The 72,089-nt window shown below is 40.7% G+C and overlaps 1 pseudogene; it reads right to left on the bottom strand.

The window, feature by feature from the left end:
• Positions 1 to 28,234: 28,234 nt before the first annotated feature.
• Positions 28,235 to 28,844, bottom strand: LOC112411912 (28 kDa heat- and acid-stable phosphoprotein pseudogene; annotated as a pseudogene).
• Between the last annotated feature and the right edge of the window lie 43,245 nt (positions 28,845 to 72,089).

Below are 72,089 nucleotides of genomic sequence, written 5' to 3' on the forward strand. Positions count from 1 at the left end.
CAGATGAGTTGGAAATATGGGGGTATGACAGTAATGTGCGCCTTGAGAGACATAAAGGAATGTGTGTGTCATTCCCATACACTCTTTGATCATTAAAGCAATACATGGTGCTTGGTTTCTGCTGATGCACTCATCTGTTCCAAGATGATAATTGATTAATAAAACCTTCATTTATAAAAGATTGGCTTTTGAAGAGAGTCATCCTTTCCTAAAAGAGAAAGAAATTATCATTGTACCTGAAGTGGGACTTACTCAACTGAGTTCATCAAGTTCTTAGATAAAGCTGGAGCTAGGACCATGAAAGCCAAGATGTTCAATGGAAGGGAGCCTGCAGTCCTTGAAGAAGGGTGGTAATGAAAGAAATGAGGGTAAAAGAAAGTAACATTTCTGTGTCACTGCTTTTCCAAATGCTCTCTCTCTCAATCCTTGTAACCCAGTTCTGCCTCATTCCAAAGCCCATACCCTTTCTTTGGAACCATGCCATGCATTATTCATTCATTCATTCATTTAACAATAGTGTATAAGATAGTCCAGTACTCAAATAGCATTAAACATACACACACAGATACATTCACCTGCACATCTTTTTTTTTTTGACTGCATCGGGTCTTATTTGCGGCATGCGGGATCTTTTGTTGCAGTGTGCGGGCTTCTCTCTAGTTGTGGCGTGCAGGTTATCTCACTCTAGTTGTGGTGCACAGGCTCCAGAGTGCATGGGCTCTGTAGTTTGTGGCACGTGGCTCTCTAGTTGAGGCGCGTAGGCTCAGTAGTTGTGGTGCACGGGTTTAGCTGCCCTGCAGCTTATGGGATCTTAATTCCCCGACCCGGGATCAAACCCGCGTCCCCGGCATTGGAAGGCGGATTCTTTGCCACTGGACCACTAGGGAAGATCCCACTTGTACACATTTTGACTGTTATCCTTCTGCTTTGCGATAATAATCATTTGTTGAAATGGTACGCATAAGAATCACAGTGACATTGGGGTTACTGGCATGGTATACTTCCCTCTGGCATGAGCAGGTACCAGTTCTTAGTGGCACAGTTTGGACAGGAGTTGAGAAATATTGGTCAAAAGAGGACTTCCACTGCCCCCAGATGCACACTTCCAATAAACATAATTAGTTCTCTGCATACTAGTGGGGCTATGATTTGTTCCATGAGGTGCTAACCTTGCTTAGCCTAAGGGACATTTGATCCAGTGTTATCAATTGCTAATTTATTCTGCCATGTGACTCCAATGAGAAAACTGAATTTGGATAAGAATAATCTATTTCAGCAGCGGATGCTATCATCATGGCAGGGGAGAGAGGAGGAGTCAATTTCTTTCTTCTTTTTTTTTTGCCCACCTTCCCAGAACAGCTATAGCAAATAGCTTTCGTCTTACCTGCCGTATCAGTTTGCCATGGCTGCCATGACAAAGTGCCACAAACTGTGTGGCTTAAACAACAGCCATTTATTGTCTCAGAGTTCTGGAGGCTAGAAATCTGAGATCAAAGTGTTAGCAGGCTTGGTTCCTTCTGAGGGCTGTGGGAGAAAGTATGTTCCGTCCTTCTCTCTTAGCTTCTGGTGTTTTGCCAGAAATCTTCTATGTTCCTTGACTTGTTGATTTCTGGCTTCATCTTCATCATCACATGGCATCTCTCTGTGTTCATGACTGTCTCCAAACTCTCCCTTTTTATAAGGAAACCAGTCATATTGGATTAGAGCCCCCCATAATGACCTACTTTTACCTGATTACCATTATCTCCAAATGAGCTTGCATTCTGAGACACTGGGGTTTAGGACTTGGGGGGACACAATTCAACCCATAACACGTGCCAAGACTGGCTGATTTGTTGGAGTGTCTGCCTGGAGTACTGTGTGTAGACGGCCTCACTGACTATGCCTGGAATTAGCAGACCAGAGGATGGTGCTTGATTAGTGACGTCTACCATGAGTCAGACAGTTGTTTTGACGTATGTGATATTATTGTCTACCTCAGCCTTAGTCAAGGGGTTAGTGAAAGTATTAACATGGTAAGTTAATCAAATCAACAAATTTATTTTCATCTATATTTGTAGGTGTCTATTATTCTTTTTTTTTCATTGAAATATAGTTGATTTACAATGTTGTGTTAGTTTCAGGTGTACAGCAAAGTGATTCAGTAATATATATATATATATATATTCTTTTTCAGATTCTTTTCCATTATAGGTTATTACAACATGTTCAATATAGTTCCCTGTGCTATACAGTAGATCCTTGTTATTTATGTATTTGTATATAGCAGTGTGTAACAGTTAATCCCAAAATCCTAGTTTATCCCCTCCCCACAATTTCTCCTTTGGTAACTGTAAGTTTGTTTTCTATGACCATTATTCTTAATATGCCACAAATATGAGCTTGTATCCTTGATTCCAGGACTATATGACAGAGATATACATCCAGGCTTATGAAAAAGAGAGGAAGACTGTCTCTTGGTGTCAAGATACAAGATGGGCTTTGGAAACAGGCACCCCTGTGAACCCTGCCTCCGTTATTTGCTAGTTCTATGACTTTTGGAAAATTATTTTACCTCTCAGAGCCTTACTTACGGAGTCTAACATGAGACAGCTGATTCAATGACACAACTCACTTGAAGCTCTCAGCATGCTAGCTACTTACGTGATAATCTATGCTTAGGGATGTTTAAACTGCTCATTTCACCCCACAGAATGCCCTTAGTTCTAACCCTGTAGGTGTTACGTACTTCTCTGATTGTGTACATCACAATGTATTACAGTTATTTGTTTCCTTGTCTGTCTCTCTGTCCCTTTCATCAGTAAACACATACAAATAACCCAATACATAACCCACAATAAGAGCTCAAAAATTACAGGTGCTAAATAAATGAGCTTGGGGGATATTTGCAATAACAATGTCGCTACCCCCTTAGAACAAGCAAACAAATGATAACAACAATAGACAACAGAGCTCTGAAAAGAGACACAGCTCACAGAATAAGTTGAAGTATTGTGTTTTGTTTTGTTTTTTTAACAGACTATTGCAATGGCCATAGTGTAGAAGCCCAAGAGGGAGAAGGAAGTAAAAGAAAAGTCAGCAGGATAAATGATGCACGAAGGAAGGAACCAGCACTGAATAAATGAGAGTTGGCTTGATAGAGAGCAGATCTGACAAAGAACAATGACTCGGCCTGAAGGAATGATCCAAGAGGTTGTTCCAAGTGAGACAAAGGCAACTAAAAGGGAGGAGGGCAGGTTGGGGAAAAGGAAGTACCTTCCACAACTGAACACACCGATTAGTATATTCCCCACACATTTTCTTGCAATCGGGTAGACACAACCTAGGTCACTTCTTACAAAACGTACCCAGAAAACTTTCAAATATGTTCAGTCTGGGACTGTTTCTTTCCTTGTCCAAAACCATAAGGATAAGCGCTTTGACAGCAAAGGGGAGAGAGCAAGGGAGAGGCAGCACAGCCTCAGGAACCAAGAGAATTTTGGATTGGCAGAGTCCCAACTTTTCAATCACTCAAGCCCTTTTTCTTAACTATAACCCTTGGAAAATGCACTGATTTATGATGGATGCCCTCTACTGAATGCGGAGAAAAATGTGGCGCTCGGACATCTGATGCAGGAGTTCACCCCAAGCATCTCTTCACCCTTCCCTGATTTCCCTTGCGTTTTTCTACAGGTCAGGGTGAGTGACATTCTGTATGTTTAGGGCAGAGGTTTCTGCTGAAGGTCAGGTTTTGAATTTCACAGCGTTCAGCCTGACCGCTTCGCTGTGTAAACTCTGACTAAATACAGTGTACGTCGTTACTGTTGAAAATATATTGCTCATGGATATATAATGCAGAAAATTCCTGTGTAAACTTCTCTATAGCTTGAAGTGTTGACACCGTAGCCCAGTTTATCAAAAACACAGCTGCCTTCCTTGGGGTTTCGGAAGGCTCATAACAATTTTTTTCTTTATGAACTTGTGAGAACACCCTGAGGAAAACAGCTGCGTATTGCAGGGATGAAGAAATCTCAGACTATTTTCAGGCCTTTTCATTTTAAGATCATTTCATTATTTTATTTTTCCCTAAATAAGTTATCCAGGAAAATAAGAGAGCAATTACTCTAGGAACTACAGGCAGTATAGCAGGCAAATTAAGGGTTTTAATTGAGAATATCAAATGTTGCACTATACAATTAATAGAAATGTGACACCAGTATTTACATCTGTGAAATATTTACCATATACACTTTGTTTTATTTAAATATGAAGCCAAAAGCAAATGAAAAATAACACATTTTGTTGATTTTCTTTACAGCTGTCCCCCCTTATCCCCAGGGGGTACGTTCCAAGAACCTCAGTGATTGCCCGAAACCACAGATAGTACCAAACCCCATTTATGTGTTTTCCTGTTCTAATGGGAGGGTAGCATATACAGCATGGATACACTGGACAAAAGGATGACTCACAGTGCAGGGCAAGAAGCAGCAGGATGGCACGAAGTTTCATCACACAATTCAGAACCGCACGCACTTTAGAACTTATGAATTGCTTATTTCTGAAATTTTCCATTTAGTATTTGCGGACCATAGTTGACCACAGGTAACTGAAACTGAAGAAAGTGAAAATGAATAAGGGGGAACTATTGCAATTTCTTCAAACATGGTCTGTATTCCAAGTCACTCATGCTACTCATCATAAGTGTTAGTGTTTTACTTATGAGGCTGTTTGTAAACCATACAAATTTTATACACAAATATAAACATACCACCGTAAGCATTTCAAACCATAGAATAAGAAGGAAGCCTCCTTTTACAGAGGAAATTTTATCTCAAATTGAGTTGTCTATTGAACGTGACTTATTCAGACCAGCCCCCAAAATTTAGTTGATCTAACTACCCATGTCTAATAGGAGTGCTCTGAAAAAGACATATGTATTTTATGTTGCATGTCTTTTTTTAATTAAAAATTTAAGTGCTAGTACTTATACCTTGAATCTTAATAAGCTAATTCATTCCCTCACATTTTTTTTTTTTTTGAGGTATGCGGGCCTCTCACTGTTGTGGCCTCTCCGGTTGCGGAACACAGGCTCCGGACGTGCAGGCTCAGCGGCCATGGCTCACGGGCCCCGCTGCTCCACAGCATGTGGGATCTTCCCGGACCGGGGCACAAACCCGTGTCCCCTGCATTGGCAGGCAGACTCTCAACCACTGTGCCACCAGGGAAGCCCTCCCTCACATTTTTATTCAATAAATATTGGGGTATAAATGAGAGGAATCCAACTCCAATATTCAATTTCCAAATTTTTAAAAATGATTTTTTTCATGTAATTAAATATTTATGCAGATATGGCTTGAAAACTTTTGAATCCAGTATCAAAAATTGTTATTAAATCACTCCCTAATTCTCCCTCTCAGCCTTTCTCTGTCTCTCTTCCTCCTTCTTTCAGTTCTTCCATTTTTGTCTTAGACTCCTTTCTCCCCTGCAAACAAATTCTTCCAAGTGACCATGGGCAAAAAAGCCATAGGTAACCATAGGTAAAGGTATACTTTTTCTTGTAATCATACATGAAGAGAACTTACCTCTTTCATAACTTCTATATGTCAAGTCTCAAGCATCTGACAAGTCTCTAAACAGTTTTGCCTGGGGTAGATGACAACTCTACACAGATTGCTATGTCCAGGGAGCTGGGTAATCTTGCCTGGCCAGGTTTCTGTGTGCATCTTAGGGCTGGGGGAAGAGTGGGAAGAAAGCATCATGGTCCCCTGAACTATATAAATGGAGGAAATAAGGATCCAGAAAAAGAAGAAAGGGATATGGAAGCGAAAAAGAAAAGTTGTTTACTATTGTTGATCATTATGATGATAAAGAAGTGGAGGAGAAGGAATAGAATTAAAAGAAGAAGAAATAAACAAGAAAGAAGGAGGAGAGGAAGGAGGAGGTGGTGGGGAAGGAGGATGAGGATGACAAGGGAGAGGAGGGGGTACACAATAAGGAGGAAGAGGAATTGTTGATATATTACCAATTTATCTCATCAACATTCAGAAGCACACCTCAAAAATAGACCCTTACCAATAGAAAAAATGGATATTGAAAAATCTGTTGTGAGCGACTAAGATTCAGCATCCGTTTGCCTGATGGGCGCATTTTTAGCTCTCCTGGCAGGGAATAAGTGCTTTATTTCAGAGGGACCAAAAGTTTTTATTCTGATCTATTTACATTGACACAAACACAACTCTTTTAAAACACCAGCATTTTCGCTGGAAAATATTCCCTTGTTTGCAATGTAGAAGCCTCAAATTTCCCTGACAGTCCAGCGGTTAAAACTCTGCACTCCCAAAGCAGGGGGCTGGAGTTCGATACCTGGTCAGGGAACTAAGATCCCTCATGCCGCACAGAGCGCCCAAAAAAAAAAAATCTGTAGAGGCCTCCATTTCACCATCATCACTTTCCTCTCCTCCTCCATCACCATCACCATCACCATCATTGTCACCATCATCATTACCTCTAACATATACTGTATGCTTACCAGGTGCAAGGCACTGCGCTTAGCACTACACTCGCATTATCCCACTTAATCTTGACAATAATCCTATGTTGTAAGTAGTATTATTCCCCATTTACAGAAAAGGAAACTGAAGTTTAGAGAGACTAGGTAAACAATTTTCTAGATTAACGTGTCACATGTACAATTAACAAAATCAGTTTCCCCAAGAAAAACAAAATAACAAACAAACCAAAAGACCAAAGAAACAAAAAAGAAACCCTCCCAGAGGCATCGCCAACATCTTTTAGATCCAATACATGAAAAAGAAGTCACTTATGTCTTTAACCACATCTGTTTCTGATATTGTAGTAACTTCATTCAGCTTCCTGAACTCCCTTATCCAAATTGTTTTTCATTACGTCCTATTGTCTACTTTCTCTTCCATCATGTACGAAAAGCTCTCCTCTAAAATTAGAGAAAGAAAAACTCTTACTCTCTATCACCCTAAACACTAGTCAAATGTTCAGAGAATCTTACGACTGCTGCGAAAACACGGTCCAAGAACAAACATATATAAAAATTTAATAAAAATATGTAGAATCTGAATCCAAGAGAATCTATTATTGCAGATCAGGAATCTGAGACTCAGAGAAATAAAGCAACTTGCCAAAGATTGTATATGTGCTTAGCTGAACTGCCTGACCTAGAGTTTAGGTCTCCTGGCTCCCTATTTTAGGCTCTTGATTTCCATTTTGAAGTATCCACATTTACAAAACAGTGTATAAAGCTTTTCTGTATATTTAAAAGAATGATAATAAAATGAACATCCATGTACTCACCACCTCAGTTACCAAACAGTCCCCTGTGTGTCCCTCCTTGATCACATTTTCCAAAGTACTCCCCAGAGGTAACCGTTATCCTGAATTTTAGGTGATTTGCTAGTAGTACAGTCTTACCATCTATGTGACTCTCCAAACAAAATATTGTTAAGCTCCAACTGCTTCTGGAGAATGTGTATGTATAGCTACATATAGGACATTGTACATTTCATTTTCTCCCTAGTCAGTGATTGTCTTTAGGAAGTCGAATTCCATATACTTGTCCAATCTCAGCAACAGCTTCCTGGGAAGACACATACCAATATCTTTGGTAAGATCTCACCTCTGGGTTTCCTTGCATTCCTTTTCAGTCTTATTCTCCATTTCTTAGCTTCAGCTGCTTATGTCCTAGCCAAAGTGAAACCTCCACACTTTTGTTTGCTCAGCTTAGAGCATCATTTCCTTCACTGCCATCTTTGCTGTTCATTTGAAGCCCAATACTAATGTCCCTGGCCTTTATGATTGAAGAAGGAGTAGCAAATGAGAAGACCATGGAAGAGGTGTCATTTGTATGGGAAGTGTCCCTTCACCTGAATTTCCTAACACTTGTTAGGAAAAACACCCTTTTATGGCATGTATAACTTTTTCTTGTAACATTACTAACTTAGCTCTTATCTTCTGTACTAGACTAAATACATAAAAGGGTCCAAATTATGGGCACGGTATGAAAATCCTATTGCTAAAGCATAAACTTCTGGGAACAGATGGGGTGGCTAGCTCTACTGGGCTGGATTAAGGCTTCAATGGCTGGCTCAGCATGTGAACCTCTCCTAGGCCTTGTGACGTACCCAAGTCAAAGTCTTCAGGTCTCATGAACATGAAATCTGTCTGACCTCTCAAGTGATCTTTCACATAACCTCTGTGGCCATTAGATGTTTAACTGAGAACTTGGATACACAGAACAAGGACTATATATCCCAGCTTCCCTTGCAGAATGTGTGTCATGTGACTTGTTTGGACCAATAGCATGTGAGCACAAATGAAGTGTAGGACTTCTGGGCCATGACCTTAAAATCAATGTGTGTACCCTCCTCTTGTCCTTTCCTCCTTATAATGGCCGAAATCTAAATAAGTGCTGACCAAGGACGAGGAATATCATGAAGGAACTTGGACAACAGAATTTTCACATCAGCCTGGATTTTAAGGAAAACAATAAAGTAATTTTTTATCCTACTTAAGTCACTGTTAATTTGGTCTTTCTTACAGTATCCAATCTTATATCCCAGCTAATACAGCCCTCAGAGGCTGAGCTACAGATTACTTTTCCTGAAACAAAAGCCTGTGATTATATGCATGTGGGTACAGGCTACTCTTGGGGCCTCCATTTACCGCACTGTCTGTAATGTGACAGTGGAGCTGACTGGAGCTTTGAGGCAAATGGTCCCTTTATCCTCAACCAGTTCCAGAAGGAGTAAATTTTCTTATCATAGATATTTAGTATTACATTACAAAAAGCCATTTAAAAAATAAACAGTGACCTTTGTGCTATAATTCCTTTGGTTTGAAGCTATTAAGAATTCATTTATGATTAGAACATATCACTAACTGGGGGACAGCCACTAATGAATAGAAAGCTGAATTCACAAACTGTGAAGATTGTATTTGGGTGGATAACCACGGCTGTGATATTGAAGTTTTATTTTGTAATTACATCTAACTTTTTCAAAATTAAAGTAATTTCAAACTCTCACTCTTTTCCGTTTTTCTCAAGTTGTTTTTCTCAACTTGCAGACCTAGTTTTGTGGCCAGCACAGCCATGATTTCAATCCATTCAGTCTTCCCTGTTGCATCTGGGAAGGAGCTTGGGATGCCCATCCTGAAATGTATAGAGAGAAAGAGGAAAAACCAGATGCTTCTGTCAGCCTGTAGCAACTCAAGATGGAAAGAAAACACTTTCTCTCCTCCTCATGGCAAAGTTAAATGAGGGGAAGTGACACCGTTAAGACAGTCAAGCAGCCTTTGGTCATAAACTAAGAAAGCTTCAGATCATGCCCCATTCCCATATCACCACGTGGCCACACTAAGTCTGGATGTGATGGGTTATGTCTTCAGAAGGTTGGATAGCATAAAAGAGGAAGGAAGGGTTCTCCCAGATCCCCACAAGCCAGCTTTGTCCCTCACATTCACTAAATATAGCATTTCCATTAAATTAGGCTGGCCATCACCCTCATCCTTGACCTATATATTATTCCCAAGTTAACAAAGCCTTGAGCAAGTGACCCTATGCTAAGAGTGTAGTGATAATAAAAGCTCATATTTGTTGAACAGTTCCAATGTGCCAGGCAGTTCCCATACATCATTCCCGCTAACCCTCAAATGACCCTCTGAGAAGGACAGTATATTCCTAGTTAACAACGAAGGACCTGAATCTGAGAGAAGTTAAGGAACTTTAAGTGACTTTCCCAAAGCCATGCATCTAAAAGTGGCAAGGCCTAGAGTTGACCAAGACAATCTGCACTGTCTAGTGTAGGACGTTTATTCATTTTTATTTAACCAGTGTTTACAGAGGACTTCTACGCGTTGAACACTCTGCTATGCACTTTTACATCTTCACTCACTGAATTATATTAGTAACCCTATCTATGGTTTGCCTCATTTACAGATGAGAAAAGTGAGGCAGGGAGACGTTAAGGCATTTTCCCAAGACAGGAAGTTAAGAGTGGTCAGGTTTTGAGCCCAGGTTAAGACTTGGAAGAGAAAGGACATACATGACATTTGAGGAGTCTGTAGGCACGGCCCCCAATGCAATGATGACCTGCTGTTAGCCACTGCTTGCAGGAAATGGAAATACACTTGTACCAGAATGATGTGAATTCCCCAAATGAGGAGGACACGGAGGATATGGGAGGTATGAGAACACAGTTTCTGGCATTTGGGGACCTTTGATAGACCGTGGTTGTTTTTAAGAGAATAAAATGATATCACCTCAGCACTTACTGTTTGCCAAGCACTTCGCTTGGTGTTTTTCTCACTTGTGAGGTAGAAATTAGAGGCTTAGAGAGGACCTAGAACCTCACCCAAGGTCTTTCAACTCCTCATGAGGGTGTGAGCTGAAAGCCACACTTTTGGAGTTGGCAGGCCTGCGTACACCATTGTGCCACACTGTCTCATTACAATGAGAGAAGTTGTCTGGGGAATGGCTGGTACCTAGAGCAATGCTACCTCCAGTTACAATGACCTTATATGAGTTCATTTTTTCTTGGGAGTAACTAACATCCCCCACGCCCGCCACAAGTTATCCAAGCGATTGTCACGGATCCTGGGCATCGTACTAGCCTGCTGAGTCCGTCATCCTGTGTGTGGCGGGTCCGACCCTGCTTAGACGGACGATGCATTTAACCTTCTGATTTTAGCTCACCATCTTTCCTGAGATGTACTTTTATCTTTAAGAGACAGCATAAAATGAATTTTTCAAGTTTGTTACTACCAACTTGGGACTCAAAATAGAGGTAGTTTGGCAGAATCAAAGAACCATAGACTAAAACTTGTCAGGCTGTTCCCAAAACTGAGAAGGAAAAAGAAAAGACCAAGACTAGCCAAGCCAACAATAAAGAAGGCAAAAAATGCATTATAAGAAATTACCAGATTGTAAACAACGGGATAAACAAAGAGACCAACGACAGAAAAGAGAGACCAAGCACAGGCCCAGGCCCACACATATATGGGGACTTGATAAATGACAGAGGTAATTCTCTACATAGTGATGGGGGTGACTGTTCTAAACTTAGTCAAATTGGTTAAGTATATGAAAAAAAACTGAGTACCTGTTTTGCATCATCACACACAAAAATAAAATCCAAATTGACCAAGGTCCTAAATGTAAAAAGTAAAGCTTTAAAACTTTTAGTAGAAAACATAAGAGATTATCTTTATGATGCAGAAATATGAAAAAAGTATCTAGAGTAAGACACCAAGAGTTCAAATCCTGGAGAAGGAAATTATATATCTGACTACATGTAGTTAAAAACTGCTACTAACAAATCGAAAAGACAAAGAAAAGACAACCCTTATAGTTACTGCAGCCCACATAAATAACAAATGATTAGTAACCAGAACATATAAAGAACTCTCACCAATCAAAATGAAAACGAAATCAATAGCCAAATGGAAACATAGGGCAATATTTATGGGCTGGCAAGTCACAGAAGAGAAAACATGAATGGCCACTAGATACAGTAAAACAGGCTCAACCTGACCATGACCAAGAAAATTAAAGTTAAAACAAAAATGAAATACCATTTCATACTCATTAGAACGGCAACATTCAAAAGCCTGAAAATTCTAAGTACTGCAGGAATGTGTGAAAATAGGAAATTTCAAGCACCATCAATGGGAATATAAATTGAAATTGCCATTTTGAGGACAATTTACTTATATCTACTAATATGTGGATACATATAACCAAGAAGTCTGTACAGCCACTCCCTTCTGAGATATATATCCTAGAGAAACGTTTGCAATATGCTTAAGGAAAGCTCTTCTCCACAGCATAATATGTAATAATAGAGAAAAGTGAGGATAGTCAATGGATAAATAAACAATACTCCAGTCACACAATAGAAAAATACACAACAGTGGAGATAAACGAATCAAAGCTACACATACCAAATGGGATTAACCTTGAAGCAAAATATTGACTGGCATGTAAACTGCAGAACACTACATTCCTGTTTTTTAAAATTAAAGGTATTCAAAACAATACTATACACTGAAAATAAAAAGAACTGTTAAATAAAAAAAAATACTATATACTATTTTTAGGTACATGTATACATACAAAAATACCAAGACGTGGATGGAATTACATATGAGAACTGCAGGATAGTAGTTATACTTGCAGAAGGAAGAAAGAAGAATGGAATTTGGAAAGGATTAAATATGGCTTTAAATCTGTAGATCTTTATTTTATAAAAAAAAACAAATACAGAAAACTGTACATTTCTTAGATCTAGTGGCTGATATTGAATATATATATATACACACACATATATATCCACATATATATGCATACATATGAAATATTCTCTGGACAGGCTTTAGGGTTAGCAAGTCCTGGGTGGGTACATTGGCTCTACCTCTTCCTGGCTGTGTATTCTAAGCAACTTATTTCACCAGAATGAGTTCAGTTCCTTCTTCTTTAATAATATACATTTCAAAGGGTTGCTCTAAAGAAGAATAAATTTTAAAAATATATATATAGCATAAGATATATATAGCATATTAGCACTAGCATAATACTCGGCACACAGTAGATATCAATAGAACATTACCATTTTTATTACTTCGACAGATATCTACATCCTGTGTATTGCTAAGCTTGTAAAAATATATTGTCTGTAGTCAAACTTTAACGTTTTATCAATGGCTTTAGCATGATGAGCAAGAGAATTCAATGGTGCTCTTTTGACAATTTATAGATATAATTCCAAAGTGGCCTGAAGTGATTCTCATCTGGAAATTCCTTCAAAAGTATTCTAGAGAAGGCAGTGATGGCCAATAGAACTTCCTATAACGATTGGAAGTGTTTTCTGTGTTGCCCAATACAGTAGCCACTAGCCACACTTGGGCTATTAAGCGCTTGAATTGTGACTAATGATTTTGAGAAACTGAATTTTTAATCTTATTTCATTTTAATTAATTTGAATTTAAATAGCCACCTGTGGCTGGTAACTACCGTATCGGACAGCACAGGTCTGAATTCCTAAAATGCATTTTTCAGCAAGGACTTACTTGACATCTACTACACACAGAGCACCGTGTTGGACCATGTAGGAGGACCAGAAGACTGTTGGTGGTCTCAAATTTATAATCTGTGAAAGGAAAATAGACATACGTGAGATATTTAAATGACAGCAAGAGGCAGCAGTGACTGAACTAAAATGAGTGGAAACTAAGGGTATATGGCAAATATTTGTTGGATCTCCCTAGACAGCTAAAATGAAGGCGAGCTGCCTGGCGATGGCAGGCTGTCATGAGGATTTCAGAGATGAATTTTGTAGGAATGGACGCCGCTGACAAGCGGTATAGCTTAAGTAGAGCTGAGGCTGGAGTGACAGAACTGCTGGAGATGTCCCTGGTACAGAAGATGTGCCTGTGAATGCAGTTGGATCTAATATGAGTTTCCTTGATCTGTCCACATCTCTAGCCTCCTTTCTTTCCATTGCATGACCCGCATCTTACTCCCAGCAACTTTGAGCTACTTTTAGCTCACCTGCATGTTCCCACCTGCGTGAATTAACTGATGTCGCCCCTTCTCAGATCACCCTCTTCCATGGCATCTACTAACCCTTAAGATTCAGCTCAGGAATTGCTTTCTCTAAGAAGCCTCTCCTGACCTTCCACTCCAACCCAGGGCATATTAAATATCTCGTCTGTTTCCAAAAGAAGAGACATCTAATGCCTCTTCCTTCTGGCATGTATGTTTCTGGCATTGATCTCATTACATGCTTTTATAATTAAGTCCATCTTCCCAAATTGATCAAGAGCTTCTTGGAAGCAGGGACAACAACACATTCATTTTTTATCCCCAGTACTTATTATATTCTGTGTGAATAAATGAATGGCTTTGTCATATAAGTAATGAAGATTCCCCAAAGATTTTCGGCCATGGTTGTGCCATCATCTTTGTGATACTTTAGGAAGCATAATTTGTTAATAATATTCAGTCTGGATATTTCTGCTTAAAATGAAGCATCATTTTTTCAGAATCAGTGATGACAAAGCAACAGGGATGTTTTGAAAAATGTTAACATGCATTTCTACTTCTAATTTTTATATGACCTCTCTATCATGTCCTTCTCCCTGTTAATCCATGTGGTTTGCTCTCTAGCTTCTGTCAGTCTTGGTCAAATGCCACTTTTAAAGTGAAGCCCAGCACTCTACCTCCAGCCCTTGCTATCATCCTCTCTTGCTCTATTTGCCTTCATACCACATATCATCACCTTATATATTTATTTTACTTATTCATTTGGTTTATTATCTGTCACTTCCCACTACAATGACAGCTCCTTGGAAGCAGGGATTCTATCTATTTCCTTTAAAACGTCATCCTTAGCACTTAGGACAGTATCTGATACATAGCCAGGAAGCAGCGGGGGTGGGGGGGTCGTATTTGAATTGTCATAATCGAAAGAGAAAGGAATAACTAATTTTCTGTTTCTGGCATTTAAAATAAGATTTTGCAACAAGACAACAGGATCTGAAGTCAGGCTTTGTTGAGAAGTATTTCTCTAAAGGTTAAAGCACTTTTGCAAATCAAGAACCAAACCTGGAAGACACACTCAGACCTTGAACTGTCTTCCAGAGCATGACTAAGATGACCCTTCCACCCATGACAACCAGGCTACAGACTTGTTTGCTAGAATCAGAGGAGGATGTGCTACAGAGCAAAGACAAGCCCAACCAGCCTCTTGCAGTTCCCAGAACTGAGGCAGTCATGAAGCAGGAGGGTCCAACCTCCTCTCTCCAAATTTGAACTCAGAGATGAGAATGTATATTAGGTAAATAAATTTTTAAAAAACCAAGAGCAAAGAACTCTAGAAAAGATTCTATTACATATTTTCACTGCACCAGCCTGATGAGAAGTGGATGAGAAGAGGTGGTGACATCAAAGATAATTGATAACCCCAACATGGTAATTAATCAGAGGAATGGCCAGTGTGTAAGTTTCTTGGGTCTCTTTTGGTTCTGGTGAGGTATAGGCAGGACCTAGAATTTCCTGCTGGTTCATGAGGGATGATTACAAAGAAGTTGAGTTGAGAAACAACAGGCATCTCTGATGATGAAGGGAGAGGGGACCCCCATATCAGGACTGGGCCAGGAGTGAAAGGGCAATGTAGCTGAGACCAAAAAGGACTACAAAGAACCAGGCGAGGCCAAGTTGCAGAGGAGGGCTACTGAACCCAACAGGGCAAAAGCAAACACTTCACAGGTTATGCCAACCAGGGATGCTGGGAGGGACCAGACAGAGAATGACATCCTTCAGAGAGCAAAGGAGCCACGGAGCTCTGCCTGGACCTTAGAACCCCATCATTCTGCTCTCTCAAGATCACAGAAGCCATTTCTGATGGGTGTTGGGGAGCAAATTTTGAAAACTGGGAGACTTAGCATTTTTGCCTATAGACTGAGAAACCTAACGGGATGGTTTCAATCCCTGCATCAGACTGAAGGTTACTAAGTTGCTCTATCCCCACAACTTAGCAGGAGGGGGATCATGAAGATCACGTAGATGTGCTGAAGAAACGGCATCTTCTCTGCACATCTGAATCCACTGTGAGTACAAGTCCAACAAAATAATCAGTGCACACAGCCAGAGCCCCACGAAGGGTTAATGGATGCTAGTGGGCAAAATCCAGAGAATTTTCACAAAGTCGGTTTCTTCTTGGTCCCTGGCACACCCTCTGGGTACACCACCAACTTGCGTAGCAACTATTAACTGCTTCATGCTAACAATGCATGAAAGGATCTTGAGACAGCTTCTTTGAGGATTTTAGAATCACACAGTATAATTTACATTTATATTCCATTATCTAGTTCACCAGAGGCTTCTTCAAATATGACTTTACTTCATCCTTACAGAACAGCCTGTGATTGTTACCCAGCCCCATTTGACAGATAAAGAAGCTGAGCCACAGGCTCTAAAGTTTCAGGTCTGTGTGTCTGGATTCTAGATGGCCTGGAATCCCCAGACCACCCTGCACAGTGTAAGTTGCCAGCTGTTCTCATTACAGAAAGTGGGGGGTGTCTCCCGATTCCTCACAAAGAATCTCTCCAATCACTGATCTGGGAATCTCTCATTCCATCCTGCTAAGCCCAGTCAAATGGGCAGGTACCCGCGTGTTTCTCCCCGAGCAGGTGCAGGCAAATGAATGGCAGTGTTCACTGCTGCTTAATGAGTAGACCCATGCTGCCACAGTTCCATATTCGGGTTTGAATTTTCAATTCCATCTCATAAAATAGTGCCATAAATCATCCTGCACTCCATTTAGAGTTGCATTTTTCAAAACCATCTCTGAAGTAATTAAAGAGAAGCTACACGGGCCTCTAAATCAGTTCTCCAAGATATGTAGGAGCAATGAGAATTCTGCAGCTCACTTTTCTTTTCCTCTATCTCTCACATCAATTCATCCTGGCTATGACAAACTATCATCCCCAAACCTTCATTCACAAAATATTTATGAGCCATTTGTGAAGCTTAAGCCACTGAGAAACATAATGCTGCATGACAAAAATGAGTTATATGAAAGTGTACAAAGTCTTACTTTAATATAATCCATCCGGACTCGGGTCTGCAGATTAATAACCCAAGCCTGACTCCAATATGAGATCCAGACCAAATGAGACATTCTAAAATCTCATGGCTGCACCCAGAGACCTTGCAACCTAACCTAATGTGCCTGTTGCCTATACTTTCAGAATCAAATAAATATATAAACAACAAGTAAATCCAAAATAGATTTCCTCAGCTCCAGGGAGCACTTTTACAGCATATACAAAGCAAACCAACTTGAATGTTTCCCAAACATGCAGGTACTAAATACTCGTGCTTGGCAGGAATAATTATTTGCTGTATTCCCTGGATCTTCTAGTTTGCTGATTTCAATTTGTTTTCAATTCTTAGAGGGAGTAAAAATATTAAAAATGCACCAAAACAGTAGAAAAACTGTGACAGTAAATGAGAGATTTACCACCAGGCTTGTTATGAATATAGTTTAGGCAGCATAAAATTGAAAAATAGCAGGAGGATATCTTTCCTGATTCTCTCTTTCCCTCTCTGCAGCTGGTAGAAAAATGTGAACCTGAAACAGTAGAGCATTTCCATGGTTGGAAGCAGCTTTACTGTGAACTGCTGTTGAGCCAAAGTCAATGACATTCTTGAAAAAAGAAGATCTGTGACTTCTTCGTAGTCTCCGGTCAAGAATAAAGGCTCCAGAATGATGGCAAAGGCGAGTGTTGCACGAAAAAGCCTTCAAACAGCCCTGGGGACCCCAGGAGTCATGGGAGCCAGGTGAGGTGGTGACGTCCATGCAGGAAATGGAAATGTTTCCTTGAGACAGCAGTTCTCAAACTAGCTGCACGTTAGAATCACCTGTGGAGTTTTAAAAGCTACTAATGCCAGACACCAACCCAAGACTGATTGAATCAGAATCTCTGCAGGTGGAATGCAGGCCCTGCTGTTTGTAAAATGCGTTCCAAATGAGCCTAATGCTTGGGCTGGGCTGGGAACCACTGGGTGGTGATTGACTATCAGTCAGTTGCAGCTGATGACTGACTGGCTGCTCACGGACCCTCAGTAGGGGTGAGAAGTTGCAAACTTGAAGCCTGAGGCTTTATTTAGAATGTAAGCATGCTTAGTTTGGCATGTGTTATGCTTAAACTCAAAACAATATTTTTTTTAAAAAAATAGGATATAGCACATAAAAATATGTTTCTAATTTCCTCTGAAAAAGCCATACTAGAAACCCTGCATGGCACAATCAGCTGGACTCTCGTGACGTCTGTCCTTTTACACAAAGCAGCTCTCTACAGTTTGCTACAATCCTCACCACTCCCTTCTAAAAATACCATACCAGACCACCTCTCTAAAATCACCTGCAGGGCTTTTGCAGCCCTTTTTCTTTATGACCACCAGCACAGACCTGTAGAATTGCTAGGAATCGTAACCCTAAGATTCAAATCTTTGTAAATAAGTAAATGAAGGTCTAGAAAATGCAAACTGCTTCTTAGTTCTATTACTTCTTAAGCTCTGTCATACTTTCTCAAATTCCCATTTACCTAAGCCAAACCTGCAATGAAATTTGTTTTTGCAGATTGGCTATTAATATTTAATGATATTTCTCTTTGAATTTTAAAGTAGTAATTAAATTGAACTGTTCAGAAAGAGTGTATTAATTCCAATTTTTTTAAACATGGAAAAGAATGTCTTGCTCAAAACAAAGGCACAGGCACAGTAAGAAAGGGAATATTAATTCTGTAAGGTGAGCCAAGGTATCTTTTATCAAATATTTATTTCAATAATGAGAAACATATTGAGACAACAGCCACTATAGAAACATAAAATCTATACTAATAAGAAATGTTTCCATTCTCTAACTTTCTTAGCATCTTGACTGACACTTCTCAATTTCTGACTTAATTTATATGTGTTTATACTCCTCTAATATATTATAAATTCATCCAGGACAGAATCTGCTTTTTTTAATCTTCTGAATCTACAAGAGCACAGAGCTTTACATATAATTAGTATCCAATAAATATTGGTAAATACCTAGTAAATATACAAAGTAGACCCCAGAAGGTAAAAGAAAGCAATATCAGAGTAAAGAAACTATAGATAGCATTGGCAAACCGTGTGCGACTGACCATGTTCTCTGCATATAGTTCACTGGGAACTTAACAAAAGCAAGCTTAGAAGCCCAAGAACATCTACTGTGGTGAGCACAATTCTCTGACAGCATCTAGAGAGGTAAACTCAGATCCATTCTGCCCACTGCCATTTACCCATAGCTTCCATGATGAAAAACAACTCAGACCTATTGAATTTATACTCTATTCCGGGCACTGCAACTAGAAGTAGGGATCTCATTTGGTTGTTACAACAACCGTAAGTATTCCTGTCCCTACTTTGCAAATGATACGTTTTGGTCTAGAAGTTAAGTAACTTCCTCCAGTTGATGCAACCCATTAGTAGCATAGCTCAGAGTTTCTCAAGCTTCTCCTGCCACCTGGGAATCACAGTAAAATGCATATTTTAATTCAGTAGTTCTGAGGTGGGTCCCAGGATTCTGTATTTCTAGCAGAGCTCCTGTGATTTTGAAGCTGCTGGCCCATTTTCACCCTTCAAATGGAAGAGTGGAGCCAGAATTAAAATATTAGGGCCCTGAGAACCCCATCTGAAGTTGGGTTCTTTGAAGTTTTCCTAAAACTATGAATTGTGTCATGGTTGCTCAAATCTGCCATGTAATTCAAACTCTCTGTTCCATTCTGCCTTAGAGTTTCCAAGATCCTATCACATTAGGCAGCTTTACCACCTCCTTTCTTTTCCTTGACTCAGCATCCTTCGCTCATGCTCCCAGCTGAAAGGAATTTGGGATTCCGGGCCCTCAGTGGACCATTGTCCATTTGCACAGTTGGAAAAAATAAATTCTGGAGCACCTCCTCTGCTCCAGGCATTGTGCCGAGCTCTAGAATGCAGTCATAAGCAGAAAAACCTGCTCCCTAAATCAACTCGAAATTGCAATCCAGAGGTGCAAAATATTATAGGAAGAAAGAGTTTGCTCTATGAGTACATTAGATGAAGATTTAATCATGACCAGAGGTGGTTAGAGCCCGTTTTCTGAAAGGGACATCCCAACTGAGACCTAGGAATGAGAGGTCAGTGAAGAGGAAGCTAAAATTGAATGTGATAGTTAGTTTTTGTGTGTCAACTTGACTGGACTATGGGGTACCCAAATATTTGATCAAATATTATTCTGGATGTGACTTCAAGAGTGTCCTTGGATTAGATTAACAATCGCCTCAGTAGACTGAGTAAAGCTGATTGCCCTCCCTATGTGAATGGCCTCACTCAATCCATTGAAGGCTTGAATAGAACAAAACGCCTGCCCCTACTGCCAGCGAGACAGAATTCCTCCTCCCTGATTGTCTGAGCCGAGGCATCAGTCTTTTCATGCTTTTGGACTCTTCTTGGGCCTCAAGCCTACAGCTTTCAGCCTCAAACTAAATTATTGGCCCTCGTGGGTCTCCAGCTTGCCAACTGTGGATATTGGGGTTTCTCAACCCCAATTCCTTATAATAGATCACTTTACACATACACACACACACACACACATTCCGTTTCTCTGGAGAATCCTGAGTAATACGCTGAGTAAAGGACCAGGGGCTGAGGAGAGCTCAGCACATCAGATGGAAGAAGTTCAGGTATAGTCCAGTCTTGCTGGGGTCTAGAATGATGACTGGAGGAAAATCAAGCTGTGAGGCTGGAGATTGAAGAAGGACAGACCAGGTAGAATGAGACATAGCTTGCCTCAAGGCTCTGTGTCTTACCTCCTCTGTGTGTTCCTACTTCCCATGGAAAGGAAAGAAGGAAAAAAAAACTGATAAAAAATGATAGACTAAATGGCAGACATAGAAGACAATGGGAAAGTGTCTAAATTTTCATTAATTGTATTAATTATTTATCCTGGTCAGGAACTGAAGAAGCACAGATTTTGCCTTCATTCATCATTTAACAAATATTTACCAAGTACCTATCATGGGCCAAGCATCATTCTAGGTGGAGAGGAGACACCAGTGAACAAGGTGCCTACCTTCAAAGATGGTGGTGGGGAGAGAAAAGCAGACAATAAACAAGTAGGCGATACTATATGTTCTGTATGATTATTTCCGTGAAGAAAAATACAGCAGGAGATGAGGAGAAGGCATGCTGGGGTAGAATGTGATTACTATTTCATGGAGGGTGTCAGGAAAGGCCTTGGTGATAAGATGAGGGGTGAGCAGGGACCTCTAGGAGGGTGCATAGTAGGTGTGTTCTGGTAGCAGCAAGGAGTCTGGCATGGCTAGGGCAGAGCAAGGAGGGGAGGATGGAAGGAGGTAAGACCTGGAGGTGCCTGAGGTCCAACCACAAGGACCTTGTCAGCTGGTGTTAGGATGTTGACTTTTACCCTGAAAGAGACAGGAAGCTCCTGGAAGGTATTAAACAGAAGAAGGCCATCATCTAAATTATCTTGATGTCAACAGGATCACTCTGGCTGCTGTGTGGAGAATACAGTGTAGGGAAACAACTGTACAAACGAGAGACCCGTGACTCTGCAATAATCCCCTTGAGATGCCATGGTAGCTGGGACAGAGATGGTATTGGTAGAAGTGGTAAGAAGGGGTCAAATCCTGGATATGCGTATTGTATTTATTTTTACTGTTGTAAAATATACACATCATAGTATTTATCCTTTTAATTATTTAATTCATCAGTATACAATTGAGTGGCATTACATATATTAACAGCTGTGTACCCATCATCACTATCTATGCCCAAAACTTTTTCATTATCCTGAACAAAACTCTGGACCCATTAAACAATAATTCTCCCTTTCCCCCTCCTCCCAGGCCCTGGAAACCATCTTTCTACTTTTTTTGTCTTTTCTAAGAACTTCATGTAAGCAGAATCATACTCGTCCTCTGTCTCTGGTTTATTTTACTAAGTGTAACATTTTTCAGGTCCATACATGTTGTAGCATGCATCAAAACTGCATTCTTGGGCTTCCCGGGTGGCGCAGTGGTTGAGAGTCTGCCTGCCGATGCAGGGGACACGGGTTTGTGCCCCAGTCAGGGAAGATCCCACATGCCACGGAGCGGCTGGGCCCGTGAGCCATGGCCGCTGAGCCTGCATGTCCAGAGCCTGTGCTCCGCAACGGGAGAGGCCACAACAGTGAGAGGCCCGCGTACCGCAAAAAAAAACAAAAACAAAAAAAACTGCATTCTTAACAACCTTATGGTTACCAGAGGGTAAGGGAAGGAGGAATAAATGGGAGATTGGGATTGACATATACACACTGCAATATATAAAATAGATAACTAATAAGGACCTACTGTACAGCACAGGGAACTCTACTCAATACTCTGTAATGACCTATATGGGAAAAGAATCTAAAAAAGATTGGATATATGTATATGTACAACTGATTCACTTTGCTGTATAGCAGAAAGTAACACAACATTGTAAATCAACTATACTCCAATAAAAAAATATTTTTTAAACTGCATTCTTTTTTAAGGCTGAATAATATTCCATCGTATGTATATACCACATTTGTTTATCTATTTTGTTGTTGTTGTTGATGAACAGTGAGGTTGTTTCTACCTTCCGGCCATTGTGAATAATGATGCTATGAACATTGCTGCACGAATATGTGTTCAAGTCCCTGATTTCAATTCTTTTTGATATGTACCTAGGAGTAGAATTGCAACATCATATGGTAGTTCTATATTTAACCTTTTGAGAAACCACCAAAGTATTCTTCAGAGGAGCTGCAATATTTTACATACCCACCAACACTATACAAGTGTTCCAGTTTTGCCACATGGGATTTTTTTTTACTATAGACACAACAGGATTCCCTAATCTATTGAATGTGAGACGTTGGAGGCATAACCTTGGAGTTACGAGCTACTAGAAGAATTGGGGGTTCCACTTAGTGAGATGGGAAACACTGTAAGAAGAGCAAGTTTGCAGGACGACAGTTCGATTTTGAATATGTAAGGGTTTATGATGCTTATTAAACAACTAAGGGGAAATAACAAGTGGGCAGTTAGAGAAGTCTGGAATTCAATGGAGAGGTCAAGACTAGAGGCAGTATTTGCAGTCACGAACGGGGAGGAGGGAATTCAAGGGAATGAGTATGTATAGAAAAGAGAGAAGGTCCGTCTGAGTCAGTGCCCCAACACCAAACATATGGCATGCTCAAATTTGGGATGCATTGAAGCTTTATTTACAAAGGAATAGATTTCAAAGGTGGGGAGATGTCGGGCAATCACAAGGGATGTCGTGGCACTCAGGGCTAGCAGCAGCTTAGCCACTATACCCCTTGAAAGGCTGGTATGGAGACCCGTAATACAGCCTTTTGCTTGAAGGCAGGAAGGAAGACAGAAGTGGTCAGAATCCACAGCAGAGTCGTGCAGAGCAGGCCACAGGGAGAGGAGCGCCGGGATACAACGAATCCAAAGCAAACTCACAGGGGAGGATCCAAGGGACTGCACAGCCTGATGCACCCTCCTTCCCTCCAGTCTCCTGCCAGACCCCCAAGAGCCAAATCCAATCAGAAACAAGAGACACTGTATCAGTTTGCTGGGGTCACTATACCAAAGTACCACAAACCGAGCAACTTAAATAACATAAATGGGGCTTTCCTGGTGGTGCAGTGGTTGAGAGTCCGCCTGCCGATGCAGGGGACACGGGTTCGTGCCCCGGTCATCCAAGATCAAGGCAGGACTGGCTCCTTGTAAGGACTGAGAGAGAATCCGATCCACACTCCTCACCTGGCTTCTGGTGGTTGATGACAATTTTGTGTGCTTTGCCTTATCGATGCATCACCCTGATCTTTGCCTTACTATTCACATGGCATTCTCCCTGTGTATGTGTGTGTCTAAATTTTCCCTCTTTATAAGGGCCTCGGTCACACTGGATGAGGGGACCACTCTACCCTAGTATGACTTCATTTTGACTATTCACATCTGCAGTGATCCTATCTCCAAGGAAGGTCACATTGTGAGATACTGGGGGTTAGGACTGCCACATATGAATTTGGCAGGACTCAGTTCAACTCTTAAGAGGCACAGAAGTCATGAGGCAATTTACAGAGTCAGCCTCCCAGAGCACAGAGCTGGTTGAAGCGGGAAGTGGAGCGAGAAGCCAAAGGGGTAAATGGAAGATTTCCCCCCCACACAAAACTAAGAGGCATCCCGAATGTGGCAGTCTGGAATATGAGGAGGAAAAACAAGGAGACAGAAAAAATGAGCCTGTGAGCTTGAAGGAGAATCAAGATAGGGATGTCCCAGGGGGTGAGGAAAGTGGTTCAAGAAGGAGAGAGTTATCACTGTGTCAAACGCTGGTGATAAGCGAAATGAGCTTAATTTAAAATGATCGCATTTTGAGGGCCTCTGAGATTGTACACTGCTCAGAGATACCTGTGAACTATGAGACCCCACTGTAACTACCACTTATCTTGTCAGAAAAGCCTTTGCCTCGGAATCATTTTGCAGTATCCAAAGACACGCATTTTGAAGCCCGTTGGGTCACCTCAGCTAGATTGTAAGCACCTCTTGGCGAGTGAGAGCTGCTTATACAGCACGGTATCCAGCCCAGTAAAAGCCTGGGTAGATTGACATTCATCTTGCCGCTGCAGCTGGCTCACTGCCACGATACCTACCAGATGAAAAATAAATGGTTTGGTATTAAGGATTGTCAACTAATATATAACCCCAAAGGGTTAACTCTGCACTAAGCCCACTTGACTTTTTTTTTTAAGAATATAATCCACAAAGAACAAAGAGGCATGTTCATGGAGAACTCTTGCTGACCCCAAAGGAAAGAATGCCCCAACCATTCCGCCTTCCCACAATGGGGGAAAAGGAAGGAGGACTCATTAGAGGGAGAACAGCTCTCTTCAGTGTCCTTAGTGACTGACGCTGCCGGTGTTTAGACTGAAGGAATTGCATGCTTGGGTACCACCCAGATCAAGGCAGGTGGAGAAGTTTCCACTAGACGTTGTTCTGTGTCTTAATGAGACCACTGAGAAAGCAGGACTAGGCTGGGCGGGTCAGTGGACTCCATTTTGCCAACGTGCTATTGGGCAACGGTGGACGGGCCCCAGACATCTCAGGGTCACTGTTCTGGGCAAACGGCCAAAACTGGAGGGTGTTCCACTGCTGCAAAGGGCTACAGAGAGTCAGCAGGCAGCCCGAGGGCAAATACAGACGTCACGGTGTCAGGTCAGAGAGAGTGTAGAGACAAGGAGGCCACAGGGCACACACGCTATGCGGTCTGGCCCACGGGAGGTCAACAAGGGGGTGGACAGGCAGGCCGGAGGGCAGCTGGCCACAGCAGGAAGCCAGCTTGGCAGCCCCAGGTGTGGAGGTCAAGCGTGAGGCCCTCGGGAAACTTCTGAGCCTGGTGAGGGACGGGGATTCTAGAGGAACAAGCTTGTTGTAAATGGAAACACATGCACTTGTCAAGGAGGGGACCGGACCGCTGCTGGAGCAGTTTCCTGATCTCGCTCTCTGGTCTTCTCTGTGCTGTGAGTGGTGTCAAATGTCAGTTCCAGATGGTCTCTTCTGAGGCCTGCAGGTGGGAGCCGGCAACTGGCAGCCAGCTGAGGTGTGTGTGCGGCCCTGAGGACAGGCCGCAGCTCTCCCGACCCTGCTGTGTCTACATCAGAGGGAGAGCTGAGAGCGGGGATGAGGCAGTGCCGCCAGCCTCACCCTCAATTCCTGCCTCTCCCTTCTCGCTTGTATCATTCTTCTTAATGTCCTTATCATCATTGTTAGGTTATTGAACGCTCACTGCACAATAAAATATACTTTGTTCTTTGCGTTCGTTGTTTTATTGAAGACTCTATAAACAAGGTAGATACACTTATTACCATTTTACAGATGGAGATCTGAGTCAACGAGTGTGAGAAGTTTGCCCCAAGTTACACAATTGGGAAAAGGCAGAGCCAGCCTTACAGCCCATTTTGGGTTACTCCAGACCCTTGGGTGTGTGACTGCGGCAGTCACAGAAGGCGTGCTTGGTTTAAGAGTCTACTGTCAACGTCTCAACACTTTTAATGGTTTTTTGACAAAAGGTTTGCAGTTTCATTTTGCCGGGGCCTCACCGTTCATGCGGCCGGTGCTGATGATACTAACTGCACCTCACTGCCTTCTCACCGCCACCGACTCCCATCCATTTATAAAACTGGGGAGAGTTCATTTTCCAAGGCAGTTTAATACCATCTAATATGTTGTTAATTTTTTCCTGAAGGAAAAGGGGAAAAGGTACTGGCTGGAGCCAGAGGGTGACTGCAGGTCTGCATAAGCAGTTTGGAAAGTTGAAGGCACTGCATAGGTATAAGGAATTACGATTGAAGTCTTAACCAAAGGTTCCTGCACTTCAGGATGTGTTTACCTGACATCTCTACAAATGTTTGAAAATTAAAGACGTTCAGCCAGTCACTTGGATGGTTGCAACAGGGAAGTGGATGCATCCAATCAATAATTCTATAAAAATCGCTGTGGTTTCCTCTTTTTTTTTTTAACATCTTTATTGGAGTAAAATTGCTTTACAGTGGTGTGTTAGTTTCTGCTTTATAACAAAGTGAGTCAGCCATACATATACATATATCCCCATATCTCCTCCCTCTTGCATCTCCCTCCCACCCTCCCTATCCCACGCCTCTAGGTGGACACGAAGCACCGAGCTGATCTCCCTACAGGGAGAGATCAGCTGTTTCTCCTTGGATTTATCCTTCCCACTAGCGATCTATTTTACATTTGGCAGTGTATATATGTCCATGCCACTCTCTCACTTCGTCCCAGCTTACCCTTCCCCCTCCCCATGTCCTCAAGTCCATTCTATATGTCTGTGTCTTTATTCCTGTCCTGCCTCTAGGTTTCTCTCTGTTGGACCACCTCTGCAGGCCTCCAGTGTAAACCCCTCAAGGTCAGAGCCAATCCTTCTCCTGGCCAGCTCTGGCCCCAAGGAGGAATATTAATTTGCTGACCTGGGCCACCCTGTCATGCAGACATCCTCTGCCTTTCTCCCCCACCACTGTTTATCCAAAGGACTTAGATGAAGCTATCTTCGAGAAAGGACACTGAACCACGTATCTATAATTAAGCATGAGTCTAGGAGCGGGGTCACCTGAGAGCTGCAAGCTAACTTTTGGCTTCTGTATCAAGTTGGTGAAGAGGGCTAACTTCAACAATTGCTGCTTAAACCAAAACATTTTTTTGTCCAGGAAATAAGTCACTAGCTGTGGGCATAGCGACAGAGCAGAGTAGAGCTTCTTAGATGGAACACTACGGTTTCGGAGCACCGGCATCTATGTTTAATCATATTGATGTGAGTCCAGGGAAACACCTTTCCCTGCCTACATGCACTGAAACCAGGCTGGTGCTCAGACTTCTCTCACCAACATTAAGATTTCCCAAAATATTAAAGGCTATTCTAATTCTTTCAACACCTCTGACTAAGAGTATTTGTTAAATGCTGAGTCAGCTCTTACAGAGTATTGGGAATTCATCTTCATGACCGGTACACCAGTCTGGACAAAGCAAGGACTAGAGTGAATGCGTATTAAGTCATGAAGCTTCTGATTTTAAAAAATCTGACTAGTGTTGTAACATATTATTATTATTGTAAGAGAGATTCCACGTGAAGTAGCTTCATTCCATTCGTATCCACATACACATAATAAAGCAGAAGACAGAGGCAATGATTGAGTTACTTTTGTGTCCTAAATTAATTCACCTGAACTATCCAGATATGGCAGGAAAAAGGGCATCTGTGCTAAGAAAGAAGTAGTATCTCTTCTATATTAGTCAGATAATCCTGATTTTATTCCTCATTTGCTTTTTTATTTTTTATTTAGGCATTTTAATAGACTTTACCTTTATAACAGTTTTAGATTTACAAAAAAATTAAGAAGACAGTTCAGAAGGTTCTGATCTATCCCCACACTCAGTTGTCCCTATTACTAACATCTTACGTCAGTATGGTGCACTTGTTACAAGTAATGAACTGATAATGATGCATTATTTTTAACTAAAGTCCATGCTTTACTCAAATTACCTTAGTTTTTTCCTAATGTCCTATTCCTTCTATCTCATCCAGGACAGCACATTACATTTAATCTTCATGTCTTCTTAGACTCCTCTTGGATATGACAGTTTCTCAGACTTTTCCTTGTTTTTGATGACCTTGACAGTTTTTTTCTTTTTTTTTTTTTATGATAATGTCAAGTTTAATTTGCCAAATATACAAGTTGGACTTGTGGAGCATGTTTTGCCTGGGGGCTACACAGTAAACAGGTTTCTTGTAATGATCCATGGGCAGGGTTAAGAATGGGCCCAGACCCTGGCCAGAGTCGGGGGTAGGGAGTAGGGTGGGAAGGTCAGGGGCGAAGCCTCAGTCAGAGGGGACTGGCCGGGGATGAGCCATGATCCTCAGAGACCCAGGGCCCTGGCTCCCAGGCGACACCCCCCCAGTCGGGTGCCGGGGCAACACAGACACGGGGCCGTCCATCACAAACTTTTCAGCAGCTACTGCGGCTCAGCCGCCCCCTGCCCCGCAATCGACCAGACAAACGGAAGCTTTTCTTACCCCACCTCCCAGGCACCACCACCCCCCCCAGGGTGGGTGAGACACGGCAGAGGTCCTGGCAGCACGGCCCAGTTCCCTGCTATCTCCTCCCACAGGCCGTGCTACTTATTCAGGGAGAGCGACTGCATTCGTTTTCCTGACAAGGCTGCATCATCTTTTGCTTTCCTCTCTTTCTTCCTGGCAGCCTCCTCCCGCTGTTTCCGGATGATCGCCAGCCGGGCAAGGTCGGCCTTGGCTTGCTCCATCTTCCCCGCTAAATGCATTTTCATGTAACGCTCTTTTGCTTTCTGCTTCTCCATTTCTTCTCTTTCTCTCCTTGAAAGTTCCTTGGGCCCGTCCAGGTCCAGCTGTGTGACCTTTTTGGTTGTCTGTGCCACCCGGTTGGGGTTCTCAATGTCAATAAGCCCTTCTACACCTTTGCGCTTTTGCTGGTAATCATCTTCTTTCATCCTCGCTCTCATCTGAGTCTAGGGATTTTTTTCTCCTTTTTGGGGTCACCTGCAGCCCCATCTCCACCTTCTTCTCCTTGTTCCTCTTCTTCCCTGGCCTTCTGCTTTTCAGCCTGGAGCTGTGCGTCGATCTCCTCGGGGCTCGTGTACTGCCTTGCCCGGCCTTTGTGGCCTCCCCTTCTCCCTCCTTTAGGCATCGTAGTTCCGGCGGCTGCCAATGACCTTGACAGTTTTGTGGAGTACTGATCATGTACATTGTAGGATGCCCCTCTACTGGAATTTGTCTGATGTTTTTCTCATGATTAGACTGGGGTTATGAGATTTAGAGAGGAAGATAGGAGAGAAGAAGTGCCATTTTCATCCTATCATATCAAGGTTACACACTATCAACATGGCTTATCACTATTGGTGTTGACCTTGATCACCTGGCTGAAGGTAGTGTTAGTCAGGTTTCTCCACTGTAAAGTTACTCTATATTTTTCCCTCCCTTTTCATACTCTACTCTTTGGAAGAAAGTCTCTATACACAACCCACACTATAAGAATTACGAGTTATGCCACCCTACTCCATTAGAGTGGAGTGCCTGCATAAATTCTTGTGCTCAGGACATTTGTCTCTCCTCTCCCACTTATTAATTTATTCAATTATTTATTTACATCAGTATAGACTCATGAATATTTATTTATTGTTGGAATTATAATCTAATACAATCTTAAGGATATTTTTGGTCAAATTATTCCAGATTCTGGCCACTGGGAGTTTTAGTTGGTTCTTGTGCCCCTCTGACATACTCTCATTTTGTGTGTGTGTGTGTGTGTGTGTGTATTTTAGCACTTCCATATTTTCAGGCTCTACAAGAAGCTTTAGGCGTATCTTGTACCTTTTCTGCCTCAATCCTAGAATCAGTCATTTTTCCAAGGATCCCTGGTTCCTTTTGCTAGAGAATGATATTAGAAAACCAACATCTGGGTGATATGTGTGCTCATTGATATGGGCTGTTCTTTCTTTATGCCTCATTAGTTGACAGAGCAAAGAAATATATGTGTATATATTAATCTGTGTATATACACGTATCTATAAATATTTCTATAGAGAACCATCTGTAACTACATTAGTCATTTACTTTTCCTGTATTCATATACATGAAGAAAGTGATTCGTATAGCCCTTCTCATCCCAACATTAAGATTAAAACACCCTTAATATCTTGTTTAGAGCGAGCACCTCCTTGTGTCAGGCACTGGAATGACAATCTCTGCCCTTGGGGAGCTTCTGGTCTAGTGGGGAAAATAGATTTATATGCATATAATTTCAATAAAATATAGCAATTTGATAATCTCATGGGAAATATTCAGATTGCTGAAAAAATGCACAGGAAATCAGGTCAAGGATGAGGGTGCTACATACATATAAGTGAGGCTGAGGTGACTGGACTTCGTTCTGTAGGTGGATAGAGATGATTGCAACATTTAATGCAAGACTAAATCTACACAAACCCAATCCAAGGAGACCATTTCCAGTTTCCTGGGTACTGAAGCAACAGGATCTAATGGAAGAGAGACATCAAGGCTGAAAATCGTGAAGTTTCCTTTCTTATATAGTGTTGGTGTTCATGCTGTGGGAATGCAGAGGATGATGCTGATGTGTGAAAGCAATTATTTATTTAGCACTTACTATGTGACAAGTGTTATTTAACTATAGGGGATAGTCATTATGATGAATGCCATTTAGCAGATGAAGAACTGAGTCTCAGAAGTTAATGTCCATTATTTAATAATGTTAATAATTATCAACATTATATGTAAATATATAATATATATTAGTTTTATGTATTATATATATTTAATAATGTTAATAATTATTAATATTTTACAGAAGTTAATAATGTCACACAGCTGGAAAGTGACTGATACAACTTTAGAACACATCTGCCTGATTCCTCACCATTACTCACTTTCACCATCACTTGGCATCAAGAAAGGTTGAGCTTCTGATATCCAAGTTACTTCTGAAAAAAAAAGCAGGGCTTAGCAAATTCCAGCATTTTACTTTTTATTTCTAAGAAAAAAAAAATCTGTTGATGGAGACCTGGTAGTGGCCTGTCTAGGTTAAAGAACAATGGCTTTTGGAGAACAATAAACAGGATGAAAACAGGCATCTGTCCCCCTTGAAATAGGTTCACCCTGACCAAATATTTCTGTAAAATGTTTGAGCTAAATGATTTCCATCTTTCATAATGAGGAGAAATGGGCAGATAAATCAGCTAGGAGTCTGTAACCCAGTCCTCAGAGGTGATATGTCAGCCTGGTCTCCTCCTCTATTTGCTGGGATTTATGACAGGCAAGCAGGTCTCATCATTCATCATGTGTATCTTTAGAGGAATTCTGGGTAAGATCAAGTATATCTCTGTGGGCACAGAACTACAGTCCTACTACTTTCTCTACACAGTATTAGGACAAAGCAAGGTAACACCCAGCAGAGGAGTGAAAAATCCAATGGACCTAATCAACACTTAGTGGTATAAGAAGATCAGATCTTCAGAAAACATTTGCTATTTTGGTTTTTTGCTTTTCACTGGAAGTGTGTTGCATCCTACAGACCCATTCAGAGAGATTAGCATCATTCTCCTCTTCAGCTAATTGGGTTATTTGGTGAATTCACGAAGATTGGGTTTAGCTCAATCACTCTGAATAGCCATAAGTAGAGAGAACATAAAACACATTTAGAATTCAGACTGTAAACCTGGGCACAAAGAATGTATACTCACTGATAAAGCCATTTCATCAGGCTAAGCTCATGCCTCCTTTGTGATTAATAGAAGCAGAAATGCAATCCCTCCATCTGCATAGCATAGAATTCCCTACATAGAAGGAAGGTTTATGGCTTTCAAACTTGCCTCGTGTTTATTTGTATGTATTTTAAGCCCTATCATGCACCTCCCTCCCCAGAAAGGAATTTAGGATGAATATAACTCCTGTCATTTCTGTCTGAGACCACCATGATAAAGCAGGCCTGTTCACCTTGCCAGCTAATTCTTACCACACAGGGCAGTTATGAGTAATGCATGTGTTGGGCTTTGTGTGCTAATCTGATACAAATGTGAAGGAATTTAAATTACCACTTATTTTAAATTAGTACGTCCTTAACCTCAATATATTATGAGGAGGAAGACTCTAAGGATTGTGGGAAAGTGATGTTTCTTTTGATAAGTGAGCCATGGGGTGACCAGAGAAAGTGGACAAACTAAATGCTTCACCATTAGAATACAAACCAAACCAGGGAAACCCAGTAAAGTTCTCAAACCCTTCTTTGGGTCAAATATTTAAAAGATTTTTGTTTCTCTTTTTTTAACTTTTTATACAGCCATAATTAATGCAATGAACCGTCAAGTGAGTTCAGGTTCAGGAATCTGGGTAAGCAAGTTCAGGGTCACACATAAGTTATGCCACAGCTTCTAACCTGACTGGCCCTGATTTAATAAGACCTCATAGTCACATCCTCCTGTGCACTCAACTTGCAATTCCCTGCTTTAAGAGACAAGGCAATTTGTGACAGAGGGGAGTGAGAGACTTACTGCATTCCAAACACATCTGGGGAAGAGGAAAGGCCTTCCACCCCAGGATGTAGCTAGACAGAGGGGTGCCCACCAGAGGGAAGAATGAAAAATAGTCTTGATTTATAGCCTTGCAGTAACCTAATGTGGAAAGTTAAGGCATGTCATTCGCAAAAACTTTGTACTGCCTCATCTCTCAAGGTAAGATGGGAATTTTAGGAGAGAGGTTTCTGGCAGTTTTCGCTGAACTAAATCATAAGGTGTTTCATAATTCCTTGTCAGTTGATGTGTACAACGGAGCAGCTTTGCTTTCCTGAAACACATATGGCACATAACTCTGCCCTCTGACACGTTTATCTGCTTTGAGGCCAGCATCGAAAACTAAGCGTCCAGCTGGACCTGAGAAGCCTACAATGACTGGTATTTGAACTTCTCAGAGAAGAACTTGGGTCAAGCATCTCCTTCAGATTACATGACTTCTATATTCTGATCTGGGACGATTTTGTCCAAATTCTCTCTTTCACATAAACGTGTTCTGAAATATCAATGTTGTAAAGGAATGTCAATGGTATCACTAAAATAGCGTAAAATGCTACTTGGCTCTCTTACAATTTCGTCTTTGTTAACAACGTTGAGGGCCATAGGGATCTACTAACAGTGGGTGATGTTGATTCGTTCCCCAGGTATGAGAGGAAGAAGGACCTATTGCTCTTTTCTATTATTCCCCAAACCATAAACTACATTTATTTATTCCTCCCCTTTTGTGCATCGCTGTAAGGATAGCTCTGAATTGGAGTCAATCCTTAATCATCAGAACTGGCTCAGGATCTTCATGTTCCCTTCTCACCCTTGGACAAAGCCATAGGCATTTGAGAATAGATCCCTCCTTCCTACACAGGGGACTCTTTCCTAGTATCTGCCTTCTAATTAGCTTAACCTGATGGCCATTCAAGCATCAGAGACCCTTTTCTTGAGGTCAGGTAATTTGCTTTTGGTCTGCCCCTTTCGAGCTTAAGCAAAGGCCACCAATTGTCATTTCCTCCATATCCCAGGGCTCTAAGCCAGTCCTTCACCATTCATATGTCTACATCCAGCTTCCTGACCCCCAGCATGTCAGAGATTTTACAGAAGTCTGGTTACAAATGACAAGGACACCCCTCCAACATGTTCAAGCAGAAAGGGAAAGATAATGACTTGTAGTATCCAAAGGTAAAATAGATAGCTAGTGGGAAGCAGCCACATAGCACAGGGAGATCCACTCGGTGCTTTGTGTCCACCTAGAGGGGTGGGATAGGGAGGGTGGGAGGGAGATGCAAGAGGGAGGAGATATGGGGATATATGTTTATGTATAGCTGATTCACTTTGTTATACAGCAGAAACTAACACACCATTGTAAAGCAATTATACTCCAATAACGATATTAAAAAAAAATAGAGCAGTACGATGGACTTAAAAATTGCTTCAAAATTTAAAAGGCTAGATCTCATGTTAAGTGTTCTTACCATAATAAAATTTTTAAAATAAAAAACCAAAACGAAAAACAAAGGTAGAACCCCAACCAGTGGAAAGACAAAGATGTAGCAGGACCCTAAGACCACCGTGACCCGGTGTTTTAAGGCCATCTCTTGTTTCCGATTGTTCTGGATGTCAAGTTCATTCTGTCTCTCAAAATTTCTCCATTTTATAGGGAATGTGGCAGCACACAGCACCTGAACTTTATAGCTTATGGCTTCTGCCACTAAATGAGATTCGTTTCAACCCCATGGATCCCAGATTTAGAAATCCTTATGAAAAGGTTCTTTGATGCAACCAGATTCCACTCTAGCTATGAGGTTTGGTTTTGTAGAAGAGTACCCAGGATAAAAGGGAAACGTTGGAAGACATATTGTAAATGTCTTTTCACCCTACAACAAAACTTAGATATTAAGGACTAGTGTTTTACCCCTAGAAGAAATATTGGGATCATCCCTTGCAGTCAGCCAAACCTGCATAGCCATTTGAGGAACCTTTCTATTCTCTGGACAAAAAGTCTTTACCTTCTAATACTTGGTTTATAAAACAAATAATCATTGGGATGATTGGGGTGCCACAATGTTCATTGCAGCACTATTTACAATAGCCAAGACATGGAAGCAAACCAAATGTCCATCAACAGATGAATGGATAAAGAAGATGTGGTACATATATACAATGGAATATTACTCAGCCATAAAAACAAATGAAATAATGCCATTTGCAGCAACATGGATTACCATACTAAGTCAAGTAAGTTAGACAGAGAAAGACAAGTATCATGATATCACTTATATGTGGAATCTAAAAAATGATACAAATAAACTTATTTACAAAATAGAAACAGACTCACAGACTCAGAAAACAAACTTATGGTTAATAACGGAGAAAGATGGGGGGAGGGAGAAAGTAGGAGGTTGGGATTAACACATACACACTACTATATATAAAACAAATAATCAACTAGGACCTACTTATAGCACAGGGAACTCTACTCAATACTCTGTAATAACCTATATGAGGAAAGAATCTGAAAAAGAATAGATATATGTGTATATATAACTAAATCACTTTGCTGTACAGCAGAAACTAACACAACACCGTAGATCAACTATACTTCAATATAAAATAAATATTTTTTAAAAAAATTTTAAATATCTTAAAAAATAATAATCACCCTATAGCTAGGATACATAGAGTCTCAGAAGCCTGTGACAAGTTGCAAATCATTACTATAGTAAAATTTTAATTTGAGGGCTATTTTAATGGCATATAGAAACTCTTTTTTAATCTCAGGATAATCATATATAAGTAAGAAAGTTGTGATGAAGTATATTTGCTCTAAATCTTTGGGTAGAAAAATACCAAAACACAACTGAAAAAGAGTTAAACAAAATAGAGGGAAATTCTTTATTTTTAAATAATAGAGTGTATCATGAAACTCAAAACCAAGATGGTGCCTGTCTGTGCGTCATCTAGAAACATGGTGGCTCCCATTGCAGCCACGTGGATGGGTAAGATACTGCATAGACAGTGTCAAGGGTAACCTCTATACCATTTCAATTTAGCCATTATTTATTAAGCACCTTTTTTATGTGCAGGGCATTTCACCACTAAACTTTTCCTGCTTGTCAATCTACATGTCCTATCATCACCCTTAAATGAATTAACTCTTTTAAAATTAAATTTGGTGTACCACTAAAAAATAATACTGACGCATATTAAGTTTCATTCACAGCTCACTCTGTCATCAGGAAACAAAATGGCAAGTAGTTGAATGAGCACATCTCTTCCTACAATTTTTAGTAATTGTCAATTACATTCAGTAAAGGGAAAGGTCTATAGTTCAAAAAATATGTAGTATTCAATAATGGAGTGGTCCCTACATAATATTAAGAAAATGATTCTATCACATTAAGTCAGCTTAGACTGTATTGAGAAGAAAAACCCAACCTGAGGGAATATACCTGTGACTGTCACCATCATAAGACTTAGATAAATTTATGGATAACACATCTAATGAGACCAGTCTGCACACTGTTTCCTGAACATGGCCCTGCCCTCACCTGCCTCCAGGTCTTGGCTCAAACTATTAGCTCAGTCTAAAGTAACTTATTTTGGTCTTATTTTTAAAATTCCGTTTTAGGCACAATACTGGATCACAGAGATTTACAACTATAACTATCTTGACTTAAAGGACATGGAAATAAGACCATGCTTCTTTTCTTTATTGTATAATACCTAAATAATATTTTTTCAACTTTAGATAAGTATAAAGTATCAAGTGGCACATTTATAATATAAGAAAATACAAATGATATAAATGCTTAGTCATATCTTTATGACACATGATGGAATGGACTTGCATTGTTCAAGCAGGTCTTAGGCAGAAATAAAATATTAAAGAGCGTTATTTGGAACAATAATTTAGATCATATCAGTTTTTATAGGTCAAGATAATGATTTCTTAGGTTTGTAATTAATTTTCACTGCTTTCACAATCCTTCAACGTAGTCAATTGACTAACGTGTACATTCAATAAGTACAAGTCTTGATGTAAAATGTTACTATCCAACATTACAAATATTAGAAGGGACTCTAATTTTTCCTCAATATGCAGTGGTCTTCTTCATTATTTGCCAAGGGAAATTCTTCCTTCTAGGAAAAGATAGGCTGTTAAAATGCCACTGATTTTCTTTGAGGTTAATACAGCAGGTCCTGGGCCATTCCAACTCCAGAAGATAATACATATAAGGTGGAAGAGTGAACAAATGCATGAAATGGTCTGTAAACACTTTAAATCTTGCTCTATATTATGAGAAATTTTGCATGCTTGTGATTCTGTACTATTACCCATTAAATGAGGAAGCCAAACTCGCAGCACCACAATTAAGAATGGAAAAAATCAAATTTGGTTTCATCTTCATCAATCATTTTATTTCCTAAGGAGGGAGGCAGGTCATTTGACCCTGGAGAAGCAGGAACCAGCTTAGGTCCACAGTGCTGAACCAGGCATCTCTCCTAAGGGAGATAATTCTTCCCAAGGTAAAGTGTCTGATTCCAATCTGCTTGTGTCTTCTACCTTGCCTTCCATGTTCAGCTAAAATTCTCCCTCCCCTGAGAAGCCCGGCTGCCTTCAAATTTACCAGTCAGAGTGAAGCATTCCTTTGCTTATGCTTGCTTTACAAGATGCTTGTACACTTTTTTTGCCTTTTTTGGAGTCGGCTTTGCGTATTAGGTTGTGTGTGTGTGTGTAGGTGTGTAGTTAGGTAGACAGAGATAATCTCCACTAGCTGCTGAGCTCCTGGAGGGTAAATGCCATGACTCTCTTTTCCCATCTATTTCTTCAGTTTTTAAATAAGTATTTTTGAGTGTTCATATTCACTCAATGGAGATATTGAGATAACTCAGACTATATCTCCAAGAATTGACAGTGTAGGAAATAAAAGACAGGCAGAAAATAAATATGATACAAGACAAACATAAGTGATGTAAGAGAGGTAAAGATGAAATGTTTTGAGAGTTCCAAGAAGATGCAGATCACTTCCCTGGTGGTCCAGTGGTTAAGACTCCGCGCTTCCACTGCAGGGAGATGGGTTCGATCCCTGGTCCGGGGAACTAAGATCCCACATGCCATGTGGCCAAAAAACCCCAAAAACAAAAAAAAACCCTGCTCTTTGTGAGTGTTCAACAAAACAAACCAAGAAGATGCAGATCATTTTAATAGTGAGAGAGGGAGTGGGTAGAGAGGAAGAAGAGAAAACCAGAGAAGACTTCATGGAACAAGACACGTTTTGAAATTGTTCTCTGAGGACGGATAGGATTTGGATGTGTGGATAAGCACATTCCCCCACGTAAGGAAAACAGCTTGAGTAAAGAAAGGCATGAACAGGAAGAATAGAAAGGTAGGTTCAAGAGGACCATGTGATGCATAAAGAGAAAAAGTAGGGACTTCCCTGGTGGTCCAGGGGTAAAGAAGCCGCCTTACAAAGCAGGGGACGCAGGTTCAATCCCTGGTCAGGGAACTAAGATCCCACATGACTCGGGGAAACTAAGCCCGTGCACCACAACTACTGAGCTCGCGTGCCACAAACTACAGAGCCCACACGCCCTGGAGCCCACGCATCACAACTAGAGAAGAGAAAACCCGCAGGTGACAACTAGAGAGAAGCCCGCGCACCGCAACGAAGGATCCCGCATGTCTCAACGATGATCCTGCATGCAGCGACTAAGACCCGACACAGCCAAAAATAAATTAAATAAATAAATAATAAATAAATCTTTTTAAAAAAGAGAGAGAGAGAAAAAGTAAATCTGAGGAATCTGGACAGTATCCTGTTGTTAATCTGGACCCTCAGAAGAGGTGGACAAAACAGGAAGGTGCTTGTGTGTGTTGGGGGTTCCATCAAGCTGCAACAAGAGTGTAAGCAAAGGAAAATGAGGACCACGCCTGAGACAGTGGCAGTGGGGGTGGGTAGAGGCTCTACGCAGAGACTTGACAAGGCTTGGCTGTTGGCTGTACATAGACAGCAGAGGAGAGGAAAGTAGAGGGATTCAAGAACCAGGGCGATGGTGGTGCATTGACTAAAGCAAGGAGTAGAGAAGGATTAAGCTTTGGATGGGGGCAACACATGATTCCCAGTAGCAATGTCAAATAAATGTTTTTCTCTTTACCTCTGTCTCCCAATTAAGTACCTGGTAGAGTCACACACAATGTAAGTTAACACATGTTTACTGAATTCATAATAAACCTAAAAAATATATGGTGAGGGCTTCCCTGGTGGCGCAGTGGTTGAGAGTCTGCCTGCCGATGCAGAGAGACAGTGGTGGAAAGAGAATGTCCTAGAGCCAACACTAAAATCTGAAGTTGTTATAAGGAAGACAACCATGCCATTTTATAGATGATCTCCTGGAGCCAAGTTCAGCTATCATCATGGAAAATTCTCATCAGCTGGAAAGCAACTATCATTCACTGCGTGGCTACTCTGAGTAAAGCATTTAGGTATTTTATAAACGATATCTCACTACATCGTCCCAATTCTGCTTCACTAAAAAGGTAATGGGGTTTGGTTATCTAAGAGCTTTCAAATAGCAGGGAACAGCAGATCCCGCCCCAGGCGATGTTTCAAGCCCCTTACAAACATTAAACATTTTACTTCTCATAACTCCAGTGACAGGTATGATTACCATGTCCATTTGAGGAATGAGGAAACCCTGGCATAGAAAGTTAAGTCATTAGAGCAAGGTCATACAGCAAGCAAGAGTCAGAGCCAGGACTTGAACCCGATCAGGCTGGTGCTGGGGTCCTCGAGCTTAACCATCCCCTTACATGGTCTCTGCAGACTTCAGTGGCATAGTGCTGTGGAAACTCAAATCCACCTCCTGCCAGTGCTCCTGTTTCCTTCCACTTTTGCCCGGAAGAAAAATTGCTGGAGCCTCCCTCTGAGAAGTAAAGAAAAATGATTATTGAATGATTGGCCCCGGATCGAATGGAAATTAACCATGATGTCTGTAACGCATGATTGCTAACACCCAGTTTAGGTTCATATTGCCCTTCTACCAAAGGGTTAACACTGAACAGACTATAATCATTAAGTAGTCTTTATTTTAAAAATGTCTTTCAAAACATGTGTGCATTTTAGTTATTTATGAAAAAGGAAAACATTCTACTTAAAAATGTTTGGAATGGAGGTGACTACTTGATAAATATAATTACTCATTTTCTATAGCTTTTACAAATCAAACTTTTATGGTAAATTTCTGAAAAAAAAAAGGTAATGTTACTTAACCACATTCAGATTTCTAGGTACAGTATATTGTCATGAATCCCCCGGTCATCCTTTAGAATAGGGTTTTATGGTAGCTGTCTTTTGAGGTTGTAAATTGTTAACATCTGTCTCTTAGTATTTTTTTTTAACAATACACTAATCTCTGGTTATACTGCTAATAACTGTAATTTTCTAGTCAGTTGCTATCTCTCAAGGTAGTTTAAAGGTCATTTTTTGCAATACATAAAGAAGCTTGTGAAGAAAGTGGGTGTGATTTATTTTTTAGCAAGTTGAACTCATGTTTGGATTTGGTTTTGAATCCAAGAAGAAAGAGTCTCTGCTTAGCTCTTTTGCTTGAATCTTTTATTTGGTCCCAGCATGATTAATTTCAGTCTCTTTCATTCATTATACTTCTGTTACCTGATGTTATTCCTAATAGGGAACACAGATATTATTTTCAAAAGCATAATTAAAGGATACATTTACATTGTACTTTTTATAGTCAAAGTACTGGTTAATCCACATGTTATCCCTACAATATAAAAGCATGCTGCTCCTTGCCCCAGAGAGGTGTGTTCCTGAGAACTCTCTTTATCAAGATTTGGAGATTTACATCCACTTTATTTTCTACAGCACCACAGTTGCTGCAGAAATTATGAAACTCGGATATATTTGTGTAAATGCAGACATTTTCATTTATTAAAAGTGCCAATCAAAATATAAGAGAAGCAAAAACATAAGCTATAGTGAACATATGGGGAGTTATTTGGTTTTTGTTTGTTTGTTTTATATCGTCAGCATCCATTACTTTCTTGTGAAAAAAAAAAGCCTGGATTTCCTTTGAATAAAACTCATCCTCACTCCACACCTTGCCTGCAGCTCCAGAGCATAACCACCTAGATTGCTGTGGTGATCAGTTCGAGGACAAACATATGACCCACACTTGTCAGTGAGATGCAGAATCAGGCATCTGCAAGAGCTCTTTTGGAAAGGAATATTCATCTTATTCCAGTAGGGTTGCTCAGTAAGTAGGAATCAATATGGACCTGGCCATGTCAAAATGGCTACCATGGAGAAAAGTTCAGTCTGAAAATGCAGTCAAAGCAGGAAGAAGTTAATGCAAGAAACCCAGACAATATCCTCATGCCATCATTTGTGGCCCTGGATCCAGCCCCACCAGTGATTACATGAAATGAGTTCCTTTCACTTGATAATGAATGGTAACCGATTAGTACATAAGCACAATCAATGTTTATAGACATTAATAAGGATCTGATTTTACTATAGCAGATGGTAAGTATAAAGGAAATTTTAACAGAATATCCTAAATGAAAATAACTGGATTAGAATTAAGTAAGAAAGGCTTCAGGCAAGACATTATAAATGATGCTTTCACTAGATCAAATATTTATAAAGTAATAGTTCATATCCTGGCATTCATGAGTTTATATAAGGGTTTGTTATGAACTGACTGTGCCCTTCCAGAGTTCATGTTTGACATCCTAACTCCCAGGACCTCAGAATGTGCTGTTGCATGGAAATAGGGCTGTTGCAGATCTAATCACTTAAGTTAAGATGAGGTCATACTGGAATATGGTGGCGTTCTAATCCAATATGACTAGTGTCCTTACAAAAAGAGGGAAAATTTGGACACAGACACATGCAGGAAGAATGCCATGTAAATATGAAGGCAGAGATGGCATGATGCTTCTACAAGCCAAGGAATACAAAGATTGCCAGCAAAGCACCAAAGCTAAGGGAGAGGCATGGAACAGATTCAACCCTGGGGACACCTTGATCTCAGATTTCTAGCCTCCAAACTGTGAGACAATAAATTTCTGTTATTTAAGGCCCCAGTCTGTAGTACTTCATTACAGAGGCCCCAATAAATTAATATGGGATCCAAGGATAATTAACAGATAAAGATAAAAAAAAATTCTATGAATAGAAAAAAGTCATAGTGAAGTAGGAAAGCATTGATCAAAATCTAAATAATATATTTGCCTTTTGGATCTGCAGTAAATTAAAATTTTAGTTGGAGGTAGTGGGTGAAATTGATGAATAACATTAAATCTCATAATTAACTTTTTAGTTTTATTTGAAAACTAATTTTCACATCAACTAAACTTAAGAGAAAGGAAATGACAGATAAATTTCTTACAACTACCATATTCACAAGTAAAGTACCTTTTAAAAAATGTCAACTTTATTATTGACTAGATCCAGAATGGAAATACAAAATGTAAAAGATAAAAGAGTTGACTAAACACCTGTTCCAAGAGTTCACAGAACAAAATTTTAAGGACTACATTAGGAATAAGGTTGCATATTGGAGTTAAGGGAATATATCTGAGAAACAGCATAAAGGAAGAGACTTGAAAATTGGCAAGAGAATGGATCATCAATATGTAGGTTTGGATGGAAAGAATTTTCTTTTGTTTGTTGATGACTTCAAAACTATATGGTTGGAGAAGTAGAAATTGATAAAGACATTGTCAGTGAGAGCTTGGGAAGAATTGTGCTGTAGAGCAAGACATTCATTTTAAGATAGCTTAAGTCATATCACACTTTTAGGGTGTTAATCTGGTAGACATCTCAATTAAGTGACACGAGTTAATACCATCAGTGGGGGCAGGCCAGGTATAGGATATCTTTGTATCTTTTGCTTAATTTTGCTATGAACCTAAAACTACTCTAAAAAATTAAGTCTATTTTTTTTAAAGGCCAACCTCTGGCATTTGTGTCCTTTGTTATACAAACTTAGAAGAGGAGCTTATAGATCTAGTCCAAATCCTATATGTGAAAAATTAAGAAACTGACACCTTGTACTGTCTGAGAATATTTTAGCTGGAAAAGTAGCTGAGCTGACACAAACGATCAGATTGTCAAATTAGATTTTCACAAGTAAGGATCTTTCCCGGAGTCGATCTTTACTAATAATTTTTGAGACAAGCAACTGAAGGCACAGGTGAAGAACCGCAGAGGTATGGAACACTGAATGCAGCTGCCCTAGGTTCTCCCTTTCCCCCACACCCACACACTCTGACCCTCATTAGATGAGGTCCAACCGAGGTACACATTACTTCACACAGCACAGAGCATCTGGGTTGTGAAATATCTCAATTTTGTACCCCAGATGGTCACCTAACTTATATGACTTTTCCTAGGCATCCATGTCTTATAAATCCATAGATCCTAGGTGCGTTTACCTTAAACAGACCTAAACTAGTCACATCCTGCTAAGGATATTCCATAGTTATGGATGTTCTTCCTAGGAAATAGCAGCAGTATGTTTACCAGGAGTTATTATCAATATTACTCACCAGAGTGGTACATTTGTTACAATTGATGGGCCTACATTGACACGTCATTATCACCGAGTCCATAGTTTACAACAGGGTTCACTCTTGTGTTTTACCTTCTATTGGTTTGGGCAAATAACATATAATGACATGTGTTCACCATTAGAGTATCATACAGCATTATAGTATCATACAGCATGGTTTCAATGCCCCCCAAAAACCTCTGTGATCCTATTATTCATCCCACCCTTCCCCCTCTAACCTTGGAAACGATTGATCTTTTTATCGTCTCCATAGTTTTGCCTTTTCCACAGTGTAGTATGGTTGGAATCATACAGTAGGTAGCCTTTGCAGATTGGTTTTTCTCACTTAGTAATATGCATTCAAGAGTCCTCCATGTCTTTTCATGGCCTGATAGATCATTTCTTTTTAGCTCTGGTAAATATCCCATTGTCTGGATGTACCACAGTTTACTTATCCACCACTTACTGAGAGACACCTTGGTTAGTTTGACTGTTATTGGGTGTATCATGTTGACTCTATAGTTAAGGCTGTACTACTATTGCTGTTTGTCCTGTAAAGTGACAGGACAAGGGAGATGTGAGTGACAAGGGACACGTTCCAGCCTTCCCAACAATCTTCTAAGCCCTTAATTTCCTGTATTAAATCCCTTTCTGCTTAAAGTATCTAAAATGGTTTCTGTTGCATGTACTGAACTCTGAATGATGTAGACTGTTACTAACACAAATCATTTATTTTGGTTTGGAGAGATTTTTTCTCAGCCCCTTGATTTGTGTGCACCAATATTTTGTCTACCTTTAAGATATTTTGAAGTTTAGAATAAAATAATAGGTAATAATAGACATATCTCTTGGCCAGGCAAGAAAAATATAGGGGGAACAATCAGCCACATTTCACAGTCTATGGGCTTTATTCAGTGTACACGTTTTTAGATAACTATCTATGCAATTGCTTATTTTTCTTCTGCATGCAAGTTTAAATAACTGAATTTCTATTAAGAAATACAAGAGGGCTTCCCTGGTGGCGCAGTGGTTGAGAGTCCGCCTGCCGATGGAGGGGACATGGGTTCGTGCCCCTGTCCGGGAGGATCCCACATGCCGCAGAGCGGCTGGGCCCGTGAGCCACGGCTGCTGAGCCTGCGCGTCTGGAGCCTGTGCTCTGCAACGGGAGAGGCCACAGCAGGGAGAGGCCCGCGTACCGCAAAAAAAAAAAAAAAAAAAAAAAAAAAAAAGAAATACAAGAAATGCACTGGGATTTTTTCCTGAAAAGAAATGGTTTGAAGATTATTTGAATCTATTTCTTTTTATCAACAGATATCACTGCAAACTAATCCAGAATCTAAAATTGTTTAATGCCATATGTGTCACTGATTTCCATCTTGCCAATTAAATAAATGTTACCGCTTGGGTGCTTCAAAGATTGCTTCTCTCCATAGGCAGCATCACAGTGATTCACTCAGCCAGGGCAGTCTGCTAGCAGCCCCCAGATTCCCTCCACAGGCCATGAACAGCAGAATGCCTTTTGGGAAAAACTCCACTTAAGGAGTGGCAAAACTGAGGTTAACTAGAATTCCTATTTAATGATGTTTTATTGCTTATTAGCAAGGCTCATCTTTTCTGTGTCCCCAAAGAACCAAGAATTAATTCAACAAGCATTTATTGAACACCTATAATGTGCCATGTACTGGGCCAGGCACTGCAATACTAAGAAAAGTAAGATGTGAACCTCTGTTCCTGTCCTCCATAAGGTCTGACTTTGAGTGGATGCTGCCTATCCAGTTGTAACCTGTGTGATCAGTTCTGTAAGTTGAGTGCTGTTGGGTGGCACAGGGCACAACGAGTTCAATCTCACTGTGAGAAGGGAAGGAACTGAGTCGTCAAATAGAGAAGGAGGTAACGTTTGAACACATTTGTGAAGAATACGTAGGGCTTCTCCAGGCAAGAGCGGAGGAAGGATATAGTGGAAGCATAAAGGAACATCTAATAAAACAAACAAACAGACAGACAGACAGTATGAGCTTCTCCAGGAAAGCACCAAACATCTGCTGAGCTGGCATGGATAGTGGTTAGGAAAGTGTGATGGTTAATTATTTGACTGGGCCATGAGGAGCCCAGACATTGGGTCAAATATTATTCTGAGTGTTTCCATGAGAGTCGATGAGATAGACATTTAAAATGGTAGACTGACTAAAGCAGATTGCCCTCCCTAATGTGGGGGGCCCTCACCTAATTAGTTGAAGGCCTGAGTAGAACAAAATGGCTGACCTGCCCTCGAGTAAGAGAGAACTTCTCCTGCCTGACTGCCTTCAGGCTGGAACACTGGTCTTTTCCTGCCTCTGGCCTCAGACTGAGGCCTTGGTTCTTCCTGGATTGCAAGGCTGCCAGCATTCAGACTAGAACCGTACTGTCAGCTCTCCAGCGCTTACCAACTGCAGGTCTGGGACGGTCAGCCTCCATAATCATATGAGCTAATTCCTTATAATAAATCTTTTTCTATCAATATATCTGTATCTATATCTGTCTCTAGATAGCTGTACTATAGCTATATCTATGTATATCTATACCTATCTATAACTGTATAGCTATACTATAGCTATAGCTATCTATGTCTATCTGTATCTATCTCCATCTCTATCTCTATCTATCTCACACACAAGCGCACACACACATGCACACACACACACACGCACACATTCTATTGCTTCTGTTCTCTAGAGAACTCTGACTAATAAAAAGGATGGCAGAAGATAAGGTTGTAACAGTAAACATGACCAGAATGTAAAGAATCTTCAGGTTGCTCTATACATATTAAAAACAGCTAATACTTCTTTTAAATATTGCAGCTGTTATTATTGACAAGCCATACTCTTTCTGCTTATTTCTTGGGTGGCCAAGATACACTTCTGTGTGCCTTACAGGTCTCAACTCATTGATCTCTGAATACCCCTTCATGAAAGAGGCACTATTATTGTCTGCAATATCCAGAGCAGAAATGAGGCACTGAGAACTAACCAGCCTAAGGTCACATACCTGGTAAGTAGTAGAGCCCTGAGTGGAACCCAGGAGGTCCCATCTCCAGAGCCTGCACTCAGTCACTGTTTCAGTGATGCTCTGAGAGTGAACTTTATATTTTTGAGCACAGGCATATACATCAAATTTGCCATTTTAGAAAGGTGATTCTGTTGGTAGAATAGAGAGCAAATCAGGGAGAGTACAGAGCATGGCAGAAATCTAAAATGAGACATGGTGGTAAGGATCTGTCCGAGACTAGTAGCGTGGGGAATGGGGAGTGGGTGGTGATCCAAGAAACCTGTTTTCGAGATAGCATCACCAGGATTTTGTAACTAATCAGATGAGTTGGGAATGAGAGAAAAGTGATAAAATCCAGCATGATTAGGAATTTGTGACAGATTACCTGAGCTAGGAAGCACGTTGAGGGGAGGAGAGAAGCGAGCTAGTGGGGATTTGGAAATTGAAATTAAATAAATTCGGAAGTTGTATTAGTTTGCTATGGCTGCTGTAACAAAGTACCACAAATGTGTGGCTTAAAACAACAGAAATTTATTCTCTCACAGACCTGGAGGCCAAAATTCCAAAATCATGGACAGAGCAGCGCTCCCTCTGGAGGTGCTAGGGGAGAATAATTTGTTCAGCTTCTGGTGACTGCTGGCATCCCTTGGCTTGTGGCTGCATCACTGCAATCTCCATCTTTCCACCTCCTCCTTTATGTGTATGTTGAATCTCTATCTCATCACAGCTGTGATGACATTTATGGCCCGTTAAAATAATCAGGATTACCTCATCATAATATTTGAAACTTAATCACATCTGCAAAGACCTTTTTTCCAAATAAAGTAGCTTTATAGTTTTCAGGGATTAGAACCTGATAAATGTGTGTGGCCAATATTCAGCCTTCTATAGAAGCATGAGGATATGAAAGATTAGGAAGGAAGGAGATGAACTGACAATGGTGAGTGATGGCAGGAAGGCACCCTGGCGTAGGGGAAAGAGCCCCATGAGTTTAAATCCCACTTTGCCACTGCTTATATGAACCTAACCAAGTATACTCAGCACTGCGGACCTCATTTCTTCCTCTGTCAAATGATGGAGCCCAACTACATGCTTGTTCTCTTGAGTTGAAAATGTTAAGTGTAAATGTCATCTCACTAAGTGTGCGGAGTCATCTGGAGGCTGTGACTGTTTCAAAATAATATTATTTTACTTAAGTAACAATATTAAACTGAAGAGATAAATCCAAATAAAACTTTTCCACAATCCTTTCATTTGAACAAATGAATGTTTCTATTTGTATGGCATTTTCTAGTCCTTGAGCAAGTGGATATTCAATTTTTATATACTGGCCACAGTTTTTTTTTTTTCGTTTTTTTTTAGCTGTACGCGGGCCTCTCACTGCTGTGGCCTCTCCCGTTGCAGAGCACAGGCTCCGGACGCGCAGGCTCAGCGGCCATGGCTCACGGGCCCAGCCGCTTCGCGGCACGTGGGATCTTCCCGGACCGGGGCACAAACCCGTGTTCCCTGCATCGGCAGGCGGACTCTCAACCACTGCGCCACCAGGGAAGCCCCTGGCCACAGTTTTAAAGGCAGAGTTTACAATCTTTATTGTCATTTAAAATGTCACTATGATTATTTTTCCATTCTGCTACAGTCCTTTCTTCTCATCTCCCCCACTCCACATCTTGCCAAGCTACCACACCGTGCAGTTAAAGGAGATGCATTCTGTGAGTGGTGCCCCCTGGGGCTGTACGAGGACTGCCATCAGGACGGGAGTGAGAATCTGCCTCTTGGACTGATGCACACTTGTATCCCATAGACCCGCCTCCAACATTACCAATGCTAAAAAGTTTCCGTTAAAGTTATTCTCCATTCTAAACTCAGGTCCTAATACCCACCAAGGTGAAAACACGTTAGCGTGCAGACACTTAAAGTAGCTTCTCATAGAGCTTTTATTTTAGAAAGAGCTTGAAATAATGCTTTAGAGAGTTAATATGTCCCAGAGTGAACTTGTTTAGATTTTCACTTAGGTGATACCACAACTATTGCTGCCCTAGGGATTAAATCCCGTTCAAACATACCTCCTACAAGCTACCCTGACATCATTTTCCATGATACAAAGTAATTGCTCTGATTAAGTCCTGATATCAGTCATCTCTACTCTGCATAGAAATGCTGAGCATAATATGATACTGACCCACTTTTCTGCAATAAATAGCAATCTTAATATAACTGCACAACTTCTGAGACGTTCTTGGAAATCTATTTATTCTATTTAGTCTTTGCATTTTTTTTAAAGTGGACTCTCCCCCTAAATAACCTCATAGTCCATAGACACATGCTTACACTCATACATTTTTCATTCTCTCTCTCTCTCTCTCTCTCTCACACACACACACACACACACACACACACACACTCTTCATAGGGAAAAATGGTTGAACTATCAAAGGGTGCTGTAGGGCTTCCCTGGTGGTGCAGTGGTTGAGAGTCCGCCTGCCGATGCAGGGGACAAGGGTTCGTGCCCCGGTCCGGGAAGATCCCACATGCCGCGGAGCGGCTGAGCCCGTGAGCCATGGCCGCTGAGCCTGCGCGTCCGGAGCCTGTGCTCCGCAGCGGGAGGGGCCACAACAGTGAGAGGCCCGCGTACCGCAAAACAAAAAAAAAAAAAAAAAGGGTGCTGTAATCAATTTTCATTCAGTATGTATTATATTTTGAAATGGTACCAAAGGACATGAAACTAAAAGAATCAATCATCTTTTATTATGTCCGTTTAGATGAAATTAACTAGAGATGGTCATTCTTGCTTTTTTCCTGTGGAAGAAAAAAGAAATAGCTCATAGGTGCTGGCTGAAATCTAGGACATTGAACACCTGCTACGGAGGAGTACGGTGTCCTCTGTGCAGGAATGTAAGGATATTAAACCTGTTATGATTCATACAGGTGCATAGATAGTGGTGAGAATACTGTAGGTAGCTCAGCACCCATAACACTGTGCTTTGGTTCATGTCTGCAATTAGCTGCTATTCCGCCTCTTTATTCAAGCTGGGGGAAGTTGCCTGGATGTGTGTGGTTCTGGGCAAGTTATTTAACCTCTCAATGCCTCAGTTCCTTCATCTGTTGATGGAATGGAGCTAACCGTGCCTTCCTTAAACAGATGTTGAGAGGATCAAATCAAATGATGCACGTAATATACAGGATAATGCCTAATGCATAGTAAGTGCTCAATAAATCTTAGCTACACTGTCCAGCTCCTCATTTGATAGAATGCTTTGGTCATACATCCTAACCGTGCTATTTGACCGGGACTCCTAGTTTGCAGGGACTCCCCATCCAGTTTGCAGGGACTCCCCATCAGTCTATAACAGCATTCTTATCCCTTTGATCTAATTTCCAGCTACCTTGTTTCACCATGAAGTAGCAGTGTGAAAATTCTGTAGTCACCCAGTGGGGTGGTGTTGTGACACACAAGCCTTGGGGGTTGGAAGTCCAGTTACAGCCCAGAGTCAGCTGGCGAAGCTGGCTTTGCCCACTCCAGTATTAAGCATGAAATCCTGGATGACACAGAGGAACTAGTTTAGGAAACAGTGGTAGGTACCAGCCTCGCACTGCCTTAAATGGAACCAACACATTTGAACCTCCAGATCAGCCTGTAATTGAGAGCTGGTTGGCACCATGCTGTCTGCCAGCTTCCCAAATGACACTCTGATCTTTTTGTTTTCATTTTGTATCTATCTGTTATTGAGTATCTTTTGATGCTGTGATGCCAACACAACAGATCTCAGTGGCAGATTTTTGTTCCATTGCAAAAAGGATCAAATGACAGGAATTAAAACTGTGAAAAATGTCTTACTTTAAAATGACAATAACTTTTAAAAAATGGTTTCTATCATCATAGAACTCAGTGCTGGGAAAGTCCTTTAATCTTCAAATGCAATGATTTCTTTTCTCAAATGAGGAGACAGTCTAGAAAGGTAAAATGTATCTTATCCACGGGGACTCTTAATTACCCAACTCTGGGTAATTCTTTGAGGATTTGATTATATGGCTTGCTATCTACATTGATTCAATTAGCTGCAGAATTCATCAAGTTAACTATGTAATCTATGCAACTGGCCAATCTTTACCAAATTATAACCAGCCCTTACATTACATAATGCTCTACAGTTTTGACATGTCATCTAAGTTATTCTTCATAGCAGTCCTCTGATAAAGGTATACAGCTCTATTGAGATGAGAAATTCAGACTCAGAAAGTGTGGCTTATTTACCAGTGGTTTTATAGCAGGCAACTGGCAGGGTTGAGCCTTGAACCCAAGCCTTCTAATTCCCTATTCCCTTCTCCTCCTAAAGAAATTTCTCTGAGAGTAAAGAGTATCTTGTCATTGGGAACTATTCTAATTACCTAAGGACTAGACCAACTGGGAATGGAACACGTGTTGGGAACACCAGGGATAAAGAAAGGGTTCAGATAGATTTAGTCATGAAATATAAGCTTTAACTACTTACCAATATTTTTGTGAGCCAGGCCTGCTTATACACACAAAAGTACAAGAAAAATGTATTGAATTTGTTTTCTGGGATTCAACCATAATATCCCAAGCTAGCTCATGTGTAGAAAGAAACATCTGAAGCCCAAATCAATCATAAAAGTCTCCCCCTCCCAAAAAATATATTTTGGGGGATTCCAGAGATTTTACCTTTACCTGTCCTGACGTTTACTGCTTTTGCAGAAGCCAAAAATACACGTCATAAAGGAGGAAGACTTTTTTTATGAAAAGAGCTAAACACTGACAGCCATTTCCTCAAATGATACGTACCTTTTAATAACAGTGCCATAAAAAGTAGATTTCACGCAGGTCTTTGTTGGAAGTGTTAAGTTCCACAGAATTAAATGTACTGTGCCTAGAAAACTGACAGGACTCCTCCCCCCTGGCTACCAACGTATCTTTTTAGACGTTGGTTTAAAAAGATGTATAATCATAAATAGTTGCAAATCTGCAGTCTACACAATATTCTTGCCTATATCACAGCACTCTTTTTAGATCTGGAGAAATGTTTGGTCTTTTATATTTTAATTAAGTTGGTTAGTTTAACTAGCTATAAGTTTAAAAGGTGCGCACTAAGTAATCTGCAGCAAGGCCAACTCCGTTCTGTAGCAGCAGACTAGAAACAGCCTGGTGTCAGGGGTTGTAAGTGGCCACAGGGGAAGAGATGAGAAAGCGACGATGGCTGAGGGCCCTCCCACCACACCCCCAGTACACCTGTGTTAGAATAATTTCAAGTTCACATCCGCAGGGCCACTCCCAGAAGCCTGTTCTTCTTCCTGGATTACGCACTTAGTCCCTAGAAAGTATTCTTGGAATATCATCTTGATTCTTAGGAGGCAAGGAAACATGGCAAAGAATGGGAAGAAGAGAAGATGAGGGCATAACCTTTTTTATCATCAGCTGTCTTAGTGGTGAGAGTAGAAAACAGAGCCTGGTGGAAACGGTTGTATGCACGTGTGTGTGCATGTGTGTATGTATATAGTTCTCTGTTTGTGTCTGTGCATTTGCTAGTTATTTTAGTTTTAAATGAAGAACCAAACACACGAACTACCTCTTAGTTCTACAAATGCGTTGATCTCTGTTTTATGATATGTGTGTATGTACGTGTGTATCAAAGAGGGGTTATTACTCTCAAAATACAATGTAGTCTGCTTGAGCAGATATGTATACTGAAACACAAACCTAGGGATGGAAACTCAAAATCCTAAACTACCTCCCTAACTGTTCCAGTTAAGTGGTTCCTTTTCATCACAAGGTGTCATTGTGTGACTAGCACCCATGACAACAGTCGGTTTCCTAATGAATAGGTTTCCACTTGGGGCACATGGAGATGGATCTTAAAGAGAGAGGCCAAAAGTTCACACCTGCTCTCAAACTTCAAAGGGTTGTCTCCAGATAACAGTAAGAATAAATAACAAGTGACCAAGGGTCTATCATGTGCTGGTAGCCTGTCAGGACATTTATACACATTGTCCCTCATCCTTAAACTAGTCCTGCAATTCAGGCGTTACCCCAATGTTTTAAGTGGTTTAGTTGGGGTCACACAGAAAGGACTGAGGAATCAAACAGGGGTCTTTCCAGGTCCAAAGCCCATGCCATTTTCCTTAGGCAGGGTTGCCAGCGCTTGCAAACATCCCAGGGGCTACTTTCTATCCATTTATTATTACTTGTTTTTAACTTCACAGGAGTTCTATGGTAATCACAGAAAAAAATTCATGGTAATCATAGAAAAGTTAGAAAATACAGATTAACAAAGGCAAAAAAAGAGAAAGAAAAATAATTACCCAAATTCCCAGTAAATTACTGCCATGAACATACCGAGATCTAGTCCTTCAGATTTTTCTTACCTCTGTATCTATATAGAGGTATACAGATATGGCTGTAATATCTACACTACACTACAGATACAGAGTATAAATACTCTATAGTTAGTGCCATCTGATCTCTCACATATTCTATATAGGTATGTATTTTTCAAACAAAAAATGGAAAGATTATAAATACTGCTTTGTGGGTGGGTTGCTCTTTTTCTGCTTAATAAATTCTGAACAGAATGTAGTCTTTTGGTAGCTAGACATCACCTCTGTTACAGCAGTTTGGTGAATAAATATCAGTTTGTATAACTTTTGTGCGTTATCATAATGTACAAGGTCCCATCTACGAGGTGCTGCATGATATTTATCAGCCTGCACAGGATAACCTAGAATGGATGGCAGATAATGTACCTTACCAATTCCCCGTTGTTGAACATTTTAAGCAGCTCCTAATACTTTACAATTATTAACAATGCTGTGATGAATATAAGTATATATGTATATATATATATAATCATGTGCATTTATAAAATGATTTTTTAGAATAAAAATTTACAGGGATAATTATTCAGCTAAATACTCAAACATGTCAAAGGTTTGTGGAATATGACCAGATGGCAATTATATTGCAATCTGGTAATATTTTATCAGTTTACCCTGTTACGGGTCAATGTGAATGAAAAGTGTCTTCCAGTCTAGAGAGAGTAACCTGTAGAATAACTGAGCTCTGGAGCTGCATACTCATCACGTTCATGTCTGTGCAAGAAACATTATTTGTCTTCGTTTTGGAAGTTCAGAGAAACAACAACAGAGTTATGTTAAATTCGTATGTCTTTGATTATTAGACAGGCTGACAATTTTTTATGTACATATAGGTATATTCATGTACACATTTTGATATGTGTATGTGGATTCCTTAAAACTATTTTAAGCAGGTTAAGTTCTCAAAAATCAATTCAAAGCTATATATTCAGCACTTACGTGGGAACAGTATGTCTCATTAAGTCATTCAGCCAACATTCATTGAAGGCTTATCAGGACTGATAGCCGCCTCAGCAGACTAATTGTTTCAAGTGTTCAGATTCGTTGCCACCCATGCTGAACCGGGAGTTAAATATCCTAACTATCATGCTGGTACTTACCGTATGTTAAATTCCGTTCTGACACTGGGATATAGCAGCGAACAAAATCCCAAGTCTCTGTATTTATGGTACTTATATTCTGGCCTACATGTGTTAAATATATAGTATCTACGGTGAGTATAAGAAAGCTAAAAGAAGGCTTAACTCCCTTACAGCTCACTTAAAGACAAGCACTTCAACATATGCAACAGTTACAAGCAAAGATTATACTCAGCTTTGGGACATATTCATCTTATTACAAAAATATGGATACACTGATTTATCTACACTCTGCCCCAGATCTGCCACACTTTCCATGTGTTCCTCCCATTCTTTACCTGGGGGCTGAAATGCCACGTTTTCCTTCCTTGGAAGCAAGTCTTTCCGGATGAGTTTTGGGCGGCGTATTATGCCACCCCCAGCCCTGCTGGTGGCGGAGGAGGACACGGCACCTCCAATCTGCTCATTTCTTTCAGGCGCCCTAATTGGAAGTCCTGCCTAGAACACATGGCCAGAGTGAAGAGCCAAGAGAAGAACAAAGGACAATTGCTCACACGTATTCCTTCCCAATCTGGTCCAGGCTTCCTGGCGCAGCAGGGAGAGTTGACAGTGCAAAATGCTAAATGGTGATGGGTCAGCAGGCAGAGAGAGTGTTCGCATACTGGGCGAGCCCTGAGCAGGCGAGAAGAAAGGCCGGCTATGGGAAATTTTAAAACGGAACTAAAATAGAGTTTGGGAAATAAGATAAAATGGAAGAGAGAAAATTATGGGAGAAGAAAAATCCCCATTTCTGGACCTTCCTGCCTTTTGTCTTTCTAAAATTAAAAATGATGTGAGAAGGTAAGACTTTTCCTCCCTTAAAAATTAAAAAATAAATACACTGATGACACCTTACATTGACATTATGGGAAGAACATTGAGGGAGAAATGGCTAGACTTGGATTGTAAGCCAGGTTCTAACTCAAGCTCATGTCCTGTGTCATAAACTCATGTATGTGGTACAGATCCTACCTGACACCTTAGGCAAGCCACTTCCTAACTCTCCCAAGACGAGAACAACAGGAATTGATGAGATATCATGTAAGGTTTGATGTGGGAATATTTTTACCTAATTGTTTAAGAATAAATGTGGTCAAACATCGCTCCTGCAGGTAATCCACATGGAAAAGACTGATAGGCTGGGAGGAGAAATAGAAGCCCACTTGCAAATGTTTTATGAAGAGGCACTTTTTCCAAGGTAATAGATCCTCAGATGTTTTTCTTCCGTATCGTCTTCTAGTTAGGACTCAAAACCTTCATGATCCTCACGAAAGACCCACCTTTCCATCACCGCTATTCAAAGCATGTGTAAATCCTAGTCATACGTGATATAAAAATGGACTGCTTTTGCTTTAATGTGAGATTTGGGGTGGGGGGAAGGGTTAGTTTGTTGCCTCTCTAGTTTCTGTTCTTCTATCTTTTTTTTTCCTGGTTCACCCTTTTCATCCTCCTCGCCCTCTTCCTCCCCCTCCGTTCCTTAGCTCTGTCCTCATTTCCTCAAGGTAGGCTTCCTTGCCTGTCCTAACCAGGTCAACTTGCCCTATTAAAAGTTCTCATGGTCCCACGTACATCTCCTCCATTGAAAACATACAATGATTTGTGTGATTTTCAAAAATTAGTATCTTCCTCCTCACTAGACTCTAAGTTCTCTGAGGAAGAGACTATGTCTGAATTTTAGTCCCACCATTATTTCTCCATCAACTAGCCAAGTGTAAGGCATAGAGTGGGGACCTAGGAGTACCCAGTAAATGGATGGATGAATGGGTGAGTGATTTAGTGTAGAGGCATCGTTAGGGTCAGGTTGAGGTTAAAGTAAAAATAAGGCTTTGTTTCTTCTTGCACAAAGTAGAAATAGAAGAGCAAATACGTTAAGGAGGGGAGATTCCAACACATTATTTACACCCAGCACCATGGTTCAGGTCTCCAGATATGCTCATATTAAGATCAATTCGGAAATCTTAACCTCTAGTTTGAGACAGACTAGCTTAGGACCTATAAAAAAGAAGAGGATCCAAAAATAGATCAAACCTTAAAATAAAAATAGGATTAAAATAGAAAGACCCTTTTTAATCTTGGGCACATTCTAAATTTTATGAAAATTGTAGGAAGCTACGTTTGAGAAGGATTTATTTGCAAGTGATGATGGGTGAAGGTGTAGCTTATATAATTAGAGTTCAACAGCTCTAAAAGATGGTCATTATTTTTTTTAAGAAAAGAAGAAAAATTATCTCTGCAAAAAGATTTTCTTTTCTTTCTCTCCTGGCCAATATCTCAAAAATAATTAAATGCATGCAAATAAGAAAAGAAAACCAATGAACTTCTAAATAATAGGAGTCATCCTGAGGGTACGAACAAACAAACAAAAAAAAAACAGAGAAGAGGAGGGAATGGAATCCATTAAACTCTCCAAGTATCTGAAACCTGCCAGCAATAGCAAAAATGAAAACGAAACCTTACTTTTTGAAGTTCCACCATTACTAGTTGAAAGGTAAGAAGGCTGGTTCTATATGCCTTAGGAAATAAAAACTTAACAGATGTCTTTATTGAAGACTTGGCTGTTCTAAAGGGAAGGAAGACGGCTAGCTCTTCCTAAACCCCTTTGTCATGTCACATCCAAGTTCTGTTACCTAAGCCTGATACACAATTCAACAATTGGCCAGAGTGTTGTCTTGACAGATTATTTGCCACACTGGAAATGAAGAGATATTTGCCGCACCATTCACCTCTCGTGCTGGAAATGCTCCTAATGAGTAACATTACCAGCAGGAATTAGTCTTGTGTTTGGGAACATCTCTCTCAATGGGAAAGGGAAAGTCAAGTTTAAAGCGAAACTATACAGATTAAAGGAATGTAAAAGGTTAGGCTGAAATCAAAGAACGGCCCTTAATGGAGATTAAACGATCTTGTCCTTCATCTGAAAATCACTTCAAATTAATCAGATCACTATAAAGTCCATGAGTGAGTAATATTTTATCAATAGTTGAACATGTTTGTTCATTTAGATACTTTAAGGAATTTGACTATGTACCCATGTTTAAACCTTTTATTCCAAGCAACCATCTCTAAAAGATGGTACTTCTTTGATGTGACGAAGGACTTCATCAACACATATTAATGAGGCTTGAAGCCTGGAACGAATAACATTTGCTTCCCCTATCTCCTACTTCAGCAGAGGTGATACCGTCATATGATAATTTCTTCTTCATTCTATGTCAAAACATGTGCATGGTATGGAAGCAGTTATTATTCTCAAATGATCATTTGGGTTTTCATCACTATAATAAAGAGCTACCAAACAAGATTTTGTACATGTTGCATTGCATGGGCATGCACCAGTGCATCCATAGTCATACATGTTCATAGACAGAAATACAGGATGTAGTGTGCGTATATCATTACGCACACACGTTTGTGCACCTAGGTGGATATTATGCAAACATGAATGTGTAAATATGTCTCTAGACATATTTATGTGTGTAGCTTTGTCTCAGTCTTTAGAATTATCTGGTGTTCAAATTTTCTCTCCTCATACGCAAAGAGGGGGAATCAGAGAAAAGACTACTTAAATTCTACATATATAGTTTTAAAACTTTATTGTTCATAAGGTTGATCTGGAGTACTGGTTCAATATACTGATTTCTAAGGCCCAGGATTCTACATTGTGAACGCTCCCCAGTGATCCCAGTGCCTTGTGACCCACCATAAACTCTGGCCAGTTTTAGTCAAACTTATAATAAGGGAAGTTTGCCTCTAGAAAAGAGATTGGCAGACTCTAATCTACTGCCTGTTTTTGAGCAGCCTGAAAGCTAGGAATGGTTTTTACATTTTTAGATGGCTGAAAAATATCAATAATATTTTGTGGCACATGAAAATGTTATGAAATTCAATGTTCAGTGTCCATAAATAATGTTCTGTTGGAACGGACCCGTACTCTTTCATTTATGTATTGTGTGTGGCTGCTTTCATGCTACAACACCAGAGCTGAGTAGCTGTAACAGAGAACATATGACCCACAAAGCCTAAAATATATATTCTCTGACCCCTTGCAGGAAAAGTGTGGTGACACCTGCTTTGATTGCACCCCTATTCTGTTAGTAACCTTTATATCTATCTAAAGCACATTGCTCTACCTCCTCCAGTTTCCCCCTGTTCTTGAAGGAGGACTGACATGCATCTCATCATCTTCAGTGGTTTTCTCATTGTAAGCCTCGGATTTTCTAATGATATTGAAATATTATTCCCACTATTAAAAAAATAAAGCTCAATGAAGGGATGAGAGAAAATAGAGAAACTCCACTGGTGCCATTGAAATAATATTATGAAAGAATGGATGGCTTCGTGGTATAGAGACCTCATCATTCCTATGGTTATTCAAGGAAAGTTAGGGATTTCCAGACTCTAAGGAAGTCTACAGAGAACAAATCAAGATTCTTAGAAATACTGATATCAAAGTTTATTCAAAACTTGAAATCAATGATTGATTGCCTCTAACTAATCCGTTACTCTGCTAAGTGTAAGAGTAAGTCTGGGGCTTCCCTGGCGGCGCAGTGGTTGAGAGTCCGCCTGCCGATGCAGGGGACGTGGGTTTGTGCCCTGGTCCAGGAGGATCCCACATGCCGCGGAGCGGCTGGGCCCGTGAGCCATGGCCGCTGGGCCTGCATGTCCGGAGCCTGTGCTCCGCAATGGGAGAGGCCACAACAGTGAGAGGCCTGTGTAACGCAAAAAAAAAAAAAAAGAGTAAGTCTGGAGAGGTATCTTCTCCTGTGGCTTCTACCCTGAGATGTACCTAATCCACGTCTAATCCAGAAACAACACTCATATAAAACAGGAAGGAAATCTGAGTGCCCTGGATTCTTCTTTCACAGTGATGACCAACAATGGTGATAACAGCAATACTTGTGTGATTATCTCTTTAATGTCTACTTCTTTCCAGGCTTTCTCAATGGGGGTTCCTCATCTGAACCACAAAAACCAGAAAATGCATTACAAATTATTTTCTCAATGACCCCAAGGGTTGTGACCTTAGGCAACTGTGGGAACTATTTATCCAGTCCATGCACGGTTGTTATCAGCATATCTTGAGTCAGTAGGCCAGGCAGTTGGCTGGGGTAATGGAAATGAAGTGGGGGAAGGAAGGTTAAGCTAGAATTACCAGACTGACCTGGAAATCACATTGATCTTTCAATATTTCCAAGCCTCATACCTTGAGGACGGGAGTGTCCTGTCCTGAAGGAAGAGTTGGCTTCATGGGCATGTGACCTATGCAGTCACTCAGAGTCCCCTGCTTAGGAGGATCTCAGGCTTGGTTTAATGCTCTGCTGTTGCCATCTTGAAATTCTTAATAATATTTGACCAAGAGGCTCCGTATTTTCATTGTACAGTGGGTCTCAGAAATTATTTACCTAGTTGTACCTGCTGTAGAGGCTGGTGCCTCTCATCATGAACCTGGAGCTGGAGAAAGAGAAGCAGAAGATCCAGCAGGAGACACTGAGGGTCCAGCTGTTGCCCAGTGCCAACCAGATGAACCAGCAGGTAAATGACAACATGTGTGAACGAACAGTAATGGTACCACATGCTTAGCCCTGATCTCTCCAGTGGAAAGGAGTATGATCACTCCACATCCACCATCCACCATCCACATCTCCCCAGAAGTGTCTCCAATAGTGCACACTCACTCAGAACTATACAAGGAAAGAAACTGTTGGAAATGTAACATGAACTTCGCTAAGTTGACACGTTACAAATCCACCACACTTGCCACTGTGTATGTGTATATATATTTTTTTCATATATATGTGAAAATTTATGTATTCCTGAGTAAAGCACATTGACAGATAAGCAATTTTGAGAGAGTGAGCTATGACACTTAGTTGAAAGGACTGGGGCTCATTTTTATCCTGTTGTGTTAACCAATAGCAGCACCTCTCCAAGTCTCCCTGGAATAGAATACCCCAAGTGGCAGAAGAAAGTAAATGGACTCCTTCAGGGGCTTTCTGCTACAAGTACAAAATTCTGCTAAGTACTTTATCTTGAGAAATCCATGTGACTTGGGTTCTGTTCTGTAATAAGGCTGCATTTGTTTTAATGTAGAAATGATACTTTTATTTATTTATGAGTAAAATCAATTAACTCTTTCCCTTAAATCCTCAAGCACAATTGATGTTTCAAAAACATGCACCCTACCACTTGGCACCTTGACAATGATGATGGTGATGCAGAATATTCAACTCGACTGAAGACTTACTATCAGATACGACGCTAAAAATTTTAAACAGCTTATCTCATTTCATCTTTGTAACGTCTTCATTTTGTGAAATGGAAATAAGGTAACTAAGGATCTGAGCTGCTAGGTAGCTCCTCTGAGGTCAAAAGACGGAGGTCACATGTGGCAAAGGTGATCACAAAGCTGGGGTCGCAAGAGTCTACGTTTGTAATCACTATTTGATATTGTCTCCCTGGAAGGATTCAGTGCTAAGTTTAAGCAACCCAGGAAAGAGATTCAACTAATCTGGAATCTGTAATATTTATGTGACAGAAAGCTGAATCACAAATAATTTCTTTTTAAAGTTATGAGCAGCGAACTTGAGACATTTAAACTTAGTGAATGGGTAGTTACTCTCCAAAGCATCCTGAAAATGGCAGGTGGGCAGGTGAGAAATGAAATGAAAGACATGGAAGCTGAGATGAAGGAAAATAGAAAAGGAGAGACTAGAGGAATTCATTATGCATTAAAATGAGTGTGCTAAAATTTCTGTGTGCCTTTCTTCGGTTGCAAAGTGTGGATCTGGCTGACGAGTACTTGCAACAGAATTAAGATATTTTGAGTATGTATTGCTAAAAAGAAGAAGCAGCCACTCCCATCTACCCAGGAAATGAAAAGTAAAGAAATTCTGGGGCCAAACTCTGGCCCCCACAAAGTCAAAGCCAAGGCTAAGGCAAATGAACCACTTTGAGCACAACACCCTCAACAAGTAAATAGGCCTCCTCCAAAAAAGCCATCTCAGATCCTTGGAGCCAGCACCAAGGAATCCTGACCTCCTGCTCTCATAGCACTTGTTACATCAGCTTCCTTCAGCACAGTTTATGCAAGAACTCATCAACTTCCCAATGCACAGAAGATCCTGCAGCCCTGGAAGTCTAGGAGAGTTATTTTCAAAGTGAAATAAATTGCTGTAATGCTCATGACATCCAACGCAGTGCCTTGCTCATAGAAAACATTTCAATAAATACGTGTTAATCACCAGACGATAACACTTCTCGCCATGAACAATTGCGGGACGCAAAAATTACTCCAAACCAAAACCGTGCTTAAAAACATTTCAAATTTAATGAGTGAAACGTGGTTAAAAGCCTTTGCATGATGAGAAAACATGCTTCTCCTGTCAAAGATAGCTTTCCAGGTTTATTTTAACTCAAAAACAAGACTAGACATTTAAAAACATGATTTTTTTTCCTTCACAATTCTGAACATCCCCAGGGGGTAGAAACTGTTCCGGTGTCATCTTCCTGTCTCTGTTCAGCATGTTTTATCAGTGTGACTCAGACAGAGAATGTCCTCTTAATAGATGAAAATCTGCAAGACTGTGATGTTTCTGGCTGACTCATGAGGATTTTTTTTCTTCTTATTATTTTTTTAATTAACAATCAGTGATTCTATGTGGATTGTTTTCGTGTATTTTTTTCCCCAATTGAGTAATTACGGTGAACTCAGCAATCTTTTATGATTTTGTTATTTGTACTGACACCCTCCAGTCCATAGTATAATTAGCAACTATTTTCCTTACATATCATATTCAGCAATAATACTATATATACAGATTAAGCTCCACAGTGGAAAGTAAGTATGAATAATCTTATAGGTACCCTAATATGCTCCTTTGTACTAATGTTTTTTCCTAAATAAAAGAGCATCCTTGCCACATTGGTCAACTGTAGATGCATAAAGCGAGTTTAGATGGCTTCTGCAATTTGTAAATTGACTACTCCTCAGAAGAATTTCTTCTTTATGCAGTGTACATTCTTTCTTGAATGTTCTTATTCTGTCTCCCAATTTTCAAATTTTGCTCTTTGATTTCTCAGCTTATGGGCCACCAGTTCTCTGAAGTCTTCCCAAGCACCACTTGACCGGAACCAAGAAACACGTGAGAGCTAGCATTACTAACACTACTATTACCCGTGTGGACCTCTGGTTTGATTGCCCTGAAGCAGAATTCTAAAACTAGCCAAGGTACTTGGGTTCTTCCCACTTCTTCCTCCTGCATGTCCATCGCTCTTGCACCATCTCCTGACACCCACATTTGAGATGCACTCTGACCCCTGCAGTGCCAAGTGGGAAACCAAAATATGAGATGCCTAGGTGCCTCTGCCCAGGCCTAAAACAATGGTGCATTGCCATTTTTTTTTTTTTTTTTTTGCAGTACGCGGGCCTCTCGCTGTTGTGGCCTCTCTCCTTGCAGAGCATAGGCTCCGGACACGCAGGCTCAGCGGCCATGGCTCCCGGCCCCAGCCGCTCTGCGGCACGTGGGATCCTCCCGGACCGGGCCACGAACCCGCGCCCCCTGCATCGGCAGGCGGACTCTCAACCACTGCGCCACCAGGGAAGCCCTGCATTGCCATTTTTAATCTCCAGGTGAAGTTATTGCCCAGATTAGAAATCTTAGCAACAAGTAACGTTTCATTAATTTCATTTCTCTCTGCCCTTTCAGAGTCACCATTTTCAGTCCCAGACCAGGCTAAAATCTGATTTTTGTCAACGGATCAAATGGACCCTGAGGAGAAAATCCATAACTAACACTTGGGTGTCAGGTTAATGAACCTGCAGAGGATTATTTTTAAATTCCATCCAGATGATGCAAGCTTGCTAACGAGAACCCATTTATAATTATAAAATTTCTATATTTTTCAAAAGTAAAATTCCATTGTCATTAAGCTACTACCTGAAATATTAACCCACGATTGTTTCATATTAAAAACACTGAATGACAACGTAAGGAGATATTTCAGCTTCTTCTATTAACGAAAATAAGGTTATATCATGTTCTTAATGATAAGGTTACCATGATAAAATTATATTTTATGAAACTTTTTTAAGAACTCAGATTGGTTTCTACAACAAAAAGTATTTGTTTGAATAATATTCTTCTATAAAAGTGAAATTTTAAGGAGGAAAAGGCACAGATTTGATACACCCAAGTTTGGAGGGAGGCAGGTAGAAGAGGGAGGAAAGATGGGAGAAAGGAAAATAAAATAAAACACAAAGGGAGACACAAGAGGGAAGAGATATGGGGATATAGGTATATGCATAGCTGATTCACTTTGGTATACAGCAGAAACTAACACACCATTGTAAAGCAATTATACTCCAATAAAGATGTTAAAAAACAAAAACAAAAACAACACACTGGAGCATTAGCTCTAAAATCCAAGCACATGGATCTCCAGGCATTTATCTTGATTTTATTCCCCACCTTCTATGTGGCTCTTAACATAATGTAACCACAGAATTCATTTTTTGCCACAACTCACAACCAGTTTACTCAAAAATATTTCTAATTGATATAATTTTCCAAGTAACTTTTTGAACTTTTTTTAAATTTAAAAACCTCTGAAAAATGTATTAGCATTATTTTAAACTGTATTTAAGGATACAGTATATGGACCATATTTCAGCTTTTATTTCAGTGTTTCTATTTCTTCTACTAGATTTTAAGGTCCTTGACAATAAGGACATTTCATGTATCTTTACACCCTAAGAAACTGTATTGCCGCTAGTAGGTCTTTAAAATCATTTACATATTCCCTGGCTTATTTTGAGAAGCATTAAATTGTAATCCTAAATTAATCATCAAATAATGCAAACATCTTTAAATACCTAGTCATTGATAAACTTACTAGTTTCATTAACATCACCAATAGAAATGTAAGTCCCCCAAATATAATCTGAATATTATTTTTAAGCACCCCTTTAAGAGTAGGCTTTTTTACTATTATTTCCCCTTTCTGTTAACATTGTCAAGAAAAATCTTTATTTCGAGTCCAAGGATGAGACTGTGAGCTTTCGGACTGAGTGTTACCATGCCTGATATCTTCAATGACTAACATCCTTGTTTAGCATACAGAAGGTGTCCATAAATGTTCGTAGTTAAAGATAAAGGTTTACTGCATATTGTATTGTGTATGTGTTGGCTAAGATAAAAGTAACTATACAGGATTATAAGTTTATATTATTTCTGAAACAATCTGGTGCTTTCATTTTCATCTTTAGCAAAGACCTGCATGCATGACAGCAAACTGGGGTTTTTACTTGCAGTACAATTCAAAACTGTGATGCTCTTCAGCAGGTGGATGAAGTATGGGAAGGGCTTTGTATATTGCAAATCAACACCACTTAAGAAAATAATACAGTGATGTATAAATTCAGATATTCTGCCAGCTAACTCAAATTCCTTTAAATCTAACACTCAAACAGGAAAGGACTGATTGAACAGTCCGGAGGAGGCTGTGAATTCTGTCCCGTAGCACCAAGCTGTAAAGGCATTCCACTTTACATGTTCTCAGATGGGTCACCCTCAAAAAGAAAGAGCAGAGCGAGGGAGGGAGGGAGGGAGAGGGAGAGGGAGAGGATGATAACATAAAGTCTTGCTTTGGCAAAAAAATTCCCTCCTGCAAACACTGGAGGTAGAGCATTCTCCCTGTATAACATGCATGGTTACATAACATTCCTGAAACAGACGAACCGTGAATTCCAATGAAAGCGTCATTCTTTCAGAATGCCTTAAGTAGGAGAAGTTAATTTATGGACTCGCCTGAACTGCAGATGCTCAGTCTGAGTCCTCTGACAGCCTCACAATTTTAAAAGCAAGTTGGATCCCCAAGCTCTTGAAGATGGAGAGGCAGCCAAGAACCACCTTCCCTGATTGTCTGATCAAGATTCCACTTGAGTGGAGATACCAGCTTACTGGTTATCGTGGCTAATGAGTAAACTTGTGAGCCTCCCACTTTAAGTGAGTTGTGTGCATTTATTTTCTACAAATGAAGGGACGGGGTAAAAGATTTTCTAATTTAACCTCATCTTTTACACATTTTTAGACCAAGCAGTGAAAAACAACTTTTAAAAACTGGCTAATGGATTCTATTTTTTTTCTGTTTTGGGCAGGGACATTAGGAGAATAGCGCAGGGGGGTTCTCTGTGAGGTTTCTCTGCCCGCTAACAGTTATTTAACAAACATACTCCAATCTGCATTTGATATCTTTATGTTATTGACATCCATACTCTTAGGAGCTGTTCGGCTGTTTGAGACTGGCTTTTATCTTTTCCTGGTATTTGGAGTCTAAAATGGACCATGACAGCACTCCCAGCCTTACTGAAGCTCATCAAACTGTCTCATTCAAAGTGATGCCCGAGTTGGATTAAACCCAAGGCCTTGGCTACCGGTATTAACCCATCAGATGTTGCAGCCCCTCAGCCTCTTTAATCATTAGGGTGGGATTAATAGGCTTGCTCTGCCACAGCCTCTGTGCCTAGGAAATCACGCCAGGAGAATGCAGCCGCTTCGACGACGGGCCGAGCTTTAATCACACAAGGCAAAACATGACAGTTTGGAAATGAACTCAGGAGGATCAACTTGGAAAGGAGATTAAAATAGTCTGGGTGTTTATCAACAGATGCTACAATATTAGCCAAGCGGATTTCCCAAACTCCCAGTGAGAACCCCTGTGGATGGCACCCTCCATGTTCTTTCTTTGGAAATGAACAATGAAGAGTTTACACAGGCACATAAAAACTAAGGCAGGTAAGTAGCTAATAGGGTTATAGGTAACAATCATACATAGTCAGGGAGAACAAACACTCAGATAAAGACAGCATTGACAGATGCCCCAACAGAATTTAAAATACTTTCTGCTCCAAGTCTACACATGTCCAAATAAATCAGGATACACTTGAGCTCCCCTGGGCTCTTTTTTTTTCCCCCTTCATGGCTGTAATAAACATGCTTGATTGTCAGGCCCTGCTGTTCTTAGGGCCAAAGCAAAAATACAATATTAACTTCTTTCAAAGATGCAACCACCAAAGCAATAGAAGAATGAAAATAAATCAATTCTGCATGCTTAAGCCCATCTCCCTTTCATATAAGCTTGGTGATAGAGAGGGATTCTTTTCCCCCAACTCTGCCTTATCATTTTGAGGTATGAAAAATAGATTGTGTCACAGTAATGAAGCACAGGAAAAGGGAGCTTGCTATAAGCTGATTACGGTTTAGATTGAAGGACTGGTTCTCATTAGCTCTTTTAGATTGGACAGCATCCTTGAGCTGGAGTAATTACTGAAAGTAATTTTTGAAAGGGAGGGTGGGAAGCTGGTGCAAGGGGAGACTCAAACAGTTGCATGGGGATTGAAAAGAGGGGTTGGGGGGAGAGACCTGCAGCTGGCTAGGTTGTTATTACCCCCAATACTAGGGCTACTTGAAGCAGCTGTGCCTGGCGACTTTCTTGTTAGGCTCTCCAGCAATGAGGAGAGAGTGCTTTGCATGGAGGAATGAATACAGCATAAGCGGTAAGAGGTCTATTTAAAGTTCAAGTGGGCAGGGTGACTCCCCGGAGCTATGCCATCAACACACAGAAGCTCAGTTTTCATCCCATAATAAATGTGATGAAGGCATGTTTCATTGCTAGTTACAGAAGCGGCTTAAAAAACAGACTCTAGGGATTTCCCTGGTGGCACAGTGGTTGAGAGTCCGCCTGCCGATGCAGGGGACACGGGTTCGTGCCCTGGTCTGGGAGGATCCCACGTGCCACAGAGCGGCTAGACCCATGAGCCATGGCCGCTGAGCCTGCAAAAGACGCGAAACGATGGGAACGGCACTATGACCTACTTTCTTGCTTCACTAAGTGGATTTGAGAAATTGACCATTTTACAGTCCAAATAGGATGAAACATGCAACCTTACCAGTCTTGGGGGTATCCTGAGCAAATCTCTACATATGTTGTTCCAAATGTGGGGGTTTGATTCAGCATTTTCTTCGGTATAGAAGTTTCGGTGGAGGAAATGTGCTATTTGTTTGTTGACTTGCAGAGCCTGGGTATTTGAAGGCTTGCTTCCTAGCTCTAGATCTGCCACTAACTAGACCTCTGGCAACCCTAAATAAACGAGTTACCCTCTCCATGTGTCTGGGAAATAAAAGAAGTAAGTTCAATAGTTTCTAATGTCCCTTATATCATTGACTCCTCTGATTCCAATTATTGTCTCTTTGAGCTAATTTATGCAGAATAAAATAAAGTCTTACCTTCTAAATAAATGAATGTGTTCTGCATAAGACCAAGACGAAAATTTCTTATCCTAAACGTAAGAGGTCTGGGTTGCACTTCAATGGGAAAATAAGGAACGTTTAATGCAGAAGACTTTTTACACCCTGATCTCCCCGTATCCCTGCAATCCCTGGGGAGAGTCTGAGCCCCAGAAATGCGGTGTCACATGCCCATGGTCACACAGCTTGTAAGTGGAAGAGACATGACACAATGCATGAGGCTTCCTACTCATCTGAGCAAAGTGGCCATGAAATAGTGGTCTGAGTCAGTGGAAAGTACAAGAGGATGGCCTCTTTTTTTTGCAGTACACAGGCCTCTCACGGTTGTGGCCTCTCCCGCTGCGGAGCACAGGCTCCGGACGCGCAGGCCCAGAGGTCATGGCTCATGGGCCCAGCCGCTCCGCGGCATGTGGGGTACTCCTGGACCGGAGCACGAACCCGTGTCCCCTGCATCGGCAGGCGGACTCTCAACCACTGCGCCACCAGGGAAGCCCAAGGATGGCCATTTTTATAGAGTAATTTGAGCAGCGTTCAGAAGCTTTTCTTACTCTAAATATCTCTTAAACTCCCAGAATGTGGCCTGCATTCCTTCCACTAATGTTGTTCCCTTGTGGTAACTAATGCACCATCTCCAGAAAGCCCTGATTAAAATACAAATGTGTTACCTGGGAGGAATACATTCATTAAGCCATTAGTAAAAATTAACAGTCTTTATAAAATTAACAGCCTGAATGTATCTGATTAGCCAGCTGTCACTCAGTAGGAAGCGTAGATACTGAGGGGAGAACATGAAGTTTCTCCTTTAGAGAAGAGATCCAGAAAAGTCTGGAACTCCAGATGCTGCTGCAAGGGGCAAGGTCAAACGTGTGCCCCAGGTATGGTTCCTGGTCAGGGAGAGGGCAGCAGGGGCACTGGGGACCTCAGACTGATGCAGGGGTGACGAGAAACAGGTGGGGAACGGAAGATGAAAACGAATAAAGGAAAGGATTTCCACGGTGGGAGAGAGGGGATGGGGTCAGGGGAGGCAGCAAGTCACACTATCACTTGACTATTTTTCTAAAGTCTGTAAGGAGCTCTCAAGATTCAAGATTACCATATGCTAACACATATATATGGAATTTAAGAAAAAGAAATGTCATGAAGAACCTAGGGGTAAAACAGGAATAAAGACACAGACCTACTAGAGAATGGACTTGAGGATATGGGGAGGGGCAAGGGTACGCTGTGACAATGCGAGAGAGAGTCATGGACATATATCCATTACCAAACGTAAGGTAGATAGCTAGTGGGAAGCAGCCGCATAGCACAGGGAGATCAACTTGGTGCTTTGTGACCGCCTGGAGGGGTGGGATAGGGAGGGTGGGAAGGAGGGAGACGCAAGTGGGAAGAGATATGGGAACATATGTATATATATAACTGATTCATTTTGTTGTGAAGCAGAAACTAACACACCATTGTAAAACAATTATACTCCAATAAAGATGTTTAAAAAAAAAAGATTCAAGATTTAAATTCTAGAATAGAACTTAAAACATGATTCAGTCCAGTGATTTTCAAATTGAAGTAACTGAAAACTCTCCCCACACCCAAACCTTTGAAATAGATGAGGCCCACTTTTATCTGTCTTGTACGGGTCTTCTATGTAATACATTGTTTGCAGAAAGGAGTCAGATGTGAAGAAAGAGAGAAAGAAATAGAAGAAGGAAGGAAGTGGGAAGGGAAGGAAGGAAAAAACGAAGGATGGAGAGGAAGAAAAGGAAGTTTGTGAACCAAGGATCTAATTCAGCAGTTGGCAAACTTTGCCAGTGAAGGGCCGGATAGTAAATATTTGAGGATCGGTCTCTATAGTAACTATTCAGCACTAAATAAATAAATGGACGTGGCTGTATTCCAATCAGACTTTATCTACAAACCAGGCAGGGGTTGACCTTGCTCCTAGCCCAAGTTTCCTGTGTCCTGATACCTAAAGAAAATGAGGCCCAACAGACTTAAGCCCTTGCCCAGAGCTACTTGGGCCTCCTTATCCAAAGTCTTTTTCCTACAGAATCTCTATATAGAGCTACTTGAGTTTAAAGTATTAGTTACACATTGAAAGAAAGGTGCTCACAGACACTTGAAAAAGCAGGTCTGAGTTCAGGCTTTCACTCCAGAGGCAGGTCTCCTCGAGGAGCTTCTGCCTGAAGGCAACAAGAGAAGGTGTGGCCTGAACCAAGTCATCAAGGAAGACAGAAAGGGGTCCACACTGAGAGTCAGTTGGGGAAGGCCTGGTGTGTGATACCTGGGAGAAGGAAAACCAGTTTACACACACACATACACAGATACACATACCCAGTCACACATACACACAGACGCACACACACAGATACAGACACAGAAACACACAGACACACGTACATATACAGACACACACATACAGACACACATACACATACAGACACATAGACACAGACACACACGGACAGACCCAGACATACACAGATACACACACGCAGAGACACACACAGACACACATGTTATGTACATTGCCTGGTTGTTCAACACTCAGGAAATATCGTTAGCACTGGTTAACAGAAAAGAAGAAACTAAGGCTCAGAGCTTTAAGAAACTGCTCAAATTCACACGGTTGGAACATAGCATAGGTGAATTTCATCTTCTGGTTTTGCTGTTCTTGTATGAAAAATGGTAGGAAAGTGTATAAACAATAGGAGCTGAAGCTCCTCATCGTACTTCTCTTTGTAGGTTTTGATATTAACCACCCTGATATCAAGAAAGAAGGACACGGTTTAAATGTTATATTACAATTGTCTCAGAACTGTATCATTAGCTCCAACTTTACAACCCAAGCCCCTCAAGCTTTTAACTCAGTTCTCTCTGTCTCTCTTTCACACACACACACACACACACACACACACACACACACACACACGTGTCTCTGTGTCTCTCTTGTTTTCACTCTCTCTCCTCAAAAGTATGGGTGTGTAGCCTGTCTTATATAGTAACTCTCACCTAGACAAATGCAGCTGCCTTGGCTCCCACGCTCTCTCCTCTCCTTGTTTACTCTGCAACCAGAATGTTCTTATTCAAATACTTCAATGGTTTCCCTTTGCCTTCAGCATAACTTCAGGGCAGCCTCCAAGCCCTACGCCTTCAGCCCCTCTTTACATTCCAGACGTCCTCTCTTCCCACCTGCCTGTTCTCTCTGCCTTCCAGGAACAGGTGACAAGGGCTTTCTAACCCAGCCTTACAAAAAGGCCTTTAAAAGTGTTGTCCCCTTTCAGGTAAAGCTGTTCACACCTACAGGCTTGTCCACCTCCTCTGGCCCATCTAAATCCTGTTCACTCTTCAGATCTCAAGACAAAGTAGGTGTCTTGTCCTCCTGATTCCCAGGCTAGGTCATTCCTCACTGTGACATATCCCATAGCCACCCATAGCACTTCCAGGATTGAAATTACATATGCATTAGCATGATTATTTATTTTTGAGCCTCCGAGGAGACTGAAAGTTCCGGAAAGGCAAAGACCATGTTTGTTTTTCCTAACCCTGCATTCGATTCAAGATCTGACATCAAGGAGTCAAACAAAAACCATTTGTTAATTAAATAACTAAAACCCCCTCTCAACCTCCAAATGCTCACCACCACTGTTAAAATTCTCTTCACCAAATTCTGAGCTAATTATAAAATACTTTTAAAAACGTGTCCTCCCTTAATAGCAAGGTAGTTAATATATAAAAGTAAATTAAAATACAATAAGAAGCTTCAGGTAAAATTGCTTTATAGGCTTCTCTATAATTTTTCATACAATAACAAGATGAAAGACTGTTTGACATAGTCCCACATAACTAGGAAAAAATATTCCCGAGAGAGTTAACCTTTTTTCTCCTTACATAGTCACTAGATGTTTGCTAGCAGAGTTCAAACTGCTGTGCACAAAAGCACTTTTTTTGTGGTGTACAGCCTTTCAAGGTGTACAAGAAGCCACAGATACAAGGTCAGAGATAGATCAAAGAAACCCAGAGAAGAACTTTCTCCACCGACAGCCCCTAGAGCTATGGGCCCAGTCAGACCCATTCCACCCTTCCGCCGGTAGTAAGGCAGGCCCTGGAGCTAGGTCTTAAATATCTGTGCCCATCAGAACTTTCCGCAGAGATAACTGGATAGAACTACTGTTTAGCATTGCCCAAACACGCGGCTTCACCGTGTAAGTTGACATATCCCGTCTCCATACAATTAATTTTAGTAACTGCCTTTTCTAAACACCTACACCTGAAATTAAAATACTAAAGAGAAGGCATGCCCAAGTCATTCTCCAATGAGCAGATGGGCCCAATCATATCCAGCCATGGACTGTGTGAAGCAACAGACTGTGCATCTTTTCACAAATCCTCAAATTAGAAATTTCATAGCATCATGAATTGCAAGATGGAGTCTGTGTTCCTGAGAAGGAGATTTTGTGTTGACTCGATACCAGCCTCTAAGCTTCCATCTCTCTGATGGGGCCCTTTGCAAATAATAAGTGCTGTACAATCTATTTAATTAAGACTTGCTCACAATCCTTCTAGCAATTCAGATGATGGTTATTTGTATTTTATGACTGCATCAGCTTGTTCAAAACATGCCCTGAACAATGTCTTGGTGTCTGATTTCACACTAGATCAACTAGAGGCAGTGAGCAAGGGTAGGGGCCCATCTGCAGCAGTGCATCCCACTCCCTTCTAAGACTACCCTGCCCTGCCACGATGTTAGCAGCGGGCACCTGAGTACCCACGGGCATTTGCAAGACATGGATGCATAAGATCTCTGCTTTGACTGCCTGCTAATCCCATCAATTAATAAGCAGGAGATGGCAGTCTAAGGGCACCTGTCCAAGTGCCTCTGTTCTGGCCAAGGAGGAGACACACGTGGTCCAGCAGAGAATGGAGAACTTGCTGAAAGGACCGGAAAGCTCAGTTTCAGTGAGTAGCCTCTCTTAGTCTGTGACTCAGACATCCTTCTGTAGGCTTCTCAAGTTGAGGGACAACTTGGAGGATCTAGAATACTTGCCAATACATAAAATGTGGCATTTTTATTCACTGGAATGGTATTCAGGAGTTAAAAGCAATAAATTAAGTTTACATGAATCAACATGGAAAAATCCCCAAAACAAATAGTTGAGTGAAAATACAACTTGCAAAATGACACATATACTATGATACCATGGGTGCCTCATTAGCGCATCAGGTAGCACATCTGTCTCATGAAGTACGATACCATCTGTGTAAAAAAATTCACGTGTACACACATGAAAACCATTCTATTTCCTATGTATGCAAATATATACATGTAAAACCATGAAAAAGTGACTTTTGTGCCTATCAGTTTGAATTCTCTCAAAAAATATTTAGAGGGATTCTAAGGGAAAAGTGGATAAATATCTTAGGAAATCTATTTTTTCCTAGTAGTTTGGGAATA

The sequence above is a fragment of the Neophocaena asiaeorientalis genome, unplaced genomic scaffold (genome assembly GCF_003031525.2).
Source record: "Neophocaena asiaeorientalis asiaeorientalis breed wild unplaced genomic scaffold, Neophocaena_asiaeorientalis_V1.1 scaffold86, whole genome shotgun sequence".
Lineage (NCBI taxonomy): Eukaryota > Metazoa > Chordata > Mammalia > Artiodactyla > Phocoenidae > Neophocaena > Neophocaena asiaeorientalis.